We start from the raw sequence: 69,698 nt of genomic DNA, 5'->3' as shown, positions 1-69,698 counted from the left end.
ATTGGAACTAATTCAGAGGTATGTTTGAACAGTTAGCTAATAGTGATAGATGATGAATAAATTATCCCTAAGTAACTCATTATTTAAAATCACAACTCAATGTTACTGTATGTTACTATTTATTATGGCATGTTTTAAGGTTTTCTTTAAGGATAAACCCTGAAGAGGGAACAAAATGTACCTCCAAGGTTGGGACAAGCAGAAAGACTGGGACCACTGTGAAGCGAAAGGTTGTTCACATTAACCCTCATGTCACAACTTTCCTCCAGCGGCTTACTGAATTTGAGTGGAGAACTTCAAATTAGGTAACTGTTTTTGCCATTTTTAGTGAATTTCTTGTATAATTTAAGTGACCAATGTGTTGTTACCTGTGTCTCCACAGATGATCCATGGCCCATGCTTTCTGGACATTTACAGAAGACGAACAACAATGAAGACAAGCTCTCTTGCCATCTTTTTTGAGTGCAACAGTTTTGATTTTTTTTTCCTTCTTTTACCCGTTTGTTAAAAATTATTTCAGCTACTTACACTTTAATTGTTACATGTATTGGCTCACCCTACAAATCAATGAACTCAGTCCACAAAGCAAGATCAGGGTTCAGTGCAGGTCAGTCAAGTTCCTTCACACCACACACGCTCATCCATGTCCTTGTGGACCCTGTTTTGTGCATTGATTTGGTGGTGTGAGCCAGTATTTTGGACAAAGTGTATATAAAGGCAGATGTGTGGGGCTTGATATTATATTCATTACAATTCAGTTTATTTGTATGGTGCCAACAAAATGAATGCCAAGGCACTTCACGTTGTAGGTTTAAGACCCTACAAAATATAACTAAGAAAACCCAACACTTGAGCATATGTTGTCTGCCATGATATGGATATGACATAATATCGTTATTGTTTGTACAACCATCTGAGAAAATAATGGATTACATAGTTTAGTAAAAACAAGTGCTTCCTCAATAAAAATATGTTTTCAGTTCTTTTCAGTTTTTGATTTTGGAAATGTGTATTTCAGCAGGGAAAAATCAGAACTGAAATAAAGTGGTGTCAAGCACATGAATTATATTTTGTGTGTGTGTGTCTATCTATCTATCCATCCAATTTTTTTGGAACCCTCCAGTCTCTTACAGTATGTTACTGTTAACTGAAATTACGGTCAATTACGACCTGTTAAACAGTAAATGGGCGCCTGTTAGGACACGGTATCCTCTAGCAGAGATGAATATTTTTGGTACTGATGATGCGTGATAACGGTAAGTCACTGGTTAATATATTGCAATTTATTACCTTGCAGCAGGCTTACAGTGACATACCGTGAATAAACGGTAGTATACCAATTTCTTAATCACAGTATGATATTACTTTGTTGACGTAATTTACGACATAACGACATAACGGTATCTCACTGGCGCCAGTGAGATACCATAAAAAAGGCTACGGTACATTACCATACTTTGTCCAAGAGTATTGTACCACACCAGCAAAAAACGGTATCATCCTGCAGAACGGTAAGCTACGGCGTCACGGTATGACGCTGGCAACAGTGACACCAGTATGTTACCGTAAAGTGGCGATGAAAAGTCTAACAGTGTGGGTTGCAGGTAGACAACAGAGTGGACAGGTTGGCTGTAAAAGGTCTAACAGAGGGAGACAGAAAACCACACACTCTGTATTGTAAACTGGGTATAGGTGTCGATGTCAAATAACATGAGAAGTCTTTTTGTTGTGGGTGAAAGCTCACACAGAACTGCCAAATGTCCAGGGGGTTTAAACCAGAGATCTCCTTGCTGTGAGGCAGTAGTCCTAACCAATGTGCCACCGTGCAAATCATTCTTGACAGGCCATTAGTGTATAATATCGAGCATCTCATGCTTAATAGTGCAGTCCAGCGGTTCCCAAACTTTTTTTGCTAGGCCCCCCTTTTACAAGAAAAATGTTCGTTAACTTCTCTGCTTTAAGATTTTTTTTTCTCATGTCACTGTAAGCGCATTGGGTATTCCAACACAGTCTCACAGCAGCTATTGAAATAGTCATGACTTCTAATCAGTTAAATTTGTGTTCAGTCCTGAAAATCTCTACTTCTGATTCATGTTTGTGTAAACAGAATTGATGTTTTCCTTTTTTAAAAACAAGTCATCACACCAGAGACTTGGTTAAGTTTAGGGATAACAGCTTGGTTAGGGGTCCTTTATACCTTGTATAACTCTGGTAAAACAATCTAGATGATATAAAATATGATGTGGAATGTTTTGGGTATCACTCGCAGATAGTTGTTACTGCAACACTTTTCTGTTGCCATTAATGTCTGTAATTGTGATCTCTTTGTGTTGACTGACACTCACCACAGGCACACATGGAACACACACTTTCTTAGCACTAGATACTTGCAGCAGACACAAAATATAGTAAAATCCATTGCATTTTACTGTCATAAAAACATGACAATTTATGTCCATGAAAGCACAAAAATAGAACTTGAATTTACATTTTGACACTTTGCTGGCAATTCTCTTACACTTTTGAGAGTTGGACAAACTCCATGGAATAGGGTTAGCGGGGCCGTGTACTCATACAAAAAGGCACATTCAGGTTTCTGCTGTTTTTCTTCTCATGCCACAGGATAATACACCAAAACTCTGTGGCGATAATCTGATCTTGAGAGGAAAAACTGAATTTTAAAAAACTCCCAGCCTGCTTTACCATCTTTGAACTTAAACTAAACTTGACTCTTAAACTAAAAACTACAGATCCTCCACACAAAATTCAACTTTGGAAAAGTTGGTGCTTACTTTCCTGCATAACTTTGAATCTATGATGAAATCAAAATAGGACTTCCAAGTAATAATCAAAAAACAGTAGCTGTGCTGAAAGGGGTTAACCGATCCATAGGATGACTTTGACAAGTTAAGCTTTATTCTACTATGGATTTACAGTAAGTCTCGAAAGTTTTTCATGGCACTTCATATCAAGGAAGGCAGTATAAGCCTTTGCAAACACATAATGGATATATCTTGGCTTTGAGTTACACTTGTAGAATCCTTCTGCCAAACAACAGAGCTGAAAGGTAGAATAAAAACCCTGTTCTGAAGTTTCCAAAAATCAATCTTTCCTTTCAACAGACATACATTATGAGGTTGGCACACTTCCATTGCAGCAGTATATCCCAGCTACACATTCGACACAGGCTTTGATGGAATAAAACCACTTGAGCAGGTTCCTCTCACTTCACTCTCAGCATTGAAGATCAATTTCTCAAATTCTTTCTTCTTCCCAGTTGGATTCATCATATCAGCAAGAAAACTACTACAACCATAAATGTTAAAACGTTAACAAGCTGTGCAGAACACAGGAGACTGATGTGTTATTCCCTTATTGTCTGCCATACTCAGGAGGTGGCCTCCAGGTGAATCCTGAGAGAGCAGGTGGTGGGTGATTAAAGGGAAGGACAAATACAGATGGAGTGTATTTTTGCTAGTGTATTTCCTGTAGATATCATGTGGAGAAAAAATTTAACTGAGTCTCTCCCTGTAAAGCTAGCACTTCCTTTGCCAAAAACCATTATTCCAACAAGTCATTGTTAAGTTCAGCCAGATCACATGCTGAGAAGAATAGGAAAGCATACAACATTATTTCCCCTGTATTGGCTTCTCTTCATTGGCTTCTCACATACAATCCTGCTCCTCACATAAAAGGTCTTAAATAATCAGGCCCCATCTTATCTTAATGACCTTGTAGTACCATATCACCCTATTAGAGCACTTTGCTCTCGCACTGCAGGCTTACTTGTTGTTCCTAGAGTATTTAAAAGTAGAATGGGAGGGAGAGCCTTCAGTTTTCAGGCCCCTCTTCTGTGGAATCAGCTTCCAGTTTGGATTCGGGAGACAGACACTATCTCTACTTTTAAGACTAAGCTTCATACTTTCCTTTTTGCTAAAGCATATAGTTAGGGCTGGACCAGGTGACCCTGAATCCTCCCTTAGTTATGCTGTAGTAGGTGTAGGCTGCCGGGGGATTCCCATGATGCATTGAGTATTTCTTCTTCAGTCACCTTTCTCACTCACTATGTGTTAATAGACCTCTCTGCATACTTGTTATGAATCTCTCTTCCACAGCATGTCTTTATCCTGTCTTCCTTGTCTCTCCCCATCCGGTCAAGACAGATGGGGAGAGACAAGAGACCCTGAGCCTGGTTCTGCTGGAGGTTTCTTCCTGTTAAAAGGGAATTTGTCCTTCCCACTATTGCCAAAGTGCTTGCTCATAGGGGGTCAGATGATGGTTGGGGTTTTCTCTGTATGTATTATTATAGGGTCTGCCTTACAATAAAAAGCGCTTTGAGGCAGCTGTCGTTGTGATTTGGCACTATATAAATAAAACTGAATTGAACTGAACTGAATATTTGATATGACTGTTTGGCCCATACTGTATATTGGTTACGTACAGGTTGAGCACTTCAGAAACGAACTATTTTTCATTCAAATACTGACTGTTTTATATACTGCTATTAAATCATCCATTCTTTTTTAATGATTTATAAACCACTACTGAGAGCAATATTTGGGTGACATATACCCATTGTGGTGGCACTATACTTGGGTTTGAATCTAACATCATTGTAACTGAGTTCTTGATCAAAATCATTTTATTGAGAATAGTATTTCTGAAAATGGAGGATATGTAAACAGAACAGTATCATACAAAATGATAAATAATTTCATTACATTTTTCAATTTCACTTTATGCCCTGAACCCTAACCTCATCCTAGCTGTAACCTTTATCCACATAATTTTAAAAAAATAAGTATATAAGTAGACATAAGTTGTAAAAAGTGTGTGTAAAACAAACAAAATGAGCAAAAAGAAAACAACATAATAAGAAAATTACACTAACAGCTAACATATGCAGAAGGAACAGTTAATAATATTGAATTTTACTGAGCAGCATACAGGGCTAATAATTCTTGATATGTTTAGAGGCAGCAGCCAACTCAGACAGTGTGTGTCTGTGAAAACTTGTGTGTATGCGTGTGTGAGCATGCTTGTATTTATAAGGTTTCTCCATGTGTCTAATAGTAGGTGTGGGGAGCCATACCCCTGACCCCCCGGACATGAACGAGGCGTGGAGGAGCTCCAGGCCCCAGACATCTAGAGGCCCCTCTGAGCACGAGAGCCCAGGGAGGACCGCTGCAGGGACAATCGCGCTACCCACCTAAAAAAGAGCTGAGGAAGAGTTGGCCGTCCGACTGGAGTCTGGAATGTGAGGCCTCCCTGCTGCTGCGGAGTCGGGGCTGCTTCTCCCCACCCCAGGGAAAAGGGTAACACCACCTGGGTCTGGGTGCAGTTTCCCCCTCCAGGGGCAAGGGTACCTAGACCCGGTTCTTAGAGTACACTTGGGGAGTGTGATTGTGTGTACTGTGTCTCTCTATGTCTGTCTCCACGTTGGTTGAGTGTTGAGTAATTGCATATGAGAGCATGAGGGTGGGAATGGAAGTTTGTATCTGTGTGTGCCTGTATGTCTGTGTCTACAGTGGGGCAAAAAAGTATTTAGTCAGCCACCGATTGTGCAAGTTCCCCCACCTAAAATGATGACAGAGGTCAGTAATTTGCACCAGAGGTACACTTCAACTGTGAGAGACAGAATGTGAAAAAAAAATCCATGAATTCACATGGTAGGATTTGTAAAGAATTTATTCGTAAATTAGGGTGGAAAATAAGTATTTGGTCACCTCAAACAAGGAAAATCTCTGGCTCTCACAGACCTGTAACGTCCTCTGTAAGAAGCTTTTCTGTCCCCCACTCGTTACCTGTATGAATGGCACCTGTTTGAACTCATCATCTGTATAAAAGACACCTGTCCACAGCCTCAAACAGTCAGACTCCAAACTCCGCCATGGCCAAGACCAAAGAGCTTTCGAAGGACACCAGGAAAAGTATTGTAGACCTGCACCAGACTGGGAAGAGTGAATCTACAATAGGCAAGCAGCTTGGTGTGAAAAAATCAACTGTGGGAGCAATCATCAGAAAATGGAAGACATACAAGACCACTGATAATCTCCCTCGATCTGGGGCTCCACGCAAGATCTCATCCCATGGGGTCAAAATGATCATGAGAACGGTGAGCAAAGATCCCAGAACCACACGGGGGGACCTGGTGAATGACCTGCAGAGAGCTGGGACCAAAGTAACAAAGGTCACCATCAGTAACACACTACAACGGCAGGGAATCAAATCCCACAGTGCCAGACGTGTTCCGCTGCTGAAGCCAGTGCATGTCCAGGCCCGTCTGAAGTTTGCCAGAGAGCACATGGATGATACAGCAGAGGATTGGGAGAATGTCATGTGGTCAGATGAAACCAAAGTAGAACTTTTTGGTATAAACTCAACTCGTCGTGTTTGGAGGAAGAAGAATACTGAGTTGCATCCCAAGAACACCATACCTACTGTGAAGCATGGGGGTGGAAACATCATGCTATGGGGCTGTTTTTCTGCCAAGGGGACAGGACGACTGATCCGTGTTAAGGACAGAATGAATGGGGCCATGTATCGTGAGATTTTGAGCCAAAACCTCCTTCCATCAGTGAGAACTTTGAAGATGAAATGAGGCTGGGTCTTCCAACATGACAATGATCCAAAACACACCGCCCGGGCAACAAAGGAGTGGCTCCGTAAGAAGCATTTGAAAGTCCTGGAGTGGCCTAGCCAGTCTCCAGACCTCAACCCCATAGAAAATCTGTGGCGGGAGTTGGAAGTCCGTGTTGCTCGGCGACAGCCCCAAAACATCACTGCTCTCGAGAAGATCTGCATGGAGGAATGGGCCAAAATACCAGCTACTGTGTGTGCAAACCTGGTAAAGACCTATAGTAGACGTTTGACCTCTGTTATTGCCAACAAAGGTTATGTTACAAAGTATTGAGTTGTATTTTTGTTATTGACCAAATACTTATTTTCCACCCTGATTTACGAATAAATTCTTTACAAATCCTACCATGTGGATTCATGGATTTTTTTTTCACATTCTGTCTCTTACAGTTGAAGTGTACCTCTGGTGCAAATTACTGACCTCTGTCATCATTTTAGGTGGGGGAACTTGCACAATCGGTGGCTGACTAAATACTTTTTTGCCCCACTGTATATGTCAGGTTGGGTATCAGACGCCACCTCTCTGGGGACATCTCAGGCCCTCCAAGGTTTGGAGGCCTATCTCCCCCCCCCCCCCCCACCACTCCCCCTGCCAGTGGCAGACGCCCTCAGACATCGGTGCGTTGGTGGTTCTTTGTGTCTGGGGATGGGCGTCCAGGTACACACCGGCTCACTCCTTGGTGGCTGCTTATCGGGGCCTGGACCCTGGGGCTCGCTCGAGCCACTTCGGGGGTGCCCCCGGCCTCTCGGCCTGGGGCTCGGTCACTCTGGCACAGCTGGCTGCCGGCGGAGCTCACGGGCACGTCACTGCAACCCCCCCTGGCTTATGCTCCGCGGCTGCTGAGTGACCCCTCATCTGGGACTCTCCTCAGCTCTTTCTGGGATAGTGGCGCAGCTGCCCCTCTGTTGGTCTTCCTTGGTCTCTTGTGTTCTGGGGGCCTCTGGATGTCTGGAGCCTTGATCTCCTCCGCTTATTTAGTTGGTTTTTGTTTTTTTTGCCCTTTATCCCCGTCCCTCTTCTCCGCTGTTTTTCCCCCTCTTCCTTTCTCCCTTTTCTTTTCCTCATTCAAGTCTTTCCCGTATATAGCAAGTGAAAATAAAAAAATAAATAAAATAAACAATAAAAGGTGAATCAAATAGACCATCGGGATGGTCAATTTGGTAAAGTAAATCCGTTGGGCATCTTTCTTCGACTTTAGACAATAATTCTGATGGCAAAAGAGCCAAACAGGACAGCCAAAAAAACCCAAAACAAATGTAGGACGAGGGTCACCCAGCAGCCACAGTGCAGAAGCCTCAGGGGGCTACAAGCCGCAGGCTCCTCCGGCACAACTGAGCCATGGGGATAGGCGCCATCGAACTTTCGCCAGGGGTGAGCCAGTACACATCCGTGCACCCACCCTGGACACAGAGATCCACCAATGCACTGGCGGGTGGGGACACCAGCCACTGGGAGGGAGTGTGATGGAGGGAGAAAAGTCGAGATGTTCCGACCTGACACATGTAAATAAAGCAACGGGCTCACACAGACACAAACATGCATTCGCACTCTCATGCACACACATGCAAATACTGAGCACTCAGCCAACATGGAGACAAAGAGAACTGAACAGAGTACACACACTCACACTCTTAATACATACTCTATACTCCCAGGTCCAGGCACCAGTACCCCCAAAGAGGCAATCTGCCCGCAGACCAATGAATTGGATGCCTTTACTCTGGGGCTCAGTTAAGCCAGCGGCAGCTTCACTGCGGCTCACAAATGACAGCTCACTTGACCACGGTGCTGGGCTGCGATCAGCATTCACTCAGCTTTAGCGTCACTCTGGGTTTTTGGCTAGGTTAGCGTTAGCATGCTTTCTGTGCGACTGCTTGTAAAGAGGTTAAGTTGTGTAAGCAGCAAATACAGTTGTTTCTGTCCTAGATGCAGTTTGCACTTGCCATTATGCTCTTGTCCTTTTGTGCAATATAAATAAAAGTTATGTCCATACTCACGCTGTAAACTGACCTGCTATTTTCCTCCTGCAACAACTGAAATCAGCTGATTATAGCACAAGTGCAAGAACCAATTGATTCCCATCCCTACTTATCTGACTGCCATCTCATAGTGTTAATAGTAGTTAATGTTTGTCATATTTACTGGCTTTTCTACGCTAAGAAAGAATTCCGTACTCATTCTTTCTTATAGTGGTTTTGTCACAAAGGTAAAGCTAGAACAAGACAAAATGCAAAGGTCACAAACTGCATTTGCTAACAGTTGAGGCTGTAACACCAAATCCCTAGGTGTATTGAATTAGTAACTTTTGTGGTCTCATAAAGTCAGGACCCCTTGTCATCACAGTTTAACGCAGTCTGTAACCATTTAGCATCATTTTATGGATCCATGGTAGTTAGTTTTTGGCTTCAATAAAAGTCCCTGAATATCTGAATAGATCTCATGAGACATAAGCCAGAAGTTTTTTCCTTGTTTTGTCACTGTCATTAGACATGTCACCAAAATAAAGAGGAATGAATAAAGGAGCATGCTTTGTAACATAGGTTTTTGGAAATGTTGTCATTTTTGGTAAAAAGGCATTAAACTTAACCATGTAGTCTGGGTGCCAGCACCCAACCAAACAGAATTAAAATACCAAACCTCCATTGAAGTTTAAAAATAGAAAAACACACTCTTACATGGGTTGTTAAATTGTCCTGTCCACTAACCAACATGTTCATTCCCCAGTCCTTAAATCTGCATGTCCAAATGTCCTTTGGGAAGATATGGAACCTAAAATCCAGCTCAAATGTTAAGTGTTCACTTAATATACTAAAAGGTGACTAAAATAGACAGAAAAAAGGCATGGGAAGTGGAAGTGCTTTGAACGTGCAATGAGAGTCAAAGTACTATATTATCATCAGTCCAAGTTCTGTGTTGCCACTTGTGTTTTATGATATGAACTTTTGGAGACTTTTGTTAGTTTTTTACACTTCCACACATAATGTGGAAGGTATGTGTGGGTTTTTTTTTACAATAATGAAGACAGAATGGTACATGGTACATTTAAAAAATAATGTCACTGAGTCATGACCTAAAATCAGTATGTGATGGGGTAAAAGTGACTTTGTGTTGGTTTTAAATAAACCTCTCATTTATAAAGAAAAATTATGTAACAAGTACATGAAGAGATTATAGTTATATAATTATAACTATAAGTTTTATTTGTTTTATAGTTATAATTGTATGTGTCCTATGTGTTTTAGGTGGTGGATGTGTCGAAATTTCTATTCAGTAACTAAAGTATTTTGTCCCCTTCGTACATGTATACCAGGGGGCATTTTTATGTTAGCAGCTGCAGTCTGAGGATATAGAACTGTAATATGCAAAGAATATTGTGCCATTTTAATCCTAGGGAGGTTTTGAATAAATACTGATTTCACAGTGAAAAAATTAAGTGTAGCCATGAAAGTGAATATGTAATCAAGAACTCTTGTTGTTTGAGTGTGCTGTTTACTTGCGTTATACTCTCCAGAGCTCCTCTCAGATGCAAAACAGCAATTTCAGATGGTAGTGAGACAGCTTGGGAATGATCTAAAATTGATTTGCTGTTGAAGACTATATTTAAATATATATTTTAAACACCTGGCAAGGATACTTAGTTTCAATTTTCAAACCACAAGCTGAAGAATCAACTTTTTGATAATGTAACGCAATTAACAGCAGTTTGAGTGTCCACTCATTCATTTTCTTCCACTTATCCAATTCAGGGTCACAGTAGGGGGTTGTAGTCTATTCTGGCTGTCATGGGGCACCATGAGGCTATGTAATGTATATTTTACTTCTTCTTATGGGGAGCCCAGTGGTGTGTCTATTACAAAGTAATACAGACTTTGAGGTCTGTATTACTTAGTTTCTTGAAAAGGTTTCAGCTGTGAAATGTTCTGGTAATCTGATGATTTGTCTGATAAACAACAGAAATAAACCACTGCCACAGCTAGTTACAAGTTATGATGCAAAACTGTGTGGCTGTACACAAGCAAAAAAGCAAACAGAGAGATGCCAGAGAAAGACTTCAAGACCACCAATAGAATCCTAACATTATGTTACTGAGTTCCTAGACTCTGTTGAAGCTTGTTATACAAAAAGAGGGAAAAAAATCCCCAAAACACTGCATGTGAATAGCTTTCATAATACTTTATTCTATTCACACATGCAAGTACTGATGTCATATCACAGCAGCTTCCGATATTTAATTGTCCTTTTACATGATGTGTCATTTTAACATTTGTGTCTATTTGGTTATTTAATATAAAAATTGGTACCACTTTACATATCTATAAACTATTTATTAGGGGAGTGTTATTGTAATTCATTCATCAGTAATCTGTATGCCTTAATAAGGGCAGGAAAGAGAAAAACCTTACTGGTTCCTTGCCAAATAGTGAGACAAATCTGTTCACCTATATATTGCATCTTTATTTTGAACATGTTAAAACAGTATAATAACAACAACAGAAAAAAGAAACAAACAAACAAAGCAAAACAAAAGTAACAATAATCATTTTAAATAACTCACATATTAAAAAATGAGTAGGAAGAAGCATAAGCTTATTTAATCCCACCCCCTTTCCACTATTTAGTAAATAATAGTCAACACTTTTCTTCCTGTTTATGCCCTATCATAAATTCTTCCTTACAATGTGTTACATGTATTTGTTTTTATAACCACAGTTACATGTCAAAGCACCCACACACACATATATAAACATCCCTGTTGTGAAAGTAGTGGGTGAGAACACGCCATCAAAGCCCTACCTCCTCCCTGTACTTTGTTTAATAAAGCGGTTCAAATATGGTTTTTGCAGAGTTCTGCTGGGACATTATTTCAGTTCTTCACTTAGTCTATTGCACAGCTTCACTCCACACAAAGAGATGCAAAAACTTTTTAGTGTTGTACTAATACAGGGATGTTTTAAATTTATTCCCCCCTCAAATTGTATCCCACTTCCCTTAAATCTACAGTTGCTATATCAAACATTTCAGACTAAGTTACTAATTTGTAAGCACAATAAGCATATGTAAACATATTTTTAACATATAACATTGTACCTTATCAATGCATTAGAAATAAATATTGTAAAGTGTAAAAGATAACACTATTTATTTATTTACAATGATGTATAATGATATCATTTTTGTTTCATCATAAAGGGGTTAGAGGGAGGTTCATAACTGCCTGCTTTTATGGAAACCAAAATACATGTCAGAGAACTGATTCAAAAATCAAAAAGCCTTAGATCTGGTGCCAGTGACCTCATGCATATTGTTGTTAACATTAAACCTTAGTGAGAAAACAAAGTTTTTACTTTAGCCATAGCTATAGAGGCCTTCTGTTTTTGAATAGAGAAGAAGACAAACTTGTTGCCTGCAGTGAGTAAATAGGCTGACTGATAAAAGAACAGCTCATATTTCATTTCTGTTGGTGAAAACAAAGCAGTGATATGCTCTCTATCTGCCATCTCACCAACAGAATGCAGATGACAACAGCATCCCTGGCTGCACACACGTGTATGTGTGTGTGCGTGTGTGTGTGTGTGTGTATGTGTGTGCACGTGCCACTTCTTATGAGTCCTTTCATCTGTGTGTTTGTGTGTGTATAACTTCAATGAAATATTTTAATACAAAACCAGCATGTTGGTGCCTCTGAGCGGCTCTCCTTTGTCTCGTCCTCAGATCTGCTTCCTCTCAGTGGGAACCTAAAGCTGTTTTTTAGAACAGTGGCCAAGTTAATGGATCGAAGGCACCACGGGAGTGCCTGGCAACAGTTTATACTCACACTGTTGTACAAACAAGTCATATTTTCAGGTAATTTAGTTGCCTGATGTTGCTTTGATGTTGTTAATCAGTATCTTTAACAAGATGTGCAGTAAAGCAAGTGAAACTGCAATGTGGAGGTATTTGGCTGTGACTTTGGGTAATACGATTAAGACGAGGAGAGTAGTTAATAAATGAAATGTGCACTCAGGTTAATTTTTATCTGTGTCATTGTTTGTGTGCAGTTTATAACAATGTCTTATGGGCTAAATCCACCTCTCCAAAGGCACAGAAACAACAACAAATTACAGCCATACTTATAGTAAGTATACACACGACAATATTTTCGCATTTATTCATCTTTCTGTTGCTTTTGGAAATTATAATGACTAAAGCAAAAGCCACGAAACTACAAAATTGTACTCCTGAAAAAGTTCACTTTGACTATCATGCTTGTTTTGCATCCTGTTTACTTAAAATAAATGAAAACTGACTTAAGCTGCTGTGTGAAGACACTGATTTTTGTGGAATTTAATAATCACAGCACTAGCTATCAATGGAGGACAGTGATCTTTGTGCTTGCTATTGTAGACAAAGGAGACAAGCTAAAGAACCAACAACAGCAAGAATATGAACAGAAGAGGCCCAAATTACTAATTCTCCCACATATTTTGTACACTGGCCTTAGTGTGTATGGCTACAACATGGGGATGTGGCACTCGTAAGAGGCTGAAAGAAGCCAAAATCAAAAAGTACATTACAATGTTCTTTAATTTGAAGATAAAAAACAGGCACAATGGAACAAAAAGAAAAAAAAACACGTTTTTAGACTTTGCTGAGCTTTGAAGTTTGACTTTAAATCTTTTAATTACTCTTTTAATTGCTGCATCGGCCCAAGTAACCAAACAAATGGGTTTACTCTGATTATAAATTGACTCTCCTGCAATGCCTGTTAATGAGAAAAGCCTTTTTTTTATTGGAGAATATAGATCAGAGTCTAAGAAGCAGCCAGATAAATTTTCTCTAAAAGTTCAGATTTATTATTCTCTTCTTTTCATCTGTGACAATTCTTCATTTTAAATTCTAAATTAAAGATGTCAGCATAAGCTATGATTGTATTTTTTAATTAAAAAAATAAATTTGGCTTTACAGAAAATTGGCAACCTTTTTGGGCAAAGTCCAGTATTGTTAGGAGAGATAGCATCTATCCCACTTTGGATGGAGAAGTTCTCATTTCTAGCCATTTATTTCTGGCCAAATGTATTAACCTCCCCAAAAATGTGACTATCCAGAATTGGGACCTGGAAGTAGCTTCCCTCCTCCTGCTGGTCTCTAAGGGGATGAGGTCTTAGGGGGATGTGTCTGCTCTCAAACAAATAAAAATCCGTAAGAAAAAAAAACTATTTAAAAGTAGAAAAACAAAAGAAAGAACAATATAGTATCGACAACTGCATCAAAGAGTAAAACAGTGAAAGGTGGATTATTAAACATTAGATTTCTCTCTTCAACATCAATAAACTGATGTACCCCCCCCCCCCCCCCCATAACAGAAATCCAGATATAGTAGGATAATTATGAACGTCTAAATGTTATATTAACTGTCAGAGTCAATGAAGCACAGGCTGAGGAGGGGGTGCAGCAGCAATCTTCCACTCCAGCATATAACCAACCAAAGACCCAGACAGAGCTTCAATTCATTTGAAAGCTTGACGCTTAACCTTTTCCACCCTAACTGGAAAACTGAAAAAAACTAGTTTATTTGTTGCAATCGATTTTGTTTCTATCTTCAATTTGATTTAGATTTAGCTGTGGATGAGTTTAAAATTCATGTAGATACTGTAAATGACAGCCTGAACACAGCATTTCATCTTTTTTACTCAACCCCCCACCACCACCACCACTTTAATCACACTCTAGATCTTACTCTGACATGTAGCATAGAAACTGAGACAGTAAACAGAAAACCCTGTTTCGTCTGCTCATTTCCTAATAACATTTACATTTATTATAATGGATTATATCACAGTGGGGGATACATTTCATCACAGTAGCTATCTTTCTGAAATTGCTGTAACTAAGCTAAGGATATGATTCCTCCACTTGTGCCTTCTCGGTACCATGTGCCAACACGGTGTTGCGCAGCTACATGAATTCTACTCCCACAGAGGTGTGTATTTGAGCATTTGTAGGAAGTTAAGCAAGCAAAGCCATCTTTATTTACACTTTAAAAACACCAACCACTGACCAAAGCAGATAACTCATGAGCTGGAGAGGAAATGGCATCACATAGTAGGCCCATAGTGAAAAATTGGTTTGTGGATTTATTACTTCTGTAATTCAATATTATCAGAATATCCTAAAAATCCTCCTGAAAGGCCTTTAGTTAATCCAAAATGCTGCAGCAAGAGTACTGACAGGGACTAGAATGAGACACACACACATATATGTATATTTAATTCAATTCAATCTTTATTGACAGACTTTATGCACATAGCTAAAAAAAAAAGAAAAAGAAACAAGACAAAACACACCATATAAACCTTAGTAAAAAATATAAAGTATAAAATATTTGTAAAAATATTAAACCACAGTATACATAAAATGCACAATTACTTAGAAGAAATCAATAAATACACAAACACTTCACCCAGTGCTTCCTCAGACTGGATAAGTAATGGGAACCACTCACTGTCAGATCTGCGAGTGATAAAATTATACTGTTACTAGAGCCATCCAGTCATTCTCTAAAAGTAAACATTAAATTTCTTAAAAGTGCTTTAAAAGTCCAAACACCCACAGCTACAAACATCTGACTAGCAATACTTATGGCATTATTTTTGTGCCAATATTCCGAGCGCACGTAAAAGAAATTTGAGCGCACTTAAAAAAAAGTTTACAGGTGCAAGTGTTGCATTTTGAAGAGAAATTTATTTTGAGCGAAGAAAAGCTAAATTTGAGTGAACAAAATTCATTGCTGCGTGCAAAAAATTCATTTCAGTGTTTGCTATTATCCATAAACACACACAATAGCAGCCCCTCTCGCTCAGCTTTTGCATTTGCGCTAGCTCGCAATGTGTTGCTTGCACTCTCAACATTTCTGCCCGTGCGCGCTCAACTCTTTCTGTACACCGTTATATTTGTGCCACAAAAACCAGCCAATTACAGACTTGGATCCAAAAATATCTGATTGGCTGTTTTGGTCAGCTCGAATCAGCTCGAAATGACGAAATGCAATTTCCCAGAATCCATTTCGTCCAAACCTCAAACGAGGCAGTGGTGGAGAAACACAGAGTGGCGGAATTTGAAATATTACTCCTTCTGGCTCACAGAATAAACTTTTAAGATATTTTCATGCAAGAATGGTGCTGTGTAAACTTTTGAGACTTTTGATGGACAAATATAGAGAAGGTCAGAAGGAGTTGCATTGTGTCTTTTTGGATCTAGAGAATGAATTTGACAGAAAACACTGTAGATCTGTTTTGAGGGTAGCGAGCATTTGGAAGAGAACTTGAAGAGAAGACGTTTTCACTAGAACCAAGGCAGAATACGTGTGTGAACGACAGGTGGAAAAGTAAATATGCAAAGAACAGAGGTAGTGAAGAGAAAGGAGTTTAAATACATGGACTCAACCATCCAAAGCAGGTGAAGAAGAAAGTAGATTCTGGGTGGAGTGGGTGGAGACAGGTGTCATGTGTCACAGAATGCTAACAGCAAGATTGAAAGGGGGCTTTTAAAAGATAGTAGTGAGATCTGCTATGATGTATGGTTTGGAGACAGTAGCACTGACAAATAGACACGGGGTGTAGTTGGAGATGCCACGATTTTTACTGAGAGCGACCAGAATGGATTGTATTAGAAATGAGCACATCAAAGGGACAGCTCAGGTTGAGGGGCTCGGAGATAAAGTTAGAGACAAGGTTGAGATGGTCTGGATATGTGTACAGGAGGTACTGTGAATAAACTGGATATATGATGTTCAAAATGGAACTGCCAGGCAGGAGGAAAGACCACAGTGAAGTTTCATCGATAGGACATACCAAGGGTTGGTGTGACCAAGGAGGATGCTAGAGATAGGGTGAGACAGGAAGAATACTCCAGTGATTAGAAAGTGCCTAAATAGTACTGCAACGAACAAAAACCATGTAATTTTCACTTTTCAGACCTTTCAGCCTTTCTCTCCATGCATTTTATTTGCAGCTTTGTCCTACCATTTAATTTGTATTTCAGTAATCAGTAAATTTAAACACACAGATAAATGTTTATCTGTTCATGCCACCAAAACATTCTTTGGTTTTTAAAGTGTGGGTTACTGCAAGGCAAGGTATTTACTTTGTTAGAGAAAATGAATTTACTTTTCAATGTTCCTGAAAGGGTTTGTTTCAAAAGAAGTGCTCATCTGAACAGGCATATAATACCAGAGGTACTGACATGCACACTGAATGGCAAGAATCTTGATGTAAATTTGACCAAAATGCAATGAACTGGCACTCCTGAAAGGTGCTTGTGGTGTTGCAATTGCTACAAGTGAAAAGTAGCAAAAGTAGGTGTGCGAAGAATTTAAATAAGAAAGCTCAAGAGAGAAGCAGCTTACTTTCTCACTTTCAAACACCGAGCCAATCTCTATGTAAAGTAGGTTCTTGTCAGATTGTCAGTTTCAGAAAGTCACACTAACAGTATAATGCTTGCTTCCAGTGCCAACATAGGAAAGATAAGTGCCTTGGGGAGGTTGCAGCCTCTATTCCAACTCCTCACGTGTTCTTCACAGAGCCACAAAATAGGTTCTTTATTGAGCTTTTTTTTTTAAACTATATAATATTGAAAAAAAAAAGTTAGTTCTATATAAACCTCTTAAATCCATGCTGGTGAAAAGGAGTGGACTTTTTTCATTCTGTTTCATAATTTAACTCCATGTGGAGTCACTCGCATCTGTAAAGTTTCTACAAGAAGAAAGGAACAGGACCTTCCCATTAGTCATGGTAATGCTGGTTACAGATAAATAAGTGCCATGTTTTACAAATTTACAAAGTCCATGCAAGAAAGAAGGTGGTGGTAGCTGCAAGATTTTTTATCAACCAAGAAGTCGTTATTCACATCCTGTTATTCACAAAGACAAAGACTTTCATCTTTTGCGCTTGTTTGACAACTCATGGGTTAGTTTTGTTTTCACTTGGTTTTTACTTGCCCTTTCAGCAATTTAGCATTTTTAGTTTGTAAAACTAACCAAGTTTGTTTTAGGGGCTCAGAGTCTTGAAAAAGGATTGATCCCATCTAATTTCTTATTTTTTGCATATTTGTCACACTCATCTGTGAAAAGTATAGGGTGCGAGTGGTGGACCTTCCAATTCTATTATTCAATGGCAAATCCCAGTCAGTCTCCAGAGAGCACAGGGCTCATTGAGGACACTGAACATTCAGCCCACTCTCATGATTATTTGGTCACAAACTTACATCAGTGGCCTGATAGATGTTATTTTGTAGCTCTGGCAGTGCAAAAAGTAGCAGATACTGGTCCTGCTGATGGGTTAAGGACTTTCTACAGCCCTGTCCAGTTCTCCTAGAGTCACTGCTGGCTGGCAAACACAGCAAACCTACTGGCAATGGCATGTACTAATGTGGCATCTTGGAAGAGTTGGACTATAAGGGCATTGTCTGTAGGGTCCAGGTGTCCCCTCAATCTATCAGAGTGATACTGACTCTAGAGGGGAAAAGAAAGAAACATTTTGGAAAAATGTCAGTGGCCTCCACCTGTAAAACTATTCTTGTTTTGGGGGTGTTTCATTGTTGCCCGTCTAGTGCATCTGATGTTAATTTTATTAACATAAAAGCACTGTAAGTGAAGGAAGTGAGAGGTAAGTGACGGAAGTGACGGGAAAAGGTAAGCGACCCATGTTGTAGGTGACGTCAGTTGCCGGAGATTTGGCGGAAAAAAAGCGAATGGTAGCGTAGAATTTAACAAAGTTTCTTTAAGCTTCAGTATTGCCAAATAAACTAACCAATTGTCATATAACTAATAACATCTGTCCTATCATCTCTAACACCCTGGAGGACAACGGGGAGAGTTTAGACGCTCTCCAAGATTACATTGACCGGTGCTTCCAAGATTTAGTAATGAAGAAGGCTCAGAGTGCATCTTCCCCGGCCAAAATTGAGACACGTCATTGAAGAGATGTCGCCTGGCAGACTCCCCCGGCACAACATCACCTGCTGGCAAAGACATTGCAGACATCCTGGAGTCAATCGACAAGCGATTGTCCAGTTTCGATGCGAGGCTGTCCCTGGTGGAGATTTTACACCGGGAATTTAAATCTCTGAGAGAATCCCTGGAATTCAGCCAGCAGCAGGTGGAAACGCTTGCCGCTGAAAATGCCACGCTACGGGAGTCGGTCAAATCTCTCACCAAGTTAAACATAGAAAATAAAAAAATAAAAGAATCCATTATCGATCTACAAGCCCGTAGCATGCGAGACAACCTTGTGTTTTCTGGTATTCCAGAATCTGCCGGAGAGGACGCGGAAGCAACGGTGAAAAGCTTCATTAAAACCCACCTGAAGCTGCCGGAGGACACCGTAAAGAACATCGCCTTCGAAAGAGTGCATCGCTTGGAGGCCGTGAGGTCGCCGACTGGGAGACCACATCCAATTGTGGCCAAATTCGGCCAATTCAAACAGAAGGAACAGGTGAAGAGTCGCGGCAGGGAGCTGAAAGGAACTGACTTCAGCATGAACGACCAGTTCCCCAAAGAGATCCTGGAACGATGCAAGGTCCTGTTCCCAGTTCCACGTAGCTTCATCCAGAGAGGCTCCCGCGCTGTCATCGCCGTGGACCGGCTCTATGTAGACGGACAGCTCTACCGCGACCCTGGCACCACTCCGTGGTTATATTGACTGCACTCCAGATAAGAACCCGCTACACTCTTTTCTTATTCATTCACACTCTCTCCTTTAACATGTGTTTAACCTAGTAATATCAATATGATGTCATAGCAGATATAACACCGTCACCCTCCGTCATTGCTTTAATTGGAATGTTTCCGTTTCTTTTCTTTTTTGTTGTCGCTCACCGTTCTCGTGTTTTTTTTCTTTCTCTTTTCCTTCACTGCTGTGATCACCTACTTCCCACTCACCTACAAACAACACCCTCTATTTCTGCATATTCACACACCACGATCACGCAAACACATGCGCTCAACGGCAGCACATTTACAGCAGCCTCACAGCACACACAGACTTATAGGACACACACGCAAGCCACGCTTGTTCATATTAGTGAATATACACACACACGTAGTCAGACTTATGGAGCCTTTCACCACACATTTTTTTTCTCTTTCTATTTACAAACAAGTGATTTTTCCACATTCTCTTCACCCGTCTAAACGAAACACCCAGCGTACATCATTAGACATACACACACAATTATGGGCACACTAAGGTTTGTCACATGGAATGTAAATGGAGCTGGCATCAGAGAAAAAAGGTTAAAGATATTTAACCAGCTTAAAAAACTACAGGCAGATGTTGTTTTATTACAAGAGACTCACAGGCCTGTCACAGAACACTGACAATGAACTTAAAACACCTGAGTTTCCTAATGTGTTCGCAGCTTGTTATAATTCTAGACAAAGGGGAGTAGCAATTCTAATGCATAAAAATGTTAATTTCACAGTACTCGATACAGTTATAGATCCAGAGGGCAGATTCTTAATCATTAAACTATCTGTACGTGATAAAAAGCTATGTATTGTAAGTGTATATGGTCCAAATGTTGATGATCCCTCATTCTTTCACGGTTTTTTCAGTGCACTCTCTGAACACTTAGATGGCACACTTGTTCTTGGAGGCGACCTCAACATTGGACTAAATGAAGAAATGGATAGGCTCAACACAACAGGAACTCAGCGCAATTGTATATGAGCGACTATGGTCTTTGCGATGCATGGCGCTCCCTTCACCCCAACAGTAAGGAATATTCTTTCTTCTCCCATGTCCATCACTCCTACTCTCGTCTGGATTATTTCCTAGTCAGCAGCTCACTGCTGGGTGATATTTCAGACACTGAGATTCACCCTATAGCTGTCAGCGATCATGCTCCTGTATCTTTAACACTAATACATAAGAAGAACGCTACACCAAGTAAAAACTGGAGATTCAGTACATCGCTGCTCAAAGATGAAGACTTTATTAAATATTTTAAAAAAGAATCGACTTCATATTTAGACTTTAATGACACCCCCGGAACATCAGCTTCTGTTCTATGGGAATCAGGGAAAGCTGTGATGAGAGGTAAAATCATTTCTTTCTCATCAGACAAAAAGAAAGAAGAAAAAAAACATATTCAGGAACTAGAAAAAAAACATCAAATCCTTAGAAGCCTACACGTGCGACCAAGATAAATAAATAATGAACAAAACATACAAAACAAAACTAGAATTAAATGAAATTATTAATAAAAAAACACAATTCCTAGTACAAAGACTTCACTTGCAGAATTTCGAACACAGTAACAAATCAGATCGATTTATAGCAAACCAGCTAAAAATAAATAAAGAAAAAACAATTATATGTGCTGGAAGAATAAACAACATTTTTAGGGATTTCTATGAAACTTTATATACACCACAAATAAACCCGTCTAAAAATGAAATTGATCAGTTTCTTGACAACAAAACTCTTCCAAAATTACTAGACAGTCAAGCAATGGCACTGGATTTGCCACTGACACCAGGTGAACTCCAGGAAGCCCTGATAAGTATGCCCAATAATAAGGCTCCAGGTCCAGACGGCTTTCCTGCAGAATTCTACAAAGAATTCTGGACAATTTTGGCACCAGTATTCCACGGAATGTTGCAGGAAATCGAGGAAAATGGCAGACTACCACCAAATATGAATTCTGCCAACATTAGTCTGCTGCTAAAACCAGGCAAAGACCCTTTATTTCCCTCAAGCTATTGTCCAATATCCCTTATAAATGCAGACCTCAAAATAATCTGCAAAGCTCTCTCAAAAAGATTAGAGAAGATAACCCCCCTTTTAATTCATCCTGACCAAACTGGTTTCATAAAAGGTAGGCACTCATCAACAAATACACGTAGATTACTTAATTTGATAGACTACTCATACAGTAAAAACCTAGAAACTACAATATTCTCTTTAGACGCAGAAAAAGCATTTGACAGAGTTAACTGGAAATTTCTATTTGCAACTTTACACAAATTTGGTTTTGGATCCTCTTTCATAAACTGGTTAAAAATATTATATAATTCCCCAACAGCTTGTGTTAGAACAAATGACCAGACATCCTCCAGCTTCTGTCTCTTGAGGGGCACCAGGCAGGGATGCCCACTCTCCCCTTCACTGTTTGCAATTTTTATTGAACCACTAGCAGCAGCAATTAGACAGAATTCAGTAATTAAGGGCATAAAATGCAAGAACGTGGAACATAAAATCAGCCTTTATGCGGATGATGTGTTACTCTTTCTCCAAAATTCACAAATCAATATCTCTGGGGTGATTGAATTGATAAACTCTTTTGCAAGAATATCAGATTACTCAATTAACTGGTCAAAATCTACAGTTCTACCGATTAATTGCTCCCTCCATAATTCCTCTTCTACACCACTGCAATCGGGAAATATAAAATATTTAGGTATTAATGTTTCTCCCAAGCTTGCAGATCTAACTAAATTAAACCATATCCCACTTTTAAAGAAGGTAGAAGATGATCTGGCTAGATGGAAATGTCTACCCATATCACTCATGGGAAGGGTTGCCACTATAAAAATGATGGTCTTACCAAAAATAAATTATTTATTCTCAATGATTCAGATCTCTAGATTCATGTATGTCCAAATTCCTTTGGAAAAATAAACCCCCACGTATAAGCTTAAAAACACTACAAAAGACCAAGGATAAAGGAGGACTAGAACTGCCTAACTTTCAGCACTACTTCTTAGCCAACAGGCTTCAGTTTATCTCAGGATGGCTAAAACATACCCTCTTAGATGAACCTTGGCTAGATGTAGAACAAGCACTTTGCAATAATCTAGAGATCTCAGACCTACCATTTATCAGCTCAAACATCCAACGACATGAATGCTTTAAAAGCATCAACATCAGCTCTTCTCTGACAGCATGGTGGGAGTTTCTAAAATTGACGGCGTCTTCATTAATCCCATGCAAACGTACACCTATCTGGAACAACCCTGACATATTACAAAACAATAATATGATAAACTTTTCAGATTGGAGTGGTAAAGGAATCAAATATTTAGAACATATACTAGAAGGAACAGAATTTATTTCATTTGACGGACTAGTTACACAATATGGGATCAACAAGAAAAGATTTTTAGAATATCAACAAATTAAATCCATAGTAAAAAAGAAATTTAAACCGGGTCAAGTTGAACTACAAACACCACCAAGTGTGGTTCAATTTCTTACTCTTAAAACCCCCAAATTACTATCCAAAATATACAGAATGCTTTCTGAAACAGATGAATCAATATCACTTCCTATTGCAAAATGGGAAGCGGATTTATCAGTTAACTTAGACCTAAACTTCTGGTCTCAGATTTGCTTAAAAACCTTTCATCTAATTAGAAATCCCAGTCTTCAATTAATTCAATACAAAATATTACATAGAGTGCACTATACAGGTCATCGGATGTTCAAGATGGGCTTTACGTCTACCAACAACTGCTCACACTGCCAAACCAATTCACCGGACAATTATATCCACGCTCTTTGGTTCTGTCCACCAGTTCAGAAGTTTTGGCGCGAGATATGTGAAGACTTATCGAAGTGTCTGAAATGTAACATTCCAACTTCCCCCTTAGTGTGTTTGTTGGGCAGCTTAGATAATGTCACTTCAGAAAAGAATATCGCCCATATGGTTTTCACTGCCCTATGCATAGCCAAGAAAACAGTCCTCATGAACTGGAAAAATAAAAATAATCTTAATTCTAACCAATATAGAAATTATCTATTAGATTACATTAGTCTTGATACAGCCTCTGCCACCACATCAGATCAATCCCTCTGGGCTCCTTTGATCAGCTCCATCACCTAGTGGGGGTGGGGGGTCATAGCTTGGTCCCGCCTTCACTGTTGTGCTTGGTGTGGGGGTAGGGACAGGCTTAGGGCGTCGGGGGGTTCCCCGGAGGCATCTTCCTTGGGGGGCTCAACCCGGGGTAGCGGTCATGTCCGGTTAGGGGCTCTGTTGGCTCTCAGGTGACTGTTTCCTCGCGGCTGCATGCAGCGGGGCTAGGGGAGGGTCTGTGCTGACGGACGTGGGTTACTGACCTGGTAGCCTGGCTGCCCCTGGGTGGGTCCGGGATGGGCGTGAGGTTCTGGGGGCGCTCCGTCTCTGGGCTGGGGCCCGGACCGGGCCTCGGGGGCTTGGGTCCTGGTTGGTGTGTTGCCGGGGTTGTGGGCGGGTGGGTGCATGGGGGCCAAGCCCTGGAGCAGGGTGCCGCCAGTGCATCGAGCCACCTGGGGGGCTCTTCAACTGGTGGGGAAGATTGTCACATCTCGCAGGAGCTTTCCTCTCCTCAGGGGCTCTCTCTGCAGGAGGGGGAGACACAGGAGAGGTGGAGGAAGATCTCAGCCTGGGTGTTTATTGTCTTATGTAGTCTGGAAGATGAGTGGATGGTGAGGTGGGTGCAGTTTTCTCTGTGGTGGGGTTGGGTGGACTGTCCTGGGCTCTGTGGGGCCGGGAGGCGCTGCTGCGCTGGGCCCCGGTCTGGATGGGCCTGGGCCCCCTTTCCCTGGCGGGTCGCGGAGTATGGGGGTGCCTACTGGGGTCAGCGGGGGAGCTGGCCCCAGGGAGGGGTCACTTGCCCCTCCCTTCCTTCCCTCCCCATCTCCAGCTGCCTCCCTCTTCCCGCTCCACCACAACCACCCACACATGCAGGACCTTGGAGTAGGGGTATGTCACCAGGGTGCAGAGGAGGCTACCCCCCCGTCCCCCGTCCCCTTCTGGCTGCCTCTGCCTCAATTTTATCCCACAACTTAGACATTCACATTACTCACACTCTCATTACACATACATATAGGATCTTGGGGGTGGGCACGATACACGGAATCCAAAGTACCATCAGGGTGTACACCCCACCCCTGGCGTCGTTGCCCACCTCTCAATGTTAAATACACGTAGACATTGAGGGCTAGCAGGAGGGACCATGCGCTTACCTGCTGCTCTCTGGCAGGTAGCTCCATGCCCTCCTGGGTTTTAAATGCACCTTAGAACACACATGCATCAACACTACAATGAGCGGGTGGAGGGAGGTTTGGAGTCTTCTCTCACCCCCATTCTCTGCCACCTGCTGGAGCGGGGGGGCTAGGAGGAGGAGTTGGCCGTCCGACTGCGGTCTGGAGTGTGGGGCCTCCCTGCTGCTGCGGAGTCAGGGCGGTCTGCCTCCCCCCACCGCAGGGAAAAAGGTAACACCACCTGGGTCTGGGTGCAGTTCCCCCCTCCAGGGGCAAGGGTACCTAGACCCGGTTTGTAGAGTATGCTTGGGGAGTGTGATTGTGTGTACAGCGTCTCTTTATGTCTGTCTCCACGTTGGTTGAGTGTGGAGTAAGTGCATATGAGAGCATGAGGGTGGGAATGGATGTTTGTATATGTGTGTGCCTGTATTTCTGTGTCTATATGTCAGGTTGGGTGTCAGGCGTCACCTCTCTGGGGACATCTTAGGCCCTCCAAGGTTTGGAGGCCTATCTCCCCCTACCACCACTTCCCCTGCCAGTGGTGGACTCCCTCAGACATCGGTGCGTTGGTGGTTCTTTGTGTCCGGGGATGGGCGTCCAGGTACACACCGGCTCACTCCTTGGCGGCCGCTTATCGGGGCCTGGAGCCTGGGGCTCGCTCGGGCCACTTGGGAGGTGGGGTGCCCCCAGCCTCTCGGCCTGGGGCTCGGTCACTCAGGCATGGCTGGCTGCCGGCGGAGCTCACGGGCGCGTCACTACAACTCCCTCTGGCTTCTGCTCCGCGGCTGCTGAGTGAGCCCTCATCTGGGACTCTCCTCAGCTCTTTCTGGGACAGTGGCGCGGCTGCCCCTCTGTTGGTCTTCCTTGGTCTCTTGTGTTCTGGGGGCCTCTGGATGTCTGGAGTTTTGATCTCCTCCATACCTGCTTCATGCCCTGGAGGACGGGGCTGCGGCCCCCCCCACACCCTCTAGCAGATCATTACATGAAGGAACCTTTTGAAAAAACAAGCGCGTCCATGCTCACAGGTGTACACACGGGTGATCACACCCACAAACTACACCCTTTTTGGCTCCTACCTCAAAGCACACTGTGTTCTGTTGATCTTATGTGCTGCACAATAATGTTTAATATTTAGTATTTACTGTCATATTCCCATATATCATTGTGATGTTGTTTATTCTATTACTCTTGTTCTCTTCTGCTTGTTTTCTTTTTTCTTTCTCAGCAGGTGATCCAGGTGATTGATATATGCATTTTTTTTTCTGCTCATTCTGTTGGTTTTTGTCTTTTGCCCTTCTCCCCCGTCCCTCTTCTCAGCTGTTTCTCTTTCCCTCTTTCTTTCTCCCCTTCTTTCCCCCAGTCAAGTCTGTCCCGTATTCAGTAAGTGAAAATAAAATAAACAATAAAAGGTGAATCAAATGGACCATTATGGCAAGGCTGGGATGGTCAATTTGGTAAAGTAAATCCGTTGGGCATCTTTCTTTGCCTTTAGACAACAATTCTGATGGCAAAAGAGCCAAACGGGACAGGCGAAAAAAAAAAAAAGGAATTAAATACTTAGAACATATATTAGAAGGAACAGACTTTATTCCATTTGACAGACTAGTTATACAATATGGGATCAACAAGAAAAGATTTTTAAATGGCCTGTATTTATATAGCGCTTTACTAGTCCCTAAGGACCCCAAAGCGCTTTACATATCCAGTCATCCACCCATTCACACACTGGTGATGGCAAGCTACATTGTAGCCATAGCCACCCTGGGGCGCACTGACAGAGGCGAGGATATCAACAAATTAAATCCATAGTAAAAAAGAAATTTAACCTCAGTCAAGTTGAATTGCAAACACCACCAAGCGCAGTATATTTTCTTACTCTTAAATCCCCTAAATTATTGTCTAAAATATACAGAACACATTCTAAAATAGATGAATCAATATCCCTTCCTATTGCAAAGTGGGAAGCAGATTTGTCAGTCGGCTTAGACCAAAACTTCTGGTCTCAGATATGCTTAAAAACCTTTAAATTGATTAGAAATCCCACTCTGCAATTAATACAATAAAAAATACTACATAAAGTGCACTATACAGGTCATCGGATGTTCCAGATGGGCTTTACATCTTCCAACAACTGCTCACACTGTCAAGGCAATACACCAGACAATTACATCCACGCTCTTTGGTTCTGTCCACCAGTGCAGAAGTTTTGGCGCGGGATATGTAAAGACTTATCAAAGTGTCTGAAATGTAAAATTCCAACCTCCCCTTTAGTGTGCTTGTTGGGCAAATTGGATGATGTCACTACAGAAACTAATACAGTCCACATGGTTTTTACTGCCCTATGCATCGCCAAGAAAACGGTCCTCATGAACTGGAAAAATAAAAATAATCTTAATTCCAGCCAATATAGAAACCTTCTAATAGATCACATTAGTCTCGAGACAGCCTCTGCCACCACATTAGATCAATCCCTCTGGGCTCCTTTGATCAGCTCCATCACCTAGCGGGGGTGGGGGTCGTGGTTTGGTCCCGCCTTCGCCATTGTGGTTGATGTGGAGGTTGGGACAGGCTTAGGGCGTCTGGAGAATCCCTGGAGGGCTTAACCCAGGGGTTGTGGTCATAACCTGGTTAGTGGCTCTGGTTGCTCTTAGAGGGTGTTCTCCTTGTGGCTGCGTGCAGCAGGCCTGGGAGAGGGTCTGTGCTGTCGGACGTAGGTTACTGGCCTGGTAGCCTGGCTGCCCCTGAGTGGATCCGGGGCAGGCGTGGGGGCTTGGGGTTCGGGGGTGCTTCGCCTCCGTGCTAGGGCTCTGGCTGGGCCTAGGGGGCTTCGGTCCTTGTTGGTGTGTCACCAAGGTTGTGGGCGGGTGGGTGCATGGGGGCTCAGCCCTGGCGCAGGGGGCCTCTGGCGCATCTGCCTAACTAGGGGGCTCTTCAACTGACAGGGAGTTTGCTCCATCCTTGTAGGAGTCCACTCTGCAGGTGGGGGAGAGTATAGGAGAGGTGGAGAATAAACTTATAGTAAACTCCTCAGTGTCTTAGAAGCATCTTTGCTCTCTCACTTGGATAATTAAATAATACAGTCTGCTGCCAGTGATCCCCCAGTGTCTGTCAGCCTTCACACTTACCCTATGCCAAATTAATGAATTAATTGCTTTCAGAACTGGATCCTTTCTATAGTATCTGGTTCTCTATCAGGCTGTATTTTTATTGCAACGATGTTATTGTTGGGATAGAAAGAAGGTAGGAATGTTGTTATAGAAAAACCTCACAGATCCTTCAGTGTCTTTAAACCTTCTCCCATTCATTTTCTTCTTTATTTATTTTTTTTGTGGGTGAGGGTATTAAAAGGGAAAACATCTTCGGACTCAAGTCATCACACTGGTTTGAATCCATGACAAGAACTTCATGAACCAGAATTACTGAGGCCATTCTTCATACTGAAACATTTGATTTCATAGATATTATTATATAATTAATTAGTTACAGGTGAGTAAGCTTCAGTGGTGACTGAGTATTCAGAGCTGAAAGAAATATTCTTGAATTTTTGCTGATTGTTTTAGTTATTTTATTCCTTCATTTTTCTCCTCACACAAAAAGCGGATTTCTAGCAGCCCCAGATTTTCTTTCTTTGAAAGACTTGACAGACACATAGACTTTGAAAGAGTTGTTTAAAAGGGAGTTTAACATATGGCCTTAAAATTGTTGGCTGCCCTCAAAAGTCAAGGCTTCAAGATATTCTTCAGTATAGCTGTTATCTGCATAACAGCATGTTTTATGCTGGTTCACAGTAACAACATTGTGTTCACAGCCCTAATAGAAGGCATATAAAAGTCTTATGTGTATACAGCACCATTATAGTCTCTATTTCTGCCTGCCCCTCCTCACAGCAGAGGTGGTAAAGGTTACCAGTTAACAAGCTAGGTGAGAGTAATAACACAGCAGCATTTTGAACTTTTGAATCTGAACTTTTTGATGGTGCTTCAAAATATGTGAGCAAAAACTAGCACATCTTTCAAAAACTCTAAGTATGAGACTTTACTGGGAAAGGGTAAATTGCATCCAGACAACAGATACTCTGCAGTGAGGTTAAAATTAAAAGTTGTAATTAGAACTCTAATCATCTGTGTCATTATTTCACCAATTCCCCTTCCCAAACAATAATCGAAAAAAGACAAATAATATGACAAACATTTTTATTGAGGCCCTAACTTCAACAATTTTTTCCCAGTAGAATTAAAAGGTTTAATTTTTTTCACGGTGGCACGGTGGTTAGCACTGTTGCCGCACAGCAAGAAGGTCCTGAGTTCAATTCCACCATCAGGCCGGGGTCTTTCTGTGTGGAGTTTGCATGTTCTCCCCGTGTTTGCGTGGGTTCTCTCCGGGTAGTCCGGCTTCCTCCCACCGTCCAAAGACATGCAGCTTGTGGGGATAGGTTAATTGGATAATTCAAATTGCCACTAGGTGTGAATGTGCGAGTGAATGTGAGTGTGAATGATTGTCTGTCCCTATGTCCCTGCGACAGACTGGCGTCCTGTCCAGGTTGTACCCCGCCTTTCGCCCTATGACAGCTGGGATAGGCTCCAGCACCCCCTGCGACCCTGAAAAGGATAAGCGGATGGATGGATGAATTTTTTTCGCAATGTTGGCTAATTTATTTATGAATCATTCCTTCATTCATATTTCAGTCTCTCATGGGGCACAGATCATGGAGCCAAGACATATTTTTCCACAGGCTACTTTTTGGTGGTGCAAGGTTTATCACTGTGACCTCACAACAAGAGGGCCCTGGGTTCTAAGCCGACAGGTACCTGTGGGGTTTTTTGTGTGGAGTTTCCATATTATCCCTGTACCTGCTAAGGTTTTGTCTGGGTATTCAGGCTTATTTTCCACAGTCCAAAAACATGCATATAAAGTCAAATGACAGGTTATGAAACTGAAAACAGAATCAGTTATGGGATACCTTAAACATGCAACAACTTATTTAGGTTAAATAGTAATGTAGAACTATGTTGACTTTTTACAAATTACAGTAATTCTGGATGAGATTCAAAACCAATAAATTCTCATGGCATAATATACATGAATGACAAAGCTAGTGCATTATGACTTCCACTATCATATGTCAGTGCCCTGTGTGATTAGACTTGAGCCAGAAAGTGATGCAGCCAGAGCAAGATTCATTATGTTCACATTTTGTAACCTTGAGAAATCCTAAAAGTGATTTTACAGAAGGAAAATGTTTCAATTCAATTCAATTTCATTTATATAGCGCCAAATCACTACAACAGTTGCCTCAATGTGCTTTATATTGTAAGATAGACCCTACAATAATACAGGAATCTGGTCTATACTTTTATAAAGATTGTTTTCCTTTTAGTTCATGCAAATATCTTCTAATTACACAGGATTTGGGGGTCTTAACAGAACCTCAGTGCATTATTTTATAACATGTCAATCCCAATAAGGTGTTCATTGTGCAGTCAAACTACAACATTTCAGTGCACAAAGTGTGCTGCTTGCCTTCATTAGACAAATAGAAAAAATGCATTAGCATACTTGACACCTTGCAGAAATGCAGACAGTGGAGGAACGTGTGGCTGTGGAGTGCTTATTAACCCCATGCTGTTTAACAGGCCTGGAAGCTCTGCTGCTACTGCTGAAGTAGCAACCTTCAGTTACCTTGTGGTTTGGATTTGGGCTGTTACCTACATTACAAAGGCACACATACAAAAAAAAAAACAAAAAAAAAAACAATCTGTCAAGTGCTTGAGGCTCAGCTTATACTGATGTATTATTGATGAGAAATTTAAATTTCAGATATCTGTTTTTGTGCATGAGAACCAAGTTCTCTGTGCCTTTTGCATAATGTCCCTTTTTTTATTTAAAAAAAAAAAAGGCATTACATCAGAAATAGAACTACTGACCAGATTTATTTTAAATGGCAATCAGATAGCTATTTAGGAACAGCTCTGGATAAAAAATAAATAAATATGGGGTGTAACATTTTCCAGCATCACGAGCATAAACTCTTTTCCCAGATTTCAGAAATATCTAAATTACACCCTCTGAGGTCATTATTGGTGGTAATCAGGGTTAGTGTTAGGAGTGATGTTTTAGGTCCTCTTTATGCAAAAAAATAGAAATATCTCAAAGATTCACAAACTATGATGAGCCAATGTATGTGACTCCCAGCTTTTACAATGCAACCATTTTAAATGTGATGAATTTTAAATACATTTATTCAAATGCTGTCACACATCACATTAGTCAGTGTATTGCAGAAATTACTAAAAAGAACATTTTAACCTATTTTGGCTGGAAAAACCCCACTGCAGCAGCTTCACACTAGGAGATGAGGTAAAATCAAACCTCTTTCTCTGATTCTCTCTTAACCCAAAACAGACACACACACAGTCGCTCCCTCGCCCTCACATCGGCAAACCTATTAATTTTAATATGATTGGGAATTTCCCCTAAAAAACTCCAGGGACCTTTGCAGCCAGACCAGGCTAAGAACAAGATATGAAACTTCAACTAGTTTCAACACTCCAGGCACTTCAACATCAACACTGCTGTCATTGCTCATAAGGCTTGACGTATCTAACTAAAGCACCATCCCATCTTTTTCCAAATCAGGATCAAAAGCAATCAAGTCGTCCTCCTCCCCAACCCACATCAAACCCTCCCTTTTTAAATTGTATTTCAAGTGAGTTAAATTACTGTCAAAATAAGAGGGAAACGCTGATGAAACATTAGGTAAGACCTGGCAGAATATGTAAGAGACATGATTATTTTTCAGCCTCACCAGACACTTTGAAAAAGCCTCCAAATGAGAAACATTACAGTACTTTTCATTAATTTTAATGCAAAATAAGGTGAACAGTGGACTGACAACTAAATAAAGCACTTGAAATCCCAAACAGAAAGAGATATCCTGCACTGAGAAACCTAACACAGGTATAAAAATTCACTCGCTAACAAATGAGACAAAGCTGGGCACCCGTGTAAAAGAATTAGGAGACTTGTTAGTTTCAGCCTCTTTCCTTCACCGTTTGATGGCCTACAAATGTGAGCTTGTGAGTGCAACTTTTATACGCTTCTCATTGCAATAAGTATATTTTCACAAGTCTTTAAGTTACAAAAATCTCTCCCACTAAAGTATATTTACAGATATTTATGTTTAGGACAGGAAACAATAGTATTTAGGTTGGTTCTCATTGTGAGACACAACTATCTTCCTGCAGTGCTACTACAGTTGATGTCACACATGAATCATTTTATGTCACTCTTTAAAAAACAGCTAGTCCCACCAGGAATTGATGGTCTGCAAATCCCGAGATCAAAATGGGAGACGCCCCCTAGGGTGGTCGAGGGTGACTGAGCTAAGATCCTGTGGGACTTCCAGACACAGACTGGTGATGGGTAACAACTGGACATAGTAGTGGTGGACAAGCAGAGGAAGACAGCTGTAGTGATAGACGTAGTGGTACCGAATGACAGCAACATGAGGAAGAAGGAACACAAGAAGTTGGAGAAGTACCAAGGGCTCAGAGAAGAGCTCGAGAAGATGTGGATGGGTGAAGGTAACAGTGACCCCAGTGGTAATCGGAACACTCAGTGCAGTAACCCCCAAGCTAGGTGAGTGACTCCAGCAGATTCAGGAACAACATCTGAGATCTCTCTCTCTCGAAGAGCTCCGTCCTAGGAACAGCAAAGATACTGCGCAGGACCCACATGCTCTCTTTGAAAGAAACTAATTTCTGCCACTCGCATCTGGTGTTATTCAGTCATTCACTAGCCCCAGCATATGGCCCTATGGGAATATTGATTACATTAAATCCACAGTTTCACCTTTATGGTTATCCGTTCTGCTCACTTAAAACCAAATTTGCTTTCACAGTTCTTCTGCTCAAAATAAGCAAAGACATTTAATTTATATGTTATATATGAAAACCTGTTTAGTTATACATTAGTAATGAACCATTTCCATTGATTCTAATATCGAGAAGCCCGAGGGCCTCCTGAACGACTAAGGCTAGAACGTAGATGAGATTGCTTCTCTCTCTCTGAACACCAGACCAATACAGAGTCAGTGTCTACAGCACTGCAGACAGTGTGCCAATCACCCTATTAATCTCACACTTCACTGTACCCTCACTCATGAACAAGACCCTAACATACTTGAACTCCTCCACTTCACAGACACTCATTGGCATTCACACCCCTTTTTTTTTAACTGAGAATCATCAACATTTATTCTAAAAGATTTGCATATGACTGTTCTTGCTGCCATCAGTTTCAGATGTCACTGAAAAGAATGGGGGGGAAGCATTTTTTTCATTTGTTTTAAAGTCACTGCACATGGACATTTCAGAAAGCCACAGTGTGCTCTGTGTACAGAGTTGCCTCTAAATGCACCAGGCTTATGAAAGATTTTCCTGCAGAAAATCCAATATTAGTTTTGTAATAGACTGCATGCATGTTCACACTTAGGCACCCCTGAGAGAAAGTGGAAATACCTGAACAGAAAAAGCTACATGTCATGCTTGCAAAGTGTGTGATGGCAGACATGGATCAATTCTCAATGCATCTATCCTAAAATCCCTGATATCCCTGGTGTGTACCTGCCCATGCCATAACAAACTGATACTTTAGTAACATTGTAAGCCACACAACTTGAAAAACAATTTAAGAAATTTTTGAGGTGCTAAAGATATATTTGGACTTGTAGGTGGGCCTAAGGCAAAAACTGCAGTTTTGTATTGCACAGTATACCAGAAACATAAGGGTGTGCTTTGCAGCTTGGGTTAGCTTCAACACTATACTGCAACTGCACAGACTTCCATCTGATTTCATATGGTGACTTGTCTGTCTACAGCATATAGAACTGGTATAGTTTTTGAAGGTTTGGTGATAAAACCAAAGAATCTGATTATTTATATCACATTTCAATCTCTCCAACAACACTGTCAGCATTGTTATTCAATGTCATCCTTTAGTGCTACGGAAGGCCAGGGTCAAATTCAGTTCATTTTCAGGATTCATCATCTGAAACCTTTGTCTGCTGTAAAGTTTGTGCAAATCAAGAATAGAAGAGTCACTATTCAAAATATACTTCTGTTTAAAGTATACTTCTGTAGAAGGAACATGTATTATTATTATTGCTACTAGTATTATATAAGGTTAAAAGCAGTGATGGGAATAACAGTGTTACAAGTAACGGCATTACTTTTTTCAGTAACGAGTAATCTAACTAATTACTATTCCTATCGTTACAACGCCGTTACAGTTACTAACAACAAAATGCAGTGCTGTCGCGTTACTATTTTTCAACAAACAGACGGTTGAAGCTGTGTTTAGCTTATCACACCTTATATCAGTTGCACGGAAGTAGCTGTCTATGTAAGTAATCTGCGCGCTACAGCTTTAAGCAGCTGCGCGCGCTCCCGCGGACGGCAATCACTTTCTGTCAGACAACCACTTTTTGGCACAACAATCACATGAGTGCTGCTGTTTGACTGAAGAAGAATAAAGTAGTCACGGTAAGCCTATCACATGACCATTTCAAGATTACAAAGCAAGAAGGTGATATATACCAGTTTTTAAATTGTGTTGATAGGCCACTTAAAACCAGAGTCATGATAAACAATATATATGAGGCGTTTTTTCCTCAATAGTTTCATCACGTTTAACGACTAAGGACAGCGGTAGCAAGCACTCTCTGCTTATGACCAAAAAATAAAAAACAAAAACAAAAAACAGCCTTTCGTGTTGGTGGAAAACCAATCAAAAAATGATATGGCAATATGACATTTGGTTGTTTAGGAAGAGGGGGGAGTTTTAGGAGTGACGGCGAGATAGAGAGAGAGCGCGAGTCTTGAGATGTGAGAGATTTGTGATGTTTAGCGTGTTTGGAGTGTGTAGTTAATGTGTTGTCTTGTGTAGTTAGTGTATGGTGTTGTGGATAGTTTTGTGTTGTGTGTAGGGATGGGTATTGATAAGATTTTCACAGTTCCGATTCCATTCTCGATTCTGTTTAACGATTCGATCCTTTATCGATTCTCTTATTGATTCTTTTTAAAAAAGGAGAACACTTAGGTCGAATAGCTTAGAACTTTGTTTTATATCTTCTCTTTGAACAAGGTAGAAATTTAGGAGTAACATGGCCTTACAAACCCAACAGTGAGATCTTAAGAGATCCACAGCCTACGGCTCTTCAGTGGGGTGTCACAGGGTCCCCAGGAAAAAAAATTGTAAATGTAAAATAATAAAATAAATATTCTTCTGTAGCAATAACAAAGTATACCATAAATTATTCTGTATCAATTACACAAGAATATCCAAAATGTCCCTGCCTACAATTAAACACATTCACTTACCGAAAATTTGAGGGCATCTGCTGTGGCAAATGGGTGCAAGTCTTTTACCACAAACTTGGTCACTGCTCGGTGACATTCGTCTATCCTGGCCTGAAAGGAGACACTACCGGTAGACTGCAGCGAGAACTGCCAGCGAGCGCCAGCCAGACTCTGTCTCTCATCATGGTCACCTAAATGCAGCGCACAGTAATAGCAGGTTTTGTAATAAGGCAGATCACGCTAACATAATATGCACTGTTAGTTGATTATTTACCTGCCGCATTAACGGGAGAGGACGTGCAAACGTTACCGCTGCTGCTGGGTTGAGATTCACAAGCCCGGATCGGAATTAAAAACACGGCATTCATTTAAGGTTATCGCGTGTTTTGTGAGCAAATGCTTTTGCATATTTGTAGTGTTTCCTCCCTTAAATGAAATATCTACTTTGCAAGTATTGCAAGTTGCCCTGTTGTCATCCGTTCTCGTAAAGTATAACCAAACGTTTGAGCTTTTAAGCCGCTTAGGCATTGTGTTTCCTGCCAGGTAAATGACGGTCCGCAACGTGGTGACGTCATTCGGGGCGACTGGAATCGATAAGGGAATCGTTTGCAAAAATGGCAAACAATTCCAAGGAATTGAAACAGTGGGAACCGGTTCTCAACAAGAACCGGTTTTCGATACCCATCCCTAGTTGTGTGTCAGAACAATGAGGTGACTGCTGTCTCCAGGTAAAAAACAGGATGAGTGATACACCTGCTGCTGTCAGACCTGCAGGTATCAGGCTGTGATGTTCTCCTTTATAGTGGACAGAAATTATTTTTTTTGGAGTGGCACAAATAATTTGTGTGGCATCTTATTGAATGCAGAACAGCTGACTGTTATGTTAATAGTTTGAAATGGTTATTTTAAAAAAAGGGTAAAAGGTAAATGGCTGTAAATAACTTGCAATAGTTACTTTTCAAGTAATTAATTACTTTTAGAATATTGTAACTCAGTTACTAACTCAGTTACTTTTTTGAAGAAGTAACTAGTAACTATAATTAATTACTTTTTCAAAGTAATTTGCCCAACACTAGTTAAAACTAAACAGAGTTTGGTAAATTATATAAATTACAGAGTTACAAGATTTAAATTTACAGCGACATTTCTTAAACAACAGTCTTATTTCCTGTGTCTCAGTGTTTAATTAACAAAAAGACCACAAGAGAAAACAACTGCCCCTCATTCAAAATTCTTGATGACAAAAAAATCTTGTTTTCAATAATTTGTTATTCATATAAAAGTTCTCTGTGCCAAATGTCCACAATGACTCTTAGAAACAAAACAGAGAAAAAAATCTAGCAATTAAATAAAGGGAACCCTGAATGCAGTTACACTGCTGAAAACACCTAAAGATGACCGGATAGTTGAACATGTGAAAGTTATGCTTCCATGTGCAGCTGACAGATACAGTTTAAGTCCACTGTTTAACAAAAGAAACAATAAAGTTGGGAGTCAAAGACCATTGCTCTCTGCTTAATGCATGACAAATTTTTTCTTGTAGATTTTGATTCTCCTAGTGACTTTATCAGTACTGGTTGGAGGAGATGATATAAGCAGTGCATTCAGGTTGTACAGGTAGTCCAGCTTCAACAAGATGCCACATCATGGTATTTCATGTTCATCCTGTACCAGAGTAGTCTCAACAGTACTATTTAATGACACATGAAAAAAAGCATACTTCATTAAACCTATAGGAAATTGTTCAGTCTTGTGCATTTAATTCACTCAGTGAAGCAGTTACTAATCCAGCGCCTGGGTAGCAGCGTGGAAGGACAGTACTGTGGATTTGAACCCCCGACCTATCCTATCACACTCTACCTACTGAGTTAACCTACCCCTCTATATCTGTCATCATATGAGCCTATGACAGTAATAACCAATTTTAGAACTGAAGAAGCCTTCAAGGAGAAGTGAGATGTAATCACAAACCTAAAGAAATTCCCATAATACAATCATCACAATACACACACACACACACACGCACACACCTGTTTTTCATAGTACCTCTGAAGTATTTTACTTATTAATTCAAACTTCGCTTTTGTGGCCTACTTTTTATGCCACCTTACGTAACTTAATTGGAGCCTTAATTCAAAAAGTCCACCCTCACAGATTTATACTGTATTTTACATCCTAATTCAGAGGAGGAAATGGCATTGCAAGCTTTATTACTATTACTTTTTTAATTTAAAAACCAAAGCCCCCATCAGCTCCCTGCAGTGGTTCTTATTATGTGAGAGCTGCAACAGAATACATAAGCAGCATCTGTCTTTTTTTACTTGCTGCCACCACCATGTCTGTTTCTCCTGCCAAATGCAAAAACCTTTAATCTCACAGTTCGATTCACATCTTGCAACTCTGGGTAGAAACTTTGTACTTGCTGGGGAAGCTGGACAGGGCACTTCACATCATCATTTAGAGCCCGAGGTTGCTGACCCATGCAGTTCAGCCTGCATGCATAAACAACTCAGTGCTTCCAAATGTTTAATTCACTATCAGGATCTATTAAAGCAATGAACCCTGTTGTTCAGTGCACACAGATACACACTTTCCAGTGTCTCTGTTTTTCATGACAGCTCTTACTGCACCCTCCACTCTTATTACCTTCCCTTACACACACACTCCTTCTTTCTCATTCACACACGAGGACACACACCTACTTTTCTCCTCTGCTCCCTGCAACCAAGCATGGCTGGGCTTAGATAGGACTTAATTTGTCCTGCCTCTAGATGAAAACATATGCTATACATTCTCTTTGTAAACAGACTGGGCAATAGAGTAGAAAGAGGAACTTAAGCTCTCAGAGAGACAGACTACAGAGACAAGTGTAGAATACCAACTCAGATCACAGAGCTGAATGTAAAAGGTTACTGTATACAGCAACTCAGAAACAAAGCAGCTATTTAGGGAAAAGAGGCATAGGTAATCAAGAAAGAGTAAAGTTTCAGACAAAACATGAGATAGTTGGGTAATGGGGATTGCAGAATTTGCATTTATTATTCCAGAGACTGGGAAGGAGGCTGTGCCTTGTTTATCTCAAGGTTTTGTTAAAATACTGAGAGAAAATAGGATAAGGTGGAAGGAAAAACTAATAATAAAGTCACTCACTGTAAAATTAACAGTGAAAGAAATAAACATCCTGGTCTGTCCATAATAGTGTTAACACAGAACGACACAAAAACGTATCTATCTATATAGTGTGTGGATATGTCACTGGCCAAAGCAACTTATAGGTCTTCCATTTCTCTACATTTTGAGCCGATCATTGTGCGAAAAAAGTTTCTAATGTAATCAGATTATCGCATTAATGTGAAACGAAGAAAAACACTGGCATTCACATGTTTGGTATTATAATTTGGATATATCACACTGATCAAACAGCTTTGATTTGTTTTTGAAGTTTTTTACCAAGATGGAGGCACAGAGAGTCTAATTGTTGGTAACATTGTAGTTGCTTTGTGTCTGTGCGAACTGTCGCATAAATAAAACCAAAAAATAAATAGATATGTCCTAGATAGTTAATTTTGAATGTTTTTTGTTGTATTCTAACTGGGAATGTAGTTTCAGTGTTTCTCCACATTTTTTTGAGAGGAAAGGACCAGGAACAACAGCTAAAGCATTGTAGTTTTCACTTGCCTCAATAGAGGTTAGTGTTCATGATTCAACAACAAGAAAGAGACAGGGCAAAAACAGCATCCATGAGAGAGCTCCAAGGAGAAAACCAATGCTGACCAAAAACAACACAAATGCTCATCTCACATTTGCTAAAAAAAAATATGTAAATGATCCCCAAGGAAATATTCTGTGGCCCGACAAACATGGTCTTGGTCTACTATTATGAAAAGATGTGTCATCAATCATCCCCTTCCTGATTTCTTATTTTCATTTTTTTTTTTCATGAAAAAAATGAAAATAGGAAATCAGGAAGGGGACAAAACTAGTTTCACAGCAGTCCTTATTAGCACATACCCAAGTATATTTGGTGAGTCATTTAATTTTTTACAATTTTTATTTTGAAAGGTAATTGATTGTTATTCATATGTCCCCCGACCTTCTGGTAGCCTCACTGTTTCATTACTAACAGACTTACTGGCCAGGTTGCTTTTATAATGGTGCTTGGAGCAGAATTTATCTATTTGTCTATTATTGAAAAAAAAACATGCTGTACTTGATCATGAGATATATCCATATTCAAAAATGTATATATACATATATACATTTTTTACACACACACACACACATATATATACATATACATATATATATATACACACACACACACACACACACACACACACACACACACACATATATATATATTAGGGGTGCAACGATATTCGTATCGATATTGAACCGTTCGATACAGTGCTTTCGGTTCGGTACGCATATGTATCGAACAATACAACATTTGTAATTTATTTTATAAATTTTCCTTCTGACGATGCTGTCTGTGTTGAGCGCTCAGTGAATCTGTGTTCGACTACTCCGCCTAGGCTGCACTGTCGAGCGCAGATCCACTGAGCGCTCAACACAGACAGCATAGTCAGAAGGAAGAGCGCAGGGCAAGCTAGCGAGACAGAAATTAAGCTCTACTTGCAACATTCAGATCTGGCGTTTGGAATTATTTTGGTTTTCATGTGACGTATGACCCTGAAGGTAAGCGAGTCATGGACTAAAGTAAAACAGTATGTTGGATGTGCCACGCAATGCTCAATTACATTGGTGTGAACTAGTGTGTTAGCGCAGTTAGCTCGTTAACGTGTTTGCCGTCTAGCCCCATGCACGGAGCGATCGGCGGTAGCTCGTTAACGGAGATTTGCCGTGTTGTGGCGTTAAGGTCATTTCAACGAGATTAACCTGAAAGCACTAGTGGGAACACAAGGAATATGACTGCACATTTACGCCGACATCATCCTAGTGCAAAGACAAAAACAACAAGCATGCTACTAACTTTAGCCGAGTCATTTAGACAGCTGTTAGCACATGATTATCCTTATGCTGCTGAGAATATAGCCCAGAAGAAGCGGATAGTATAGCTTTTATTTTGGAAAGAGCCATTTCTCTGTAATAAACTCTCTTTTCCAAAGATGAGTGATTCCTCAATCAGATACAGGGCTTGCAATATTGCTAGCCCGACGTCCCGGAGCTAGCGATTTTTTCAGTCGGGCTACCAAAATCTATCTCTTCCCTGCCTGTCGGGCTATTGTAGGAAAAATATATGTCAATGCTTTTGCATTCTTTCAGAAATGTAGCTGGGTAATTATGTCATTGGCATCGGTGAGCCACTGTCAATATGTGACATATTGAAGTCGCGTTTGAATTTGCGCTTGTTTTTTTGCTTTCACTTTGCAATCGTGCGAACTGTGTATAGAGAGCGACAGCACTGATCTGTGAGTGATGATAATTTGTGCACCAATTCCTCTGACATCGTCTTATTAATCGTTATCTTACTATGCAAACATGACAAGTGAAATCTCCCGCAGCAAGCTTAAACATGTGAGAGGTTGATCGCGCAGAGAATCGCTGAGCTTATGTGAGTGAGCGTGTAAAAGCATTTCAGTTCTGCTGAGCCAAATAAGACAGGTCAGGGTGAAGAAGTGACAGCCAAAGAAAAGCTTACCACAAAACGGAGAAGTTATGACAAATCAGACTATAAGGCAAAAAGAAAGTGCAGCTTTATGGTTTCATGGACAAAAGAATTTCTGTGGCTGCAATATGACGAGCTAAATAACCAGGGCTGCACATAAGTGGTCTGCAGGTGCGCATTCGCTGTCAAAATAAAAAACACGCACAAGGGTTAGGGTTAAATTTAAAAACTGTACTTTTGAGTTAAAATATATATTTATAATTTTAATAAATGACAAATTAAAAAGGCATGAACATTTTTTTTGTATCGAAAAAATATCGAACCGTGACACCAAAGTATCGAACCGAACCGAACCGTGAATTTTGTGTATCGTTGCACCCCTAATATATATATATATATATATATATATATATATATATATATATATATATATATTAATAAAGTGCCAAATCACAAGAACAGTCACCTCAAGGTGATTTCTTAGCAATAAGAATGTGTCTGACATGTTAAAGAAAATTATCAGCATACAAATAGTCAGGAGATAATGATACATGAACCCATGCTGACTTTCAATGTAGTCATCCTACGTGTTTTGAAGGCATTCGTTAGGGAGCAGCAGTTTTCAAATACACACAATACGAAAGAAGAAGGCTTGGGCTGTCTATTTGGCCAAAGATCACAGTGTAAGCTTGTCTTTCTATCTGTTTGTTACAGTGTGTGGGTGTGTGTAAGCTTAGGAAACAGAGAAAAGTCCTTAAAGTGTCCCATAAAAACGGATTCAAACTTAGACCACCATTAAAGCCGTTAGGTTTTACTGTGTATATCCAGCCTGCTACTCTTCTCAGTAGGTGTAATGGGTTTGTATAACCTACTCCTGGATTAAGTAAAACTCTTTCCTAAACCTATAAATTTGAGCTGCAAAGCCAAAACATTTTATATCTATGCTGTTCCTAGTGAAAAACAGTCTTCCAATAGCTACTTTAGTATTTAGAATTTTATTAGTTTTGTGTAAATTAATTCATGAAATCTTGAGGTGTGCTCAGACAGCATTCAAAGCGTATTTATACAAATTTGAAAGTTTTAATAAGAATTTTTAACCCAGATGAATGTGGAGTGTTGCACCTGGAAGAATGTCCAGTGCAAAATCTTAGCAAAATCACAAGATGGTCAGGGTCTGGCTAACGATGATCGACTCTGGTGCTGTTGAGGAAACAGCACTACTGCAGGCCGAAGACAAAGGAAAAGTAGAGGCCTATGAATGCAGTCTTCCAAGGATACAGACCTTGAATTTGGAAAAAGCTCTTCTCTCAGCAGTGTATGCCAACTTCCTGTTGCCGTATGGCTCTTGTTGTACATCACCTGCTTTCCAGTCTGTCAGTTTGTTCATCTTCTTCTAGATCCTCACATCTTTTTAACCCAGTTTGACTTGACAACTGTATTGAGACCTGCTATGATGTATGGTTTAAACACAGTGGCGCTGACAAAAATACAGCAGGTGGAGTTGGAGGGGGACGGGATAAGAAATGAGTACATCAGCGGGACAGCTCAGGCTGAGCAATTTGGAGACAAAGTTAGAGAGGAAAAGGTGAAATGGTTTGGAAATGTTCAGAGGAGTAAGAGTGGATGGAGCTGCCAGGCAGAAAAGGCTTAGAAAAGAAGAAGACCTCAGAAGAGGTTCATGGACGTAGTGAAGGAGGGAACGCTTAGGGTTGATGTAATTAGGTTAGATTAGATTAGTTAGAGCTCTGTAGCTATGCCTTTCTGCTCTCTGAATAAATCTGCATAAAGTTACATGAAAAGACTCAGTTGTTGAAAGTGAATTTGATTTTATGTCTCTTTATAACCATTTGAAATTTTGACTAAATATGGAGAAGAAACATTCACGTCATACTTTAAAAAACTTACGTTCGTCACCCTGGGGACCGTTTTCTGCCACGCCCAAAAAATGCTATAAAAAGATTATATATTCATATTTTTTTCCACTTTAAATTAGCCAGTCTTTTAAAACTACTTCTCCCTGAAATATTCATGTAAAGTTTTAATTATATTTCGGGGGTTTTAACCCTTTTAATCGCAGTTTAATTACATGAGCGCACCGTTTTTTTTAGCCCCCCAAAACAAAACGAAATATTAAAAAAAAAAAAACATTTGAAGTAATATTTGATTGTTATTATAATTAGGCCTTTAGATGGACTAAAGATTGGCACCAACCTTCATTTCGATCGCCTTTTATTTTTTTTTGCAGGAGCAGAAAATGGTCTCCAGGCGGCCAATGTTGCTCTTCTAAGCCGAAAGAAGTGTCTTTCCCCGGCATAAGTCGCGACGATTACCGGGGCATGTTGCGTCGGACTCCTTTTTCCAGTACACACGTCCGATACCACGTGACAACAAATACGTCATTTCCTGTTGATAAAAAAAAAAATGCACCCTCTCATCGCCCTAGGGACCGAAAATGGTCCCGCCCGATCAGCGGGCGAAGCCGCTGCTGCACGCCAGAATTGAGTCTTCCTTTCCCCGCAGGTCTGTCTAAGCAGCCTGCTGTTTTCCAGCAGGGGTCAAATGTGAAGCAAGGGCGCCACCCGGTGGACAAATAAAAAAATTACAACTCTAAGGCCAGTACTGCAAACGGAAACGGAAGCATAACCGATCACGATCGATTTGACCGTAATTTTTTTGCCGTGAAAAATAGCGTTTATAATGGGTTTCAATGGGGCAGAAAACGGTCCCTAGGGCGACAAGTGTGAGTATTTTTGCTGCTAAGCCGTGTTAGGCTCATGTAAGAAAATCAGACTGAAATTCTGAATCTTTTACAAGAACGAAACCAGGTGGCAAGTTTGGCTATATTACACCCAACACAGCGGAAATGGCTTTCATATGAATAAAAAAAGTGGCAGAAAAAGGGCCCAGTATGACGTGAGGGTGCACTTGTTGAAGTCTTGTCAGTATTTTTTTTAAAAAATGAAATACATTTTTTAACCCTCACCTCTGAAGCCCTGCTATTGTAGCACTGAGAGTTAGAGCATTTTCAAAATACCTCAGGGGTCTACCCTTAAAGCCTGGAGGGGGTGATTAACAAAGAATCACATGAGACTACATAAGAGAGAATAGCTCTGGCAGTAATCAGCAGGAGAAAGAGCTGTAACAGCACTGATAGCATAATGCAAGAAATAAACACCAGCACACTGGTTGTGGTGGGCAAAACAGCTCTCTGTAAGAATTTCTGAAATGCAAGAGTCAGTGCAACATGCTGACATCCATGATTTTAACCTAGTCTGTATTATCATTATTATTATTATTATTGTATTACTGTCTCACATTAATGCATATCTAAGAAGTTGTAACAAGATTACCATTATTAAAATGTTGCACTTACTATCTTTCCTTAAATTCTTGCTCCATAATGGCACTAAGAGTATTTTGTGATTGTTAACAAATCTAAAGGAGGGAGCGGTGTTCTAGGAAGGTTCTTTTCTTGTAGTCTGTGATTATGTTGGCTGTTAGCCATCCATGCTGAGCCTGAGTCACTGTTGGCAAACTGGCTCTTCACCCTGACAGCCTTGTTGAGAGCTGGGTTCTGACCAGGTAGTGGTAATCTTCGTTTACCTTCCTGTGTGCCTGAGTCTTGAATTTCCACAGGGTCTTACGCAAGTAACACAGACAGACTGGTATCACAGGAAGAGTAATGGAAGATCACACGTGAAAGCTGTAAAAGAAAAAAGAAAGATGGGATAGCCACATAGTTGTTTATAATACAGGTTGGCTGCATCGCAAATGACGGCTCACTTTATCACGGCTCTGAGCGGGGGGTGTCAGCATTTACTCAGCTTTAACATCAATCTGGGTTCTTAGCTAGCTTAGTGTTAGCATGCTGTCTGTGCTTGCAAAGAGCCCCTTTGTGTTAACAGTATAATGCAGTTGTTTCTAAACTGGAGCAGTCTCCACTTTTCTTTTATTTTTATTGAATAAAGGAATGAGAGTGCAATAGTAATGATCATATCCATGCTGGAAACACCACTATTTTCTTCCTCCAACACGCGAACTGAAATCAGCTAATTGTAGCGAAAGTGCAAGAACCGTTAAGCGGGATTATTGGCAGGCAGACTAAGAATTCCAAGGAATAGGACTACTGGGATCCAGTTCTCTAGAAGAACAGGTTCTTCATTCCCATCCCTTTTTATCTGAGTATGAATGTGTGTGGTAGATAAAACAGCACTTACATAGAAAGAGCATAGAAAAAAAGTGCTGGTATGAATGGGTGTGAACGATTGCGGAAAGTTCTGTAAAAACGTTTTGAAAGTGCTCAGAGTAGAAAAAGTGCTATATAAGAACGAGTCCATTTACCATTTACCAAGGACACAAGGAAATAATTCAGACAAAATACCTGCAAAATAAAGCTTAACAGACTCAATTTGATATATTTGATGAAAGTCTAAATTTAAGTCCAAGCTGTTAACAAAGACATTTGGAGAATTACAGGCCTATATTCCAATACTCTAGTCCTAGAAATTTTGTTTTATCTCTACTTCTGATAATCTGGTTGGCTTTAAACGTGAAGATGGCACTAATGCGTTTTGGTCTTTTGCCTTATAACACATTTTATATTAATTATAATGAGAAAGATTTCATGATTTGATGAGGATTCATATATCCCACCAACCCTTTGAAAGGCTTGATTTGCATAAATTAAAAAACGTTTCAAAGAGCACATCTTGGATTTCTTATGAGAATCTCAGTTTTCTGGTATTTACACGAGATAATGTGAGTAAAATGAAAAGATTCACTTTGCCTGTTTTTTGTGTGAGTAATGGAGTTTGACAGTGTGATATTTTATCTCCTTTTCACATTATATACAGAATGATTTAAGCAAGGAAGACAGAAAACTTGATTTTTTTTCTGCCGTATTTGTTTTTGTTTTTTTCAGTGTATGGTTCCATTCATATTTACAGTGTGTAATGAGACTGAGACTATGGGACTATTACATAACCGATGATCTTTCAGATAGAGAGGATCTTTGTAGCAAGTGCTATAAGTTACAGAGACAAGTGTCTATGTTGGCCTGTGGCTATTTTGGGTATTGTACTGTGACTGTCCCTCTATGCTACTCATCTGTAGCGCTGTTGCAAAAAAAGGCAACTTTCAGAGACCTACACTGGTTTAAACTGACAGCATGAGGCTAATGAGAGGTTTTAGAAGCAGTAGGTCATGCTTGCAAGTGCTGAACTAACACCTGCTCTAAATGCATCATTGTGGAAGTATATTTCTAATTTAAGAAAGTGCTAATTTAAGTGGAGATTAAGTTTAAACTTACAGGAAGTATTAGTCTGGATGTTGTCCCTCATACAGTCTGAAGGCTTCTTATTTTTTGTACCACTTATTCTTCCCTTAACTTTAGAAATAAAATGCCCTCCCTATCCATATTTCTCCATTACTATCTTTTTTCTTTTCTTTTGTTGCATCTGTTTTGGTGTTTATAGTGTTTTTGGAGCTCTATTTTTTTTCCTTTTTTATCCACTTCTTTCCACAATATGGAGTTATTTCAGAGCCAGTCATTCAGTCTGAGGGGCAACAAAAGAGCCAGAAGCCTGAAATCGATTACTTTCTCAAGGCAAAGTGTACAGATACCTTCTTTGCTGGTATCACTCTTTTCCATTACTGACAATCCTCTTTCCCTCTTTTTCTGTCTCTAAACCTGTTAATCTAGCCACATCACCGTCCTTTTTTTTCTCTCTCCCCAAAATGTTCTCTGACCTCCTGTCCCCTTCTATTACTCTTTCTTTAAGGGAATACTTCAGCTTTTTGGAATATGTGGCCATTTCTTTTTCCAGCAAGAGCTGTTGAAAATCAATATTAATTTTATGCCTTCAGTCCAGTGGTATCTTTAGGACCTCTTTTAGCCTAGCCCAAACACTGGTGTGTGTAAAAGGTGCACACCAATGACATCTTGACTCTCTCAACTAGACCAAGCAGAACAGTATAAAGAAACCTCTTTTGGAAGTTCTCTAATGCATGAAAAGGTTATATTGCAGGCTTACGATGGCTAATGTTAGCAACCCTAAATTTGGCAAACAACACTTTACTTCAACTATGTTACAGTTTACCTCTGAATTGACTTGAACCCAAAGGTAAGTCCAGGTGAGTCCAGCTAGACTGGTCTAATATGTGAGATATGGATGCATCAGTAGAGCTATATATGGCCTGTAAATGGCCTGTATTTGTATAGCGCTTTTAGTCCCTAAGGCCTCCAAAGCGCTTTACATGTTCAGTCATCCACCCATTCACACACAAATTCACACACTGGTGATGGCAAGCTACATTGTAGCCACAGCCGCCCTGGGGCGCACTGACAGAGGCGAGGCTGCCGGACACTGGCGCCACCGGGCCCTCTGACCACCACCACAGTAGGCAACGGTTGAAGTGTCTTGCCCAAGGACACAACGACCGAGACTGTCCGAGCCGGGGCTCGAACCAGCAACCTTCCGATTAGACGAACTACCAACTCTTGAGCCATGATATATGGTGCTGCTAACTTTGCCCAGGGGTCATCCCCAAAACTGCCATTTTGATAAACAAATAAATAAAAACATTAGTAAAATGTTGACAGGGCATCTTCAGTTTTTACTTTCATGTTTTTACTCTATGAAAATGTTATGTATTTATAGGAGTAAACTCTAAAAAATTGTTTATATGATAGTGTTTTAATGTTAAATCTGACAAATAAAAAACAAAGAAGAACATGTTCTTTATTTTATGGGGATAGGAAATTTATGAAAGGACCTCTTGAGGACCTTAAATGCCCCAAAAGGCACCAGCATCAGATCCAATATAGTGACACAAATTGACAGAATGGAGGTCTAGCAGCGAGCCATTGGTGTTACTGAATGGACATGCCTTTAACTTGAAGCTCTAGCAAACTCCAAAAATCTTTCTTTGTGTTTTGGGGGTTTTTTTGCACTTTTTTATGTACTGTAAATAACATGATCTGTATTTTTTGAAAGCTTGGCAACTTGTTGGCAGCTTTTGCAGTTGATTTTAGATGGCCACACTGGGTTTTTTTTTAACCACTTCTGCATACATTTCCCAACCCTTGAGGCTGCTGCTTGTGCAAAGAATATGAGTGAGAGAGGAATATGAGACTAGTGAGACTAGTGAGAGTAAGGCTAGTGCATGCCAGTGGGCCATTCAACATGCAGGAAAACCAAGAAGAGTTGTGTGTGCAGCCTCAGTCTGATCCAGCTTAGTTCCTGTTAATAGTCTTAGCCATTAGCCATTACTCCACTGTTCCACGTATGATGCATTTTTTTTTAAATTCTTTCATCTGTATTACTCCAACCTGTCCTTACTTAAAAATAACTCTCAAAACAGAAGCAAAAGACACTACTTAGTGTTTGCATAAGCAAATAGTACTAGCAATTGCACAGTGTAAAAAGGGATAAGCAAGACTAAAAGATTACTTCTGTCAAGCTCACATACAGTATTTACACACTTCACAAACACAGCAGACCCACTTGGAGAAAAGGTCTCAGTACACAGTTAGTATCCATCAGCTGTACACAGCTATAAGTTGTGTTTGACTGTCAGATGCTATTTGTCAGCCTCCCACCTGTCTTTGGTCTACAGGTGTGAAATTACAGCCGGCACCTTCCTTCCTCACATGCCTGACATATTGCACACAACAGAACAAAGTCCTTGCTTGACTACACACGCTTGTTTTGTCTCTATACTCCAGACCATATAACCATGAGAGAAACATCTTGTTTACAGAACATTTAACATAGAGTACAGTAGACCATCGGTCTATTGCACATGCAACAAATGGCACACTTCTGCGACACTTTGAGTTTGTGGGGCCAAGCTTACAGTAGGCTTTCTTAAGTTACAGTTAAATGAAGAGAATGAAGAAAAGACAACAAAAACAAAAAAGGTTCTCTCAGACAAAAACTCGCTCATGAAATTTGTGTCTGCTTGAATCGAACTAAATTCAATTCCTATTAAAAGAATGTAATACCATAAAAGTTTAATTAAACAGCATGGCCAACACAACTGGATACACAGTAGAGATAGAATAGTTTTATTTTGAATATGTAAATGTAACTATAACAAGAGAAAAGAAAAACTTAAAAACATCACATTTTCATTAATATCCCTATGTCTACACAATGTTTATGCTCAAAAGGGAGTAGGATGAGACACAGTAGAGCTCATTTATTTTAGTCACATTTTATTATTATGATGTAGTTATTAATCAATAATTTATTTAATCAGTTAGTCCTCAAAGACGGAGCTTCAGTTATTTGCCTGTTACCAATTACTACCTTTCTTTAGAAAAAATGTTAAAAACTGCCCTGACTTTCATCATTGTCTCTAGAAGTATCACTAACTACTGTTATAGCAGAAAAAAATCAAATAAGAACATCCAATATTACTACAACTTTGTACTTCTACTTACTGTGCACTAAGTAGCACAGAATCATCTCTCTCTGGTTTATGAGTGAGACCAGGAGCATATTGTAGCATGAGTGAGCTGTTTCAAATATTTCTCTGTTTTGTATGTTCATAGTGTTTTTTTCTGGTGTTTCTAGGTTTATCGTTTAGCTCTGGTCTGTGTGGTGAAGGGTTTTTTGGTGGTTTTGAGAGGGACTACTGCCAATTTTGCTGGTCAGAACGGTGCTGGTACAGGACTCTGGTCTGACTATGGTCTCCAGTCAACCGACTTGCAAGTTTACATGCAGTAAACAGACATGAATGTTCAGGGTGGAATTGTTATAGAGCATAAATAAGAAACAGAATTGAGTACAGAACTTTGACGTTTTGCAGATTAGAGAAAATCCAAAATAAGTTCAAAGGTATACATGGGGTAAATGGCCTGCATTTGTATAGCGCTTTTCTAGTCCCTAAGGACCCCAAAGCGCTTCACACTACATTCAGTCATTCACCCATTCACACACACATTCACACACTGGCGATGGCAAGCTACATTGTAGCCACAGCTGCCCTGGGGCGCACTGACAGAGGCGAGGCTGCCGGACACTGGCGCCACCGGGCCCTCTGACCACCACCAGTAGGCAAACACGGGGTTAGTATCTTGCCCAAGGATATTTGGCATGCAGCCAGGAGGCAGCCTGGGATCAAACCACCGACCTTCTGATTAGTGGTCTGCTCTGCCACCTGAGCTACAGCCACCCCAATGGGGGCTCAAATGTATGGCATATTGGAGTGTATGTAACTTCTGACCCTGTGTGGATTAGAGAAAATCCAAATAAATCCAAAGTTCTGCACCCAGTTCTTATTTTTCAACCTCACTGAAGAAACAGTTAAAAAAAATCATTAAAAGCCAAACTTATCATGACATTCGTGTGGATGATCTAAACTTTTGGGACACTAAAGGTGGAGGAAAAATATACAAAGTGTTGTTAATGCATTTTGTATCATGGAACCAGTCTGGCTGTAGGTATTCTGAATAAAGAAAGCAAAGAACTGAATATGTGTGATGAAAACTCAGAGAAACACAAAGAAAGGTAAGAACACTAACTGCACACTTCATCAGTTATTCAGTATCCAAAATGAATTGAAAGGGACATTATTGGATGTTAACAATCTTCTGAGACACACAGCCGTCTAATCTGTCCATGGCACTTTGTGCTGCTCAGTTAATTTACTATAATGATTTCCCACAGCTAGCCAAGGGCCTGCAGTTGAGAATGAACTGGGAATTTAATCTGCCTCTGGTCCCTGTTGCACAACTCAAAGACCTGTGATTCTATCAAATCACTTGGTCCACATGTTCTGTTTTCTGTCTGTCCAAGCCAAGCAAAGACTTAATAATTTGATGCAGTTCAACTTTAGGCCTTGAAATGGAAAGTTATTTTCAAAATACACCACACGGGAATGAAGGAAAAGTATAAACTCAGTGTTTAGAGAATTAACACTGAGTGTTTTTTTGGGGTTTTTTTTGGGGTTTTTTGCCTGTCCCATTTGGTTCTTTTGCCATCAGAATTATTGTCTAAAGGCGAAGAAAGATGCCCAACGGATTTACTTTACCAAATTGACCATCCCAGCCTTGCCGTAATGGTCTATTTGATTCACCTTTTATTGTTTTGTTTTTTTATTTTCACTTGCTAGATACGGGACAGACTCGAATGAGAAAAGGGAGAAAGGAAGAGGGGGAAAAAACAGCAGAGAAGAGGGACGGGGATAAAGGGCAAAAAAACAAAAACCAACTAAATAAGCAGACAAAAAAAATACATATCAATCACCTGGATCACCTGTTGAGAAAAGAAAAATAAATTAACACTGAGTGTTACAGAAAACCTGTAGCTTTCAACAAATATGTTTGCTGGGGTCAACAACTAGCATGTCATTTCAGCTGTGTTACAGAGCATTTAGCAAAGTTTGTAAAAGACACCAGTGCTATTAAGTGATGAAAATGATTCCAAAACACAGATTAATTCCTAATAAAAGTTTTGACCTTCATGTATAAAGGGAGTATTATTCCAACATCATAAGCACAATATAAACTCACCAGCCAATCATTTCAGCTCATTGTCAATACAAATGCAACCAGTAAGTCACATGACAACAACTCAGTACATTTAGGCAAGCAGACATGGTCAAAGGGATATTTTCTTGGTACACTTCGGGCACCTTAGTACCAATTAACAAAACACAAGGAGCACCAAAGTCCAAAAACCAGTTGTGGGGGTCTGCCAGGCCATAGGGCAAGACTCTGGGACTAAGGCCAGCGGCAGAAACAATAATTGTCTGGAGGCCAGAAACCAGCAAGATATCTAAAAAAAGCTGGAACTGGAGCAAGAAAAGACTTGAAAAGAAACAACAACAACCACAAAACTACTGGAAGAACATTGTGTAGCTAATTAGCATAACTGGCAACAGGGCAGTAACATGATTGGGTATAGAAAGAGCATCCTGTTTCTCCCCATATGGAAAAGAAATAGAAAAAACTTATAAAAGACTTGCATAAGATTTGGCCTACTTCATATAGTGAATCATATACAGTGGGGCAAAAAAGTATTTAGTCAGCCACCGATTGTGCAAGTTCCCCCACTTAAAATGATGACAGAGGTCAGTAATTTGCACCAGAGGTACACTTCAACTGTGAGAGACAGAATGTGAAAAAAAATCCATGAATTCACATGGTAGGATTTGTGAAGAATTTATTCGTAAATTAGGGTGGAAAATAAGTATTTGGTCACCTCAAACAAGGAAAATCTCTGGCTCTCACAGACCTGTAACGTCTTCTGTAAGAAGCTTTTCTGTCCCCCACTCATTACCTGTATGAATGGCACCTGTTTGAACTCATCATCTGTATAAAAGACACCTGTCCACAGCCCCAAACAGTCAGACTCCAAACTCCGCCATGGCCAAGACCAAAGAGCTTTCGAAGGACACCAGGAAAAGTATTGTAGACCTGCACCAGACTGGGAAGAGTGAATCTACAATAGGCAAGCAGCTTGGTGTGAAAAAATCAACTGTGGGAGCAATCAACAGAAAATGGAAGACATACAAGACCACTGATAATCTCCCTCGATCTGGGGCTCCACACAAGATCTCATCCCGTGGGGTCAAAATGATCATGAGAACGGTGAGCAAAGATCCCAGAACCACACGGGGGGACCTGGTGAATGACCTGCAGAGAGCTGGGACCAAAGTAACAAAGGTCACCATCAGTAACACACTACAACGGCAGGGAATCAAATCCCGCAGTGCCAGACGTGTTCCGCTGCTGAAGCCAGTGCATGTCCAGGCCCGTCTGAAGTTTGCCAGAGAGCACATGGATGATACAGCAGAGGATTGGGAGAATGTCATGTGGTCAGATGAAACCAAAGTAGAACTTTTTGGTATAAACTCAACTCGTCGTGTTTGGAGGAAGAAGAATACTGAGTTGCATCCCAAGAACACCATACCTACTGTGAAGCATGGGTGTGGAAACATCATGCTATGGGGCTGTTTTTCTGCCAAGGGGACAGGACGACTGATCCGTGTTAGGACAGAATGAATGGGGCCATGTATCGTGAGATTTTGAGCCAAAACCTCCTTCCATCAGTGAGAACTTTGAAGATGAAACGAGGCTGGGTCTTCCAACATGACAATGATCCAAAACACACCGCCCGGGCAACAAAGGAGTGGCTCAGTAAGAAGCATTTGAAAGTCCTGGAGTGGCCTAGCCAGTCTCCAGACCTCAACCCCATAGAAAATCTGTGGCGGGAGTTGAAAGTCTGTGTTGCTCGGCGACAGCCCCAAAACATCACTGCTCTCGAGAAGATCTGCATGGAGGAATGGGCCAAAATACCAGCTACTGTGTGTGCAAACCTGGTAAAGACCTATAGTAAACGTTTGACCTCTGTTATTGCCAACAAAGGTTATGTTACAAAGTACTGAGTTGTATTTTTGTTATTGACCAAATACTTATTTTCCACCTTGATTTACGAATAAATTCTTTACAAATCCTACCATGTGGATTCATGGATTTTTTTTTTCACATTCTGTCTCTCACAGTTGAAGTGTACCTCTGGTGCAAATTACTGACCTCTGTCATCATTTTAGGTGGGGGAACTTGCACAATCGGTGGCTGACTAAATACTTTTTTGCCCCACTGTAAGGCTTATATGATTTACACATGAAAGTGGCCACTTTCTCATTACTTTCATATATTGTTTTAGTAAGTATCCAAAACATACAAGTTTCATTTATATAATTTTTCAAGGGATCTTATATCTGTTTTCACTCTTGTATGCTTTTCATACAAGTTTCACACAAGGCGGATACAAACTATCTTTTCCATACGGGTCAGAAGAAAACCTAGGCGGCTACAACAGACTATCATCCCTGGAAGCAGGATTGACTTTGCTTCACTATGGCTCCATTGAAATCTGTATGAGGACAGTGTTTTGAGGGCATGCCTGTGTCCCATGAACAGTTATTGGAGTTGCTCAAGTTGAGTGGCCAGCAGCTTTTTCTGGTTGTTTGTATATCTCCTGATGGTAGCCCAGCATGCTAGACAAACTGCTGTAGGCTCTGGTTCCACTGCTTCAACATCAGTTACTATCTGCACATCACGTGGAAACAGAGCTAGCACTGTAAATGAGCCCTCTGTGACTTATCATCATAACACACGAGCTTCCTCTTACTAAGCAACTTGGCCAACATGTGATTTACAGGAATTAAAGTGCAGTGTCTAAAGTTTTTTATAACTTCTTTAGCATGTCAGTGAATAAAAACTTGATGATAGATGGAGGTGTCAGCTTACCAGAGTTATTATTGTTTTGGTATTAGTTTTTATTTTTAGATTATTTTTTTTTTAGTTTTTGTTTTTAATATACTTTAGTTTCAGTTTCCAGTGCTAGTCTTGCATGTTTCAGTTTACTTTTCATTGCTTGAAAGTATCTTGCTTTAGTTTATTTCTTAATAGTTTACTAATTAGTTAGTTTTAGTATTTTATTGTCAGGAGAACATATGCCAGAGATAAGATTTAGGAAAGTCACTACAGGTTTTAACATAAAAAACAGACTCTTTTGAAAGTAGTTCACTCTCAGTCTTCTTGGCATCCAAAGTCTTGATAAACACATCCATTAAAACCTCATCAGGTGCGTTATCACAATTCTTACCAGACTGTCCTAAAACCATTTCAGTTACTTAAAACTTTTCTGAAGTCTTTTCATTTTTTATTTAGTTAACTAAAAAAAAATTCCACATGCAACTTTAATTTAGTTTGGGTGGCACCGTGGTTAGAAATTGTGTCTCACACCTAAGATCCTGAGTTCAATTCCACCATCAGGTGGGGTCTTTCTGTGTGGTGTTTGCGTTGGTTCTCCCTGCATACTCTGGCTTCGTCCCACAATCCAGGTTAAATGGAAACTCTAATTTGCCCATAGGTGTGAATGTGAGTGCGAATGGCTGTCTGTGTCTATGTGTTAGCCCTGTGACAGACTGGTGACCTGTGCAGGGTGTAACCTGCCTCTCACCCTAGGACAGCTGAGATAGGCTCCTGCCCCCTGAAAAGGATAGGTGGAAGAGAATGGATAGTAGGTTTAGTATATTGTGTAGTTTTGGCTTACTTATACCATTGGCTCCAGGCCATTTACGTGAAAAGGGAAAGACCATCTCTGAATGGAGGAGGGGGTCTAAGGGTACATCTGTCACCATCTTACAATGCTGTGATTGCAGCAATTCCGCAACTCTCTGTGAATGGTACTCATGGACATTGATCAGTGCAGGAAACCTGCGGTCGGCTGGGACTGGGGAGGTCATCTGGATGAGTGGCGAGGTGTTTCTCCCGCTGAAAATGTCCAGATGAACAGAATCAACCTTTTGGGATTTCTTTACCTGGATGATTGAGCATCAAGACATTTTCACTTAGGTGTAGAATAAAGTGCTTGTATGAAAGGGTCTGAATGGGTGAATGAGGCATGTTGTATAAAGTGTGTTGAGTGCTCCAACAGTTTAAAACAGCCATATAAGAACCACCACATGTACCGCTTAAAGAAGTCCAGTCACATCCTTTTTTCAAGCTCTTAAGAAAGGATCAGGTCGTTGAGCAGTATTAATACTGTAGCACTATAACTGATGATAAGGTTACCTTTGAGCTTTAGAAAAGAGAAAAAAAGAAAAAAAAAAAAAAGAAAAAAAAAGAAAGAAAGAAGAAGAAAAGAAAAAAAAAAGGAAGAGAATGGATAGTAGGTTTAGTATATTGTGTAGTTTTGGCTTACTTATACCATTGGCTCCAGACGCATACTCCATTAGTGTTTTGAAATGAAAAACTCTAAGATATTGCATGTTGACTATACTAAGTTTATTGAGAAGTTTTGCTGAAATAACACCAGAATTTTCCGTGAATGTTTTTAACCCTCCTGCAAATATTGACAGTTGAGTATGTTACATTGTGATGGAGTCTTATAACTCATCTGTGATTTTGTTACTTATTTTAATATACTTAAAAAATAAAGATGTAAGCCTATGTTTTTGAGCTCATAGAGATATGTGGTCCATATAAGATAGCCACTAGAAATTTTATATGAATATGATACATTACTATAGATAAAACAAAATATAAGCTCAGCCTTAAATATGTGCAATGGTTACATTAATTTATACAACAGAAAAATTACTTTTATTTTTGGTAATTTATATACAATTTACCAACAATGAAGTTTTATGTGGTAAGGAGTTTTCTGTCATGGTCTGGGTGAGTGGTGTTTATTCACAGTGCCACGGACTCCACCTCTGGGGGGAGCCCTTATCATTGCACCTGCTGTCCACACCTGGTGATAATTTAACGGCTGATCAAACTTTAAGACCAATGCACACAACTAGTCTTCACCATGTCATCTGCTAACCCACGTTAGTGCTTGGCCATCAAGTTTAGAGAATACATCAAGTTCCTGTTTTGCTTATCTTGTGTCACCTTGTGTTCTAGTTTCTCACAGATCTCCATTCCTCCAACCTGGCAGCAACCTTGCTTACCTGGACGCCAGTCAGTGCTGGGACACTCACACCACTGGTGCATGCTGTGTTTCCACTGCTGTATCTGCCTGCTCTCCTGCCATAACCACACTGGATCACCAGATCACTCTGGCTGGATTCACATTCCAGGCTCACCCCTTCTGGATCCTCACCCTCATATCACACTCTACCTGCAAGCAAGTAAGCCACTGGAAAACTTGTCACTTGCCTTACCTCCTGTCACCTCACTCAGCATTCCACTGACATTTCTCTCACTGTGTTTCAGTAACCACGAGCTATGACTGCTTCCAACTCATGTTTTGATTCTCGTCTCATGTTTCCTGAACTAAAGCGTTTTGTCTTGTGTTCTGTAAATAAAGTCTTGTTGAAAACCTACCAGCATCTGAATCTGGGTCCATTTCCATGCCCTGGCCTTTGCCACTGTAACAGTTTTCATCTTGTTTTATTTTACTTTTTAAAAAAAAGATAGTTCTCCACTGCTTCTCATTGTCAGCTAATGGTAAAGTATTTAATATTTAGGTGATCACTAAAGAAGTAATAATTAAAACTTATTAGGTGCAGAAAGGTGAAAGCAGTGCATCAGTACATAATAAAAGACAAGTATTAATTTTTTAGTATGTTTCAATTTGTCCTCACAAACTGAAACATACATTTGTGCTCCTGCTTGCCTTTCTTATTGGCCATTGAACTGATGCATCATGTCTAACAGCCAGTGTTGGGTAAGTTACTTTAAAATAGTAACTTAGTTACATTACTAGTTCTATCAAAAGTAACTCAGTTACTTCAAGTTACTCGTTACTTTCAGAGTAACTAGTTACTAGGGAAAGTAACTTTGGTTTTACTTAGAATTCTCTTGTTAATGTGTTGCTTCCATAACTTTGCCAGTCTTCTAGCTTACTTACTTGCCACAAGTGCACTGTGCCACCTACCAATAGAAAGGAAAAAAATAATGTGCACATTTCCACGAGAGAAATCCCACGCCTGGACCGTCGTTGACCGCCGCATGATTCTAGCCTGCTTTTTACATCCAACACAAAAACTGCAGTCGTGGTGCTTTCGATTGTACTCAGAACTCGGGAATTCTGCCTTCTGAATAGGAAGATGTAGGTAACACCAGACTGCAGATGAGCTGCATACAGAGCTGGACTGGGACAAAAAAAATCGTATCGGGGAATTTGACTAGAGACTGGCCCGCCATTATAGGAAAAATCATAAAGCCTTTGAATGAAAACAAACGCTGTTGTGACAGTGATGTACACTGTTCTGATGGTATATATGCATTAATCTATCAATCGTTTGTTGTAAGACTCAGATAATTATTTTTTTTAAAAGCAAGACATTTTAAATGAAAATAAGAAAGAAAAGTATTTCTTTGTGCCCCTCTCTCCCTGTTAATGCCCTACCTGCCCCCCTGGCAACACTTTGCTAGATCCGCCCCTGCACAGTTACCAGCTGTCAGCTACATAGAAAAGGATCCTGGTGTTATTTGTCTCTCAGAAACAGTTCATAACTTCCCTTCAACTCATTCATGTCACCTAAAAGGTAAACCTGTTTCTCCATCACCTGTTCAGCTCTGATGATTCAGTAAGGACATCTCCTGGTTTCATCTTCATGTTTCCCTCTCACCAGATATACAAACCATATCATGACCAGCAGGTTTACAGCTATGGCTCCAGCAAACATCAGCTGATACTAGAAAGTAATATTAAATAAATTCTAACAACAGCTGATCAAGCTTAAACATGCTGCTGTTGTTTAGCGCGACATCCGGCGGTTTCCTCTTTCTGGCGCAAAATGGGCGATAAATAAACAAGAGAGAAAAGCCGATCAGCTGATCATTGATCAGTTTCATGATTGAAGTAGAAACAGGAGAGGGAGGGGGAGAGAATGAGAGAAGAAGAGGCAGCTGTGCAGCAAAGACACAGAGTAACTCCAGCTTTGTGTCTTTTTCATTGTAGCTGAAGTCCGGGACAAAATGTTCCTTTTCACCTAAATACGAAACACGTAATATTTTCTCTGAATACGAGATGATTCCGTTTTTTACGGGACGGTTGGCAACTCTAATAATTAACCGTATGAACAAAATAAAGTTCAACATCAGTAACATAGCACCACTCAGCTGTATAGAAACTCCGTCATGCTAGCTAGCACGCAGTACGAAAAAGTCAGCACAACGAAAATAAACTCCACCTAAACTTGGTTTACATCTGACCCAGATAGACTGCAGGTCATAACTTCTTACCTGAAGTTCAGTTCACCTGATACTCGGACCGGCGGCTGCTTCGGGTCTCTCCTCTTGCCTCCCTTTTCCTTCATCCACCTGCTGGCATCCACCACTTGCTAATGTTATTGAATCTGTGGAAGCTCCGCGATAGCCACCACACGAAGTAACGAATAATGAGCCTACTTAAATCCCAGTAACGAGTAACGCGTTCCTGGTTTTGGCATAATAACTAGTTACCGTGCTCGTTACCACAATAATAACGTAGTTACTGTTAGTCCCAACACTGCTAACAGCTACTGTAGTCAGTTCCCAGAACCTTATGGACTGTTGTTAGATGATTGGGTGCCGCACAGTGGCAAACATGGCCCTGTCCCAACTTTTCTGAGAGGTGTTACTGCAATTAAATTAAAAAAGGTGCTGTTTTTTAAAATTGTATGTTTTCTCACTTCAAATATTTGGTGTGCTTTCTGTGTACTACGGTGAATAAAATTTGGATTTGTAGATTTTTGCTAATCACTGTATTCTGTTTTTACATTTTTGCATTTCACATAGTGTCTCAACTTTGAGATTGTGTGTATTTTTTTCATTTATCCTGTATAATATGTAGGCTTCTAGGCCCAACTGTGCAGTTCAAACACAGCTCTGGACGGAAGTTCCACAGTTTCAAATTACTTGAAATCTAATGCTAGTCTTGTCTGGGAAGTCTGTTCCATGATTCAATTTAGTCACACTGGTATAACCATTAACATCACTATTATTGGTACATTTTCAAAAACAAGCCATGACAGAATGGGCAGGCTGGAACAAAATGTTATTTCCATGTAACATACTCCCTGTTTGATACTAGGCAGCGGGAGGCTGTAGTGATGCCGCTAGCACCCTGGGGAGAAAGATGAATTTAATATAAAATCAAACTCATACTGCTGTACTGTGTACTGGTGCCAGCTGATGTTCCCGATGACTTAAAACACAACATCCAAGCTGCAGAGCTGCAAGGTACTCAACGCTTGGTATAATAGCTTCCCTCTACTGCAGTTCTTTAAACATCATGTAATCAAACCTGGATTCCCAGCATAACTAAGGGAGGATTCAGGGTCACCTGGTCCAGCTGGTTCCACAGAAGAGTGGCCTGAAAACTGAAGGCTCTCCCTCCCATTCTACTTTTAAATACTCTAGGAACAACAACTAAGCCTGCAGTGCGAGAGCGAAGTGCTCTAATAGGGTGATATGGTACTACAAGGTCATTAAGATAAGATGGGGCCTGATTATTTAAGACCTTGTGTGTGAGGAGCAGGATTTTGAATTCAATTCTGGATTTAACAGGAAGCCAATGAAGGGAAGCCAAAACAGGAGAAATATGCTATCTCTTTCTAGTCCCTGTCAGTACTCTTGCTGTAGCATTTTGAATTAACTGAAGGCTTTTTTTTTTGGACATCCTGATAATAATGAATTGCAGTAGTCCAGCCTGGAAGTAATAAATGCATGAACTAGTTTTTCAGCATCACTCTGAGACAGGATATTTCTAACTTTAGAGATGTGTTTAGATCATGTTTAGGTGGAAACTAGCAAGCTAACTTCCTGCTAACTTCTAACTCTGTTAAATTTAATAAATTCTGTTTTCATGGATGCCTGGATGTTAAATTTAATTGTTACACCTGCTGCTTTACCAGGTAAAGCTTTATTAAAGATGAAAGAATTTAGACAGTTTTTAACTCTCAGTGATGTTGCAGGGTTCGTTTGACTTTGAGACCTGAAGCGGATGGGATTTTGGACCCAGATTACGCCACGAGGCTCCTGATTATGGTAGCCGTAATGCTCCAACAATCCATCAAGCGGTATGGCTTTGTAGCTTACCAAAGTCATACTAAAACATTTTTTGACAGATTTTTGAGCGCTGTGTACCACATAAAATCTCACCGGCACCAAGAAGATGGCGCCGGTGAGGTCGGCTGCCGTCACGACTGCTCCGACCACTTTTTCTTTGTCTTTGTTTTTTAAGTTAGTTTTCAGCGTTTCTAAATCGGCAAAATCATCACCATTGGGTACATTAGGATATGACAGTGACACTCTTGTTTCTATTGGTATACAATGTACTCACAATTCGAAGTTTTTAACTCCGGATCCGAGCTGGCCGAGTGAGATCTTGAGGGAGAACAAAGGGAAGCGGCGGCGGCCTAGAGGGAAGCGAGCCGGTGTCAGGAACAGGCTGAGAGCTCGTGCACACCGCACACCTCTGCCTAGCATCCTGCTCGCCAACGTCCAGTCACTGGAGAACAAGCTTGACGACCTCAGGGCCAGGGTAAAGTTCCAGAGAGACATTCGGGACTGCAATCTCCTCTGCTTCACCGAGACATGGCTGAGCCCAGCGGTGCCGGACCACGCCATCCAGCCGGCCGAGTTCTTCTCGGTTCACCGCATGGACAGGACACGGGACTCGGGGAAGTCAAGGGGAGGCGGCGTGTGTTTAATGGTGAACAACAACTGGTGCAACAGTGCGAACGCTGTTCCTCTCACACGCTCCTGCCACCAAATCTGGACTACTGTCCATCATGTGTCGTCCTTTTTATCTACCTCGGGAATTACATCGGTCATTGTAAGTGCCGTTTATATTCCACCACAAGCGGACACGGTCACCGCCTTATTGCGAGCTGCATGAGGCACTCACACAGCACCAACACAACACCGGGACGCTGCGCTTATTGTGACGGGGGACTTTATAGCGCCACCTCAAACGCGCAGCGCCGAACTTTTATCAACACATCACCTGCCCCACCAGAGGTGAAGGACACTGGACCACTGCTACACTACGGTCAAGGACGGCTACAAGGCACAATCCCGCCCTCCGTTTGGCAAATCTGATCACGCCGCCATCTTCCTCATGCCAAAATACAAACCAAAGGCTGAACAGGAAGTTCCGGTTCAGCGCAAGGTCGTGCGCTGGACGGATCAATCGGTGGCCGCGTTACAGGACGCACTCGATGACGCAGACTGGGGTGTTCCGAAACAGCTCCGATGATGATGTCAACGTGTTTACGGAAGCGGTTGTGGGTTTCATCGGGAAACTAGCGGATGATACCGTGGAGACAAAGACTATCACAACGTTTCCCAACCAGAAGCCGTGGGTGGATAAAACCATCCGCAACGCTCTGAGATCCCGCACCGCTGCCTACAACACGGGACTCACGACGAGGGACATGGACCCGTACAAAGCCGCGTCATATAACGTGCGGAGGGCGGTGAAAGAGGCGAAGCAGCGCTACGGGAGGAAACTAGAGTCACAACTCCAACAGAGTGACTCTAGGAGCCTGTGGCGGGGACTAAGGACAATAACGGACTATAAAGCACCAACAACCGGTATGACGAACGCGGCCGTGACTCTGGCAGACGAGCTGAACACTTTCTATGCTCGCTTCGAGGCTGCAGCTAAGGACTCCAACAATGCTAGTGCTAGCGGTGCTAACGGCTGCAGACAGGAAGATACTGCCAGCACCGGAAACGTGCTCGTCATCTCCGAGCATGAAGTAAGGAGAGCCTTCAAGAGAGTGAACACCAGGAAAGCAGCAGGACCAGACGGCATCCCAGGTCGTATCCTCAGAGACTGCGCATACCAGCTAGCTCCTGTGTTCACTGAGATATTCAACATCTCTTTATCTCAGTCGGTGATCCCCACATGCTTCAAAGAGTCCATCATTGTTCCTGTCCCGAAGAAACCCCACCCTGCTTCTCTCAATGACTATCGCCCTGTAACCCTCACCTCAGTAGTGATGAAGTGCTTTGAACGCCTGGTCAGAGACTTCATCATTTCTTCACTACCAGACACACTGGACCCACTACAGTTCGCTTACCGTCCAAATCGTTCCACAGACGATGCCATCTCTCATCTTCTCCACACATCACTCACTCACTTGGACACTAGAAGGGGGAATTATGTTAAAATGCTCTTCATAGACTACAGCTCTGCATTTAATACCATAATTCCCTCCACACTCACCACCAAGCTGGGAGTGTGGGACTCAGCTCATCTATGTGTCAGTGGATCTCCAACTTCCTAACTGGCAGACCACAGGCAGTAAGGATGGGCGGACATGTCTCAGCCTCCACCACTCTCAGCACTGGAGCCCCCCAGGGGTGTGTTCTGAGCCCCCTGCTGTACTCTTTGTACACATATGACTGTGTGGCCACTACCAGCTCCACCACCATCATCAAGTTTGCTGACGACACCGTTGTGGTGGGCCTGATCTCTGATAAACGAGACGGCCTACCTGAAGGAGATTAGGAATCTGGAGAACTGGTGCCAGAGGAACAACCTCCTTCTAAATGTCAGTAAGACAAAGGAGCTGATAGTGGACTTCAGCACTAAGCAGGAGAGGAACTACCAGACCCCCGTCATCAACGAGTGCCCAGTGGAGAGAGTGGACAGCTTCAAATACCTCGGAGTTCACATCACGCAGGACCTGTCATGGTCCTGTCACATCAACACCGTGGTGAAAAAGGCCCGTCAGCGTCTCTACCACCTCAGACGCTTGAGAGACTTCCAACTGCCCTCCAAGGTGCTCAGGAACTTTTACTCGTGCACCATAGAGAGCATCCTGACGGGAAACATCTTAACCTGGTTCGGGAACAGCACCATGCAGGACAGACGAGCTCTACAGAGGGTTGTGTGGTCAGCTGAGCGCACCATCCGCTCAGAGCTCCCTGACCTGCACTCAATCTACAGCAGGCGGTGCTGGACCAAGGCCAGGAAGATCGTGAAGGACCTCAGCCATCCCAACAACGGACTGTTCTTTCTGTTGAGGTCAGGAAAGCGATTCCGCTCCCTGAAGACCAACACAGAGAGACTGAGGAGGAGCTTCTTCCCGCAGGCAATACGGTCTCTCAATTACACCACCACACAGTACTGACCCACACATATAGTTCTTACACACACACTGGACATTCTGGACTTTGTTTTCACTTCATCACTTAAATCACTTTAAGCATATTTGCACTGCACAAGACATAATGTGGATTGCACAACACTGGTCACTACATTCTTCATTTCCAGTTAATACTTGTACAGCTGCTGTTATTGTGTATATATTTATTTATATTTCTTCATTACATTCTATATAGTTCTATATTGTGTATGAGTATTTTGTTGTACAGTTATTTTATTTTCAACTTTAATTTATATATTTATCTATTCTTTCCCAGTTAAATTACCTCATTCTAATTTGTGTTGTACAGTTATTTCATTTAACTAATATATTATTCATTACTAGTTAAATTTCCCCTTTTAATTTTTCATATTTATCCTATCTTATTCATAGCCTTTTCCTTTTTTGTTTTCTTTCGGTCACGAGCAGTTGTCCAAGCATTTCACTACATATCGTACTGTGTATGACTGTGTACGTGACAAATAAAATTTGAATTTGAATTTGAAAATCGGTTCGAGTTCAGTAAGCACTACCAGAATTCATACATAAGGTGCACCAGTTTATAAGTCGCACTGTCGATTTTTAAGAAAATTAAAGGATTTTAAGTGCACCTTATAATGCGAAAAATACGGTACTCATTAAAGTTGTTTTTCTGTTCTTTTTTTGTTTTGTTTTTAATGTTAGCAAGATTTTAATGCTGAAATACTCTCCAGTGTTGGGTTTGTATACCTGTCAAAAGCTGCTTCTCCTGAGAAAACCTGAATACACTCAACCCAAAACCGTGATCACAATTATCCAATGAATTTACCTTTTATCAGTTTCTCAGTGGCTGTGCCTATGTAACTCTCTCATATTTCAACCCTTAGTCTTTTGCTCTCCTTTCCCTTTTTCAGATCTTTGTTTACACCATACACCATCTCACATTAAATCCCTTTTACAGGCTTATAGCCTCTTTGTAAAAGCTTGATAAGTGCAAAACGGTTAAAAAAAAAGGAAATGAAGGTGTAAATGAATAAACATGTATCGTTCTGAGTGCCATTTCCATAAACTCTGCATATTAGTGATGTTTATCCATAAAAACTTACCCCTGTCAAAAGAAAAATATAATCTTGTGATGAAGAAAATGTGCATGTAATTTTCTCATTTATACACTGCAGGGGGATGCAAATAAACAAGAAAGTAATCACAGAAAGATTAATTTTATAGGGAATAAGGGGCAAATAAATAATTTGTGTGCAGGGCATTCGGAAATCTTTTTTGCTCTTTTTTAAATAAAACTTGAATCTCTTGATTGAAACTGTATTCAAATATTCAGAGAGAAAGGGAAATATAAATGAAACTAGTTCCTTCTAATCACTCATGATTTCCCACGTATGGGTGTGTTTATTAATCAGTTTAAGATTACTTTGAATTGCAGTGCTTTGTCAGCTTGAACACGGAGGAAAGAAAAACCTGCACTGCTCTTCATTTTTATGCTGAGTGTGAAAAATTGCAGAAACAGGGATGGGTTTCTTCAGGCAACCTGATGGCTGTTGGAATGTAAAAGGCACCACTGGGTTTACACAAAGGCTTATTACCTCATATAACCTTCCAAGCTCAACAGAACCAGAAATACACAATAATACTTTTCCTAACTTGTGTTATGTGTGTGTGTGTGTGTGTGTGTGTGTGTGTGTGTGTGTGTGGTTATTATGTTTATTTTTGCTAACTAGTGAATGAACCAATAACTCAGGGAGAAATAAGGATACTAAAACTAAAAATCACTTTAAGGGGGTCCCTTTTGTGTTGCCCCTGACTGCAACAATGAGTTTTATGTTAAAGCCAAGGATATCCACTTTCACTGCCTGTCTCTTTAGCAGTAATTGGTTCTTTGTTGTTTGGCTAGCTGCACTCAAATGAGATAATCTTCTGTTAACTGTAATGTTCAGGTCTGTAAAAGCACTTTATAAATGAGAACAGCGTGTAGGAGAGTCTGGTTTTTGGGAAAGAACATGAAAGTGATGCTGAAGAACAGTTGTTTTCCTTAAAATATATACCAGAGGTGTGGACTCGAGTCACATGACTTGGACTCGAGTCAGACTCGAGTCATTAATTTTATGACTTTAGACTTGACTTGAAAAAATGTTGTAAGACTTGTGACTTGACTTGGACTTTTACACCAATGACCTGGGACTTGAATTGGACTTGAACCGGTTTACTTGAAAAGACTTGATATTTTACCCCAAATATAAAATTTAACACACATATTATATAGGGATTGAAAATGTGACGTCATTCAGGGGTAAAACCGCAAAGGATTCTGGGAACTCGTGGCAAGAGGTACTAGCGCACGCAGGCTTTCAATTGAAATCAGTCACACAGCGATAAAAAGAAACACAAAAATGTCAAGAAGCCGTTGTATTATTAACTGCAATAGCCGGTCGCATGACAGCCACGGGAAGCCGACGGGTGAAGAGATCGGTTGTTATCGGATTACGTCGTTGAAGAGAAATTGTTCGAGCCATGTTTCCGAAGTAACAAAGAGCCGACTGGATTGCAGCCATTCAAAGACCAAATATAACGTCCCAGAACACTCCAGCTCACAGGTTAGTCTGCTCCAAGCATTTACACGAAGGTCAGTCTGCTGTTGTAGTTAATACGTCATTTTTCTTAACATAATTGGTGATATAGGTTACAAGCAAGTCTGGCGCTGAACAGAAATTGTCGCGCTATGCTCCTTTGTTTATTGTGCATAAATAGTGAATTGTCCTGACACAATATTGCGTTTCGCTTCTGTTATTATGGTACATTGACAAAAACATACTTTTATTCACAGGATAAAACAGTTGTTTTGTATCACCAATCGCCCAGTATGATTACAGCATACAGTATTATTGTCACTGCTACATGTCTATAACGCATACCAGAAATTATTTCCACTACTAATTAATTACCCTTGAGCTCAAAGGTTATATTAATAAACGGTTAACGAATGTGTATTTATGAAGATGATTTGTGAGACTGGTAAACTTATGATAGGTACGATGGTCTTTCGTTCTACACGGTGCATTTCAAGGTCCTGCACCCATCCGGCGGTAAACTGTACCTGGGCTTGTTGCAGTGACCTGAAGTTACTAAACTTCATGAGTGTATGCACTCACTCCAAGAACCGTATGATTATAAATATGCATATAAATATGCCACAATGAGATAGCTGACTTCATCTAACTAGCAAATGTTGTCCAGGCTACGTTGGTGATGCAGTTTTTTTTTAATATGTATGATATTTTTGTCATGCGATTTTAAAGCCGGTCCTACAACCGCATCCAAGAATAACATGCAGCTTATCTCAGAACCGTCTGTGAAAATTATTCTTGGAGCTAGGTTTAATTGAGCTGCATTTTAAAGAGGTGCAATTTCACAATTTGTGTATATTTTCTAAGTTCACTATTTTGCCATGTGTTGAGAAAAACACAGATTTAAAAATTACATGGTCTAATATTTACATTTAGCATAACTGCAACATTATTTTTTGGTGTTTTTTTTTTTAAGACTCGAAAGGACTTGAAATTCAAAATTTCAGACTTGTGACTTTACTTGGACTTTTACACCAGTGACTTGAGACTCGACTCTGACTTGCCTGACATTACTTGAGACTTGACTTGTGACTTGAGGATAAAGACTTGAGACTTACTTGAGACTTGCAAAACAATGACTTGGTCCCACCTCTGATATATACTCTAGATCAGTGGTTCTTAACCTTGTTGGAGGTACCGAACCCCACCAGCTTCATATGCGCATTCACTGAACCCCCCCTTTAGTGAAAAATAAAATGTGATTTTTTTTTTCAAATTCAAGACATAGATATGTTTTTTACTGGTGCACAAAATGAGCCATGCATGTCATGGCGGAGGCTCTGCCGAACCCCTGAGACCGACTCACCGAACCCCTAGGGTTCGATCGAACCCAGGTTAAGAACCACTGCTCTAGATACTGTATTAGATATGTTATGCTAGTTGGACCCCCCTTGTCTTCTCTTGCCCCTCAGCCAGGCACTGCAAATTAATTTAAGCTATGAATTCTGTTGTGTGCTTTTTGCAACCCAACACCTTAGACCTCATTTAATAGAAGGAGTTGGATCAGTATCTACCTACTGTAATTGTGTAAACTATTTTTTGCATCTTTGTCCTTTTCCCGTACTTGATACTTTCATTATGTCGGATTTAGTTGCTCTCACAGCAGAGGTTGTGACTGAATATATTATTTGCTGATTCCTCATTAAATTTCTTTTGTTTCCTGTTGACTCTGCCTCACGCTGGGTGTAACATCTCGATCTCTCAGCTGGAGCAAGTGATGTTGAAGGATTATCTGTAGCTTTAGCAGCACTGGATATTGCTTTAGCAGTGCTCCGTCTGCTGTCAACACTTGTAGAGCTTGCGCCTGCATAACTTGCTCAGGGTGTACAGATGGAAGCGAACAGCTGGGCTGACCAGAGGTGTCTTTGGAGGCTGGTTGAAGTGGTTTGTTAGACAATGTCTGCAAATAGGGTATTTCACAGTGCCTGATGAGGTATGTGTGCAAGTACACCAAATTTCAAATTAATTACATTGATATACATGTAATTTGTACATATGGTGTATCATTTAAAAGAGTTTGTACATTAGAATAACAACACAAAAGATATGAAAAAAAGAAAGATCTAGATATTGTTTAATGCTTACCATCAATGTCTAATAAGTTATTGATGTGATGACTCATTTCATGTAAAGTAAGATTTTCTTACCCATACGGTGTGCTTTAGTTAAATTTTTTAAACCATAAATGTTTATTTTTGCCTGTCATACCCCTGGTAATGTGAGCAGTGTGGCTTTATATAATTTAACAGGACATGGATGACACATCTAGAGTTTCAGCTGCCTCAGTGTCTTATGTCTCTTCATATTATTACAGATCGACTCCATGATCTTGAGTTTAGGGAACAGTGCTGGCCATAGGGTACTATCTATTACAGGACTCCATGTTCCTCTTGTCGCAGTTGTTTTTCTCATTATGTGAATCTGGGACTTGATGAGATGCATCTAAAATAATTTCAGATGGGAAAATAAGTTCAAATATCTGATAGCTCAAACAAATCAGCTTAGTATGAGATTTATAAAATCCATGAGAATTTCATTTTCTTAAATATTAGAGCATTTTCTTCCTTGTTATCTTTGTTGTTGGTTTTTTTTCCTGCTTCTGGATAATTTCTGGATAATATTAGTTTTACATTTTATGTCATTGTGTACTCACATTAGTCATTTTATTTGTGCATCTAGAACCAATCTAGCCTTGTTGATTAGAGAACCAGAGAACTTGTAAATTAATGAGTGCAGATATAGAGGGAAATATACATTTCCTTTTGATTAAGACTTTTTGTAAATTCACAGCAGTTTCAAGAGGCATCAAAAGAATTATAGGGATTCACAAGTTATGGCAATAACCCAAAACTGTATTGGTGAACTCTTCTAAAGGACCCTTTATCACATTTAAGCTATGGCCATGTAGTGTAATTAATGCAATAAAGGTTCGTATTTTAATTAAAACTCAATCTTCTCCTGAACCTAACCAGGTAGGTTTTGGTTATTAATTCTAACTAAGCAGTAAATGAATTAAAAAACAGAAAAAAAAACTTACGTTAGTGTTTGTCTTCAGCCCATCAAACTTGTGACTGCCATGACTCCTACACTTTTATGTGGACTTTACTGGGTTGTTGTCTCTTGCTGTCCAATAACAAGCCAGCAGTGCCAAATGACGACTTGTACCTACCTCTGTAAACCCAGCAGTAGCTGACAGAGTGCAATATTTGATACACTGGGACAAGAATGGACTCCCTATCTTCATGAAGGTAATGATGCTGAGTTTTTGTTAAAATGTCTTTAGTAAGGTTTTGATTAAAGTTATAGTCTGTTTGCATTAATAGACTAAACTTACCAGTTCCCTCTGTCTCTATCCTTTCTGGGAATATAAACTCTAAATTTGTTGTGTATATTGGTAATAATGATCATTTAAATATAACAAATTGATGAGATGTTAAAAATATGTAAATGATAACGTCCAACACCAGTACTGTCATGGTTAGTTTTTACTTTCCAGTCTGTTTTCTTCTTGTCTGTTTTAGTAAGAGACTCTCTGTAGCTTCTATACGGCAGCCTGATGTACTTTCACACACACTTCTCTCACACACCAGTAACACACACAGATGATGTTACGTCACAAAAACATTTATAATGTTAGGAATACAATATCATTAAGTTATTATATTGTGTTATCAAAGTCTTGTGAAAAAATAGGGTTAAGATGGGTTGGACTGATGCTATTATATTTTTTCAGTAGATATGACCTAATATTTTGGTGCAATGATAACTATCTTAGACCTCAGTTACACAATAGAGACCAGTTGGCTCTAGGCCTAGCAACCTTCAGTCAATATGAGA

At 40.5% G+C, this 69,698-nt stretch overlaps 2 long non-coding RNA genes across 2 annotated transcripts; both read left to right on the top strand.

Moving 5' to 3' along the window:
• Positions 1–29,031: 29,031 nt before the first annotated feature.
• Positions 29,032–54,968, top strand: LOC120740717. Its single transcript, XR_005697463.1, has 2 exons — positions 29,032–29,074; positions 54,490–54,968. It is a non-coding gene; the product is annotated as an uncharacterized LOC120740717 (long non-coding RNA).
• LOC120740716 lies at positions 36,483–38,863 on the top strand. The gene is made up of 3 exons (XR_005697462.1): positions 36,483–36,493; positions 38,103–38,117; positions 38,721–38,863. It is a non-coding gene; the product is annotated as an uncharacterized LOC120740716 (long non-coding RNA).
• Positions 54,969–69,698: the final 14,730 nt, after the last annotated feature.

The sequence above is a fragment of the Simochromis diagramma genome, unplaced genomic scaffold (assembly GCF_900408965.1).
Source record: "Simochromis diagramma unplaced genomic scaffold, fSimDia1.1 OVJJ01000433.1, whole genome shotgun sequence".
Taxonomy (NCBI): domain Eukaryota; kingdom Metazoa; phylum Chordata; class Actinopteri; order Cichliformes; family Cichlidae; genus Simochromis; species Simochromis diagramma.
This window is presented reverse-complemented; position numbering and strand designations above follow the sequence as displayed.